This window comes from Chiloscyllium punctatum, chromosome 23, assembly GCF_047496795.1.
Source record: "Chiloscyllium punctatum isolate Juve2018m chromosome 23, sChiPun1.3, whole genome shotgun sequence".
In the NCBI taxonomy this organism is placed as follows: Eukaryota; Metazoa; Chordata; class Chondrichthyes; order Orectolobiformes; family Hemiscylliidae; genus Chiloscyllium; species Chiloscyllium punctatum.
Window position 1 is genome coordinate 16,576,771 of NC_092761.1, and position 71,940 is coordinate 16,648,710.

Here is a 71,940-nt window from a genome sequence, read left to right on the forward strand (position 1 = left end):
CTCCTCTCCACCCCCCTTCTCCTCTCCACCCCCTTCTCCTCTCCACCCCCCTTCTCCTCTCCACCCCCTTCTCCTCTCCACCCCCCTTCTCCTCTCCACCCCCTTCTCCTCTCCACCCCCCTTCTCCTCTCCACCCCCTTCTCCTTTCCACCCCCCCTCCTCTCCACCCCCCTTCTCCTCTCCACCCCCTTCTCCTCTCCACCCCCCCTCCTCTCCACCCCCCCTCCACCCCCCTTCTCCTCTCCACCCCCTTCTCCTCTCCACCCCCTTCTCCTCTCCACCCCCTTCTCCTTTCCACCCCCCTTCTCCTCTCCACCCCCTTCTCCTCTCCACCCCCTTCTCCTCTCCACCCCCCTTCTCCTTTCCACCCCCTTCTCCTCTCCACCACCCCCTCCTCTCCAGCCCTCTCCTTTCCAAACCCCTCCTCTCCACCCCCCTTCTCCTTTCCGCCCCGCCCTCCTTTCCAGCCCCATGCTCCTTCATTAACATTACTGTAGTCCCTGAGATGGGACCCAGTTTAGGATGGTACAAGTCACTCATCCCCATGATATTGATTATTAAGACTAGGTGCTTGGTTTTCAAAAGAAGGAAAAGTTTCAACAAGTGGATACTTTAAATTAAGGCTGGGGACAATCAGGTGACAATTCAATTCCCTACAGTGTGGAAACAGGCCCGACAAGTCCACACCGATCCTATGAGGAATAAACCACCTAGACCCATATCCCTCTGACTAATGCACCAAACACTACGGGCAGGTTAGCATGGCCAATTCACCTGACATGCACATCTTTGGACTGTGGGAAGAAACCGGAGCACCCGGAGAAAACCCACGCAGACACGGGGAGAATGTGCCGACTCCATACAGACAGCCATCCAAGGCTGGCATTAAACGCAGGACCCTAGCACTGTGAGGCAGCAGTGCCAACCTCATAGCCACAGGGCTCAGCAGGTATACTGGAACCAAATCCCAATCCTCGAAAAGGGTCAGTATGTCAGAAATGGATTCTACTTGGAGTCCCGTGCGTAAGTTTATTTTATTTGACAGTATTGTTGCTTTAACCTTGTTTATATATTCCTCAACTTGAGTGGCCTTACATTGTTTTTTAATGTCATTCAGAATTTCTCTTACATGTATACACCCATTCACAGTCACTTCCCCAGCTTTTGGGAGTTTCATCTGTTCTATATATATGTGTATAATATATATATTATATATCCCCCAATCATATGCAGAATTTCTTCAACTGGCCAGTAATGTAGCTTTTCATTTTAAATTAACAAAGTATTAATGCAGTCATGTTTTAAATTAAACATGAATCAAACTGACAGGTTACTGACAATGTGTGAAGGGATCCTGCCAATTAATTTTGATTCAGGTTAATACAATTGATTTATTATAAACATTAATAATATAAATAATATTATATATAATTAATAATATTTATGATAATAAAAATAATTGTTATCTGAATTCAGTGTGGAAACCCAACAAGTGACTAAAAATTTTTAAAACTGTACTCTGCTGTTTTATCCTTCTTATTACATCATTCTCTTCCCTTCTGTAGTTGATCTCCTTGCCTCGATTTTCATTTTAACCTCATTTAACCAATTTACCAATTTATGCTTGTCTAACTTTAAAGCCTGTTCCTAACTATACATTTTTGAATCTTAATTGTCATAATCTGAAAGCTAGTTTTAAGATTTGAATTTTCAGCTAATCAAAAATTGCAAGAGGAGAATAACTAAATCGGTGATTTGTCTCATTCACTTGTCCTGGTCACTGTATCACATGGTTGTGACATTATGGATCTTGCCAGCTCCATGGCAACGTGGCAGTGATGCTACAAAAGAAAGTAGTTGGTATACCATCCTATTCCTCGATATGTTTGCCTGTCCCTATTTTCCCAAAGGTTGGAATGCTGGGTGACAACAACACCTGTTTAAGTCAGGCAGTAGTTCTTTTTCATCCGTTCGAGACACCTAATGATATGGATAGAATTCAGTTTGAATTTCTGAAGAGAGCACTGATTGGAGTGGTACCAAGCAGACTTTATGTATTACTGAGTGGGGATCCAGCTGAAGAAGATTATGGAAAATAAGTTTTCAGTTATTTTTGTGGATATTGGAGGATCACCAGAGCTTAGTTCTCATTGTCTAGCTTTGAGATCAGATCTCCTCTGTTTAATATATCAATGAATATTATTTTTACAATATATATACCTAAGTATTATACAACATTTTATTTTCTTATTTAATTTATATATATATAAAATTCATTTATTCAGTATTTAATATTTAAAATGTAAAATACATACAGTTCGCAACTTTGAAATCCACTATAATTACCTAGTTTTAGTCCCTTCATTTAAATCCAAAATTAAGTTCCTTAAGTAGTCCTGACTGGTCATTGCTCCATTATAATGCTATAGGTCGTGAAATAACTGGAGCTGCGTTGAACGCATTTGTTTAATCAAATTAAAAAAAACTTCTAATGTATGCATAATGGCCACATGCAAGGACACAGATATTAACCTTGGGATTTTCTTTTGATGATTTATCGCAATCTAATGTTGAACTGAAACTTCAACTGTATTGAGGGAGTGGACTTCCTGACTAAATCTATGGCTGGCACATCATAATCACCAATGAAACACATCAGTCTTAACATTAAGTGGAAACAAATGAGTCTGAAACAAAAAAAGTTATAATGTTGTTTTCCTCCGTATAAAGCTGATTTGAAATCTAATAAGGTTGGCTTTCATGTAAGGATAACAGAGATTAGTTAGAAGCTGACAGGAAGGCAGGCATGACCTGTAAAAAGAACAGGAATTAATATTTTATTTCATAATCATTAAAAATCCTTAACCTTAAAAAGAAATCATGTTAAATTTCCATAATAGAAATCAGATTCAAAACAGTCCTGGTTCTCAAGCTCCAGGGAACAAAGTACAAACATTCAATCACCAAGTGTGCATTCAAACCGAATCACAAAGGGTTAAACTTTCTACCAGCTGTACAGCTCTTTTTCCTCTCTCTCACACACACACCATATCACAGTTTTTAGCTTGGGAGATTAGTCTGATAAATCCTGGCTGTGGCATCATTGCTTAACCAAGTGTGGAAGGATTGTTACTGCTGGCCAGCCTTATCTTTTAACACATCAAGAAAGAACAGCCACCTTCCATATTCCATAAACAAAGAATAATCACCTAAACAAACAAACAAAAGCAACAAACCAAGCCAGGCCGAGCTGGACAGATGTAACAGGTACAACAAACAACAAAACTAGTGAGTGTCCAACCATCGAACCTTTGAGTGGGGAAAGGGGATTATTTTGTGAAAAACTGGTGATTCATCCTCTGTCTCTTCCACAAGGCCCGAATAGAATGATGCAGTTGATTGGGGGGGGGGGGGGGGGCTCCAACCCAGCCTAGATGGTTTGTTTAGACTGCTGTAACTACAGAGAGAGACAAGCAGTTTAATAGCATAGAATTATACTGAGCATTAATAGCATTTAAATTCCAAGTTCCGAATTATTGGTGCTGGAAGAGCACAGCAGTTCAGGCAGCATCCAAGTTGCTTCGCAATCGACGTTTCGGGCAAAAGCCCTTCATCAGGAATAAAGGCAGTGAGCCTGAAGCATGGAGAGATAAGCTAGAGGAGGGTGGGGGTGGGGAGAAAGTAGCATAGAGTACAATGGGTGAGTGGGGGAGGGGATGAAGGTGACAGGTCAGGGAGGAGAGGGTGGAGTGGATAGGTGGAAAAGGAGATAGGAAGGTCGGACAAGTCCAGACAAGTCATGGGGACAGTTACTGAGCTGGAAGTTTGAAACTAGGATGAGGTGGGGGAAGGGGAAATGAGGAAACTGTTGAAGTCCACATTGATGCCCTGGGGTTGAAGTGTTCCAAGGCGGAAGTTGAGTCGTTCTTCCTCCAGGCGTCTGGTGGTGAGGGAGCGGCGATGAAGGAGGCCCAGGACCTCCATGTCCTCGGCAGAGTGGGAGGGGGAGTTGAAATGTTGGGCCACGGGGCGGTTTGGTTGATTGGTGCGGGTGTCCCAGAGATGTTCCCTAAAGCGCTCTGCTAGGAGGCGCCCAGTCTTCCCAATGTAGAGGAGACCACATCGGGAGCAACGGATACAATAAATGATATTAGTGGATGTGCAAATAAAACTTTGATGGATGTGGAAGGCTCCTTTAGGGCCTTGGATAGAGGTGAGGGAGGAGGTGTGGGCGCAGGTTTTACAGTTCCTGCAGTGGCAGGGGAAAGTGCCAAGATGGGAGGGTGAGTTGTAGGGGGGCGTGGACCTGACCAGGTAGTCACGGAGGGAACGGTCTTTGCGGAAGGCATAAAGGGGTGGGGAAGGAAATATATCCCTGGTGGTGGGTTCTGTTTGGAGGTGGCAGAAATGTCGGCGGATGATTTGGTTTATGCGAAGGTTTGTAGGGTGGAAGGTGAGCACCAGGAGGGTTCTGTCCTCGTTACAGTTGGAGGGGTGGGGTCTGAGGGTGGAGGTGCGGGATGTGGAAGGGCATCTTTAACCACGTGGGCAGGGAAATTGCGGTCTCTAAAGAAGGAGGCCATCTGGTGTGTCCTATGGTGGAACTGGTCCTCCTGGGAGCAGATACGGCGGAGGCGGAGGAATTGGGAATACGGGATGGCATTTTTGCAAGAGGTAGGGTGGGAAGAGGTGTAATCCAGGTAGCTATGGGAGTCGGTGGGTTTGTAAAAAATGTCAGTGTCAAGTCGGTCGTCATTAGTGGAGATGGAGAGGTCCAGGAAGGGGAGGGAGGTGTCAGAGATGGTCCAGGTAAATTTAAGGTCAGGGTGGAATGTGTTGGTGAAGTTGATGAATTGCTCAACCTCCTCACGGGAGCACGAGGTGGCGCCAATGCAGTCATCAATGTAGCGGAGGAAGAGGTGGGGAGTGGTGCCGGTGTAATTACGGAAGATCAACTGTTCTACGTAGCCAACAAAGAGACAGGCCCACGTATGGGCCCCAGCTATGCCTAACCCTCACCCTAACCCTATCACATGTTCCAGAGCCTAGCCCCTGGTTTAATCCGGCCTATCCCACACTCTCATGCACTTTGTTTCAGACCCTAACCCCTGGATTATTCTGGCCTCCCCACACTCTCATGCACTTTGTTTCAGACCCTAACCCCTGGATTATTCCGGCCTATCCCACACTCTCAGACACCATGTGTTCCAGGCCCTAATGCCTGCATTAATCCGGCCTATCCCACACTCCCAGCTACCTTGTACCAGACACTAACCCCGGGATTGAATCGGCCTTCCCCATATTTTCTGGCACTTTGTACCAGACCCTAACCCCTTGATTAATCCGGCCTATCCTTCTCCTGCAGACACTGCATTCCAGACCCACACTGCTGGATTAATCCGGCCTATCCTACACTCTCAGACACTGTGTTCCAGGCCCTAACCCCTGCATTAATCCAGTCTATCCCACACTCTCAAATGCTGTGTCCCAGACCTTAACAACTGGATTAATCCGACCGATTCCACACTCTCAGAAATTGTGTCCAAGATCCTAACCCCTGGATTAATCCGGCCTTTCCCACACTCTCAGACACTGTGTTCCAGACCCTAACCCATGGATTAATCTGGCCTTTCCCACACTCTCAGAAACTGTGTCCCAGATCCTAACCCCTGGATTAATCCGGCCTTTCCCAAACTCTCAGGCACATTTTTCCAGAACCTAAGCCCTGCATTGAACCGGCCTCCCCACACTCAGGCACTGTGTTCCAGAGACTGACCATTGGATTGACTCGGCCTATTCAACACTCTCAGACACTGAGTTCCAGACCCTAAATCCAGGATTATTCCGGCATCCCCACACTCTCAGGCACTTTGTTCCAGATCCTAACCCCTGGATTAATCCGGCCTGCCCCACAATCTCAGAAACTGTGTTCCAGACCCTAACACCTGGATTAATCTGGCCTTTCCCACACTCTCAGACACTGTTCCAGATCCTAACCCCTGGATTAATCCGGCCTATCCTACACTCTCAGACACTGTTCCAGATCCCAACCCCTGGATTAATCCGGCCTATCCCACACTCTCAGACACTTTGCGCCAGACCCTAACCCCCGGATTAATCCATCCTATACCACACTCTCAGGCACTTTGTTCCAGATCCTAACCCCTGGATTAATCCGGCCTCTCCCACAATCTCAGACACTGTGTTCCAGACCATAACCCCTGGATAGAAACAGCCTGTCCCACAATCTCAGGGACTGTATTCCATACACTAACCCTTGGATTAATCCAGCCAATCCTACACTCTCAGGCACTGTTCCAGATCCTAACCCCTGGATTAATCCGGCCTTTCTCACACTCTCAGACACTGTGTTTCAGACCTAACCCCTGGATTAATCTGGCCTTTCCCACGCTCTCGGACACTGTGTTACAGACCCGAACCCCTGGATTGACCCGGCCCATCCCACACTCTCAGGCACTATGTTCCAGGCCCTAACCCCTGGATTAATCCGGCCTAACCCACACTCTCAGGCACTTTGTTCCAGAACCTAACCCCTGGATCGACCTGGCCTATCCTACACTCTCAGACACTGTGTTCCAGACCCGAACTCCTGCATTAATCCAGCCTATTCCACACCCTCAAATGCTGTGTTCCAGATTCTAACCCCTGGATTAATACGGTCTATCTCACATTCGAAGTCTCTGCGTTCCAGACGCTAACCCCTGGATTTTTCCAGCCTACCCCACACTCTCAGACAGTTTGTTCCAGACTGTAACCTACGTACTAATCCGGCCTATGCCACACTCTCAGACATTGTGTTCCAGACCCTAAACCCTGGATTAATCCGGCCTATCCCACACTCTCAGACACTGTATTCCAGACACTAACCCCTGGATTAATCCGGCCTATCCCACACTCTCAGACACTGTATTCCACACACTAACCCCTGGATTAATCCAACCTATCCTACACTCTCAGGCACTGTGTTCCAGACCCTCACCCCTGGATTTATCCAGCTTACCCTACACTCACGGACACTGTGTTCCAGACACTAACCCCTGGATTAATCCGGCCTATCCCACACTCTCTGGCTCTTTGTTCCAGACCCTAACCCCTGTTTTAATCCGGCATGTCCCACACTCTCAGACACTGTGTTCCAGTCCCTAACCACTGGATTGGCCCACTCTCCCCACACTCTCAGACACTGTATTCCAGACACAAACCCCTAGATTAATCCGGCCTATCCCACACTCTCCGGCACTTTGTTCCAGACCCTAACCCCTGGATTAATCTGTCATGTCCCACACTCACAGACACTGTGTTCCAACCCTAAACCCTAGACTAAACTGGCCAATCCCACACTCTCAATCACTGTGTTCCAGACCCTAACCCTGGATTACGCCGGCCTATCCTACACTCTCGGTCACAGTTTTACAGACACTAATCCCTGGATTAATCCGGCCGGTCCCACACTCTCAGACACTGTATTCCAGACACTAACCCCTGGAATATTCCAGCCTACCCCACACTCTCAGACACTGTATTCCAGACGCTAACCCCTGGATTGACCCAGCCTATCCCACACTCTCAGACACTGTGTTCCAGAACTTAACCCCTGGATTTATCCAGCTTTTCCTACACTCTCAGACACTGTGTTCCAGACCCTAACCCCTGGATTAATCCGGCCTATCCCACACTCTCATGCACGGTGTTCCAGACCTACACCATTGGATTGACCCGGCCTATCCCACACGCTCAGACACTCGGTTCCAGACCCTAACTCCTGAATTAATCCGGCCTCCCCCACACTCTCAGACACTGTGTTCTAGAACCTAACCCCTGGGGTAATCTGGCCTATTCCATACTCGGGCACTGTGTACCAGACCCTAACTCCTGGCGTAATCTGGCCTATCCCACACTCTCAGGCACTTTGTTCCAGACCCTAACCCCTGGATTAATCCGGCCGATTTCACACTCTCAGACACTGTGTTCCAGACACTAACCCCTGGATTAATCTGGCCTATTCCACACCCTCAGGCACTTTGTGCCAAACCCTAACCCCCGGATTAATCCGGCCTATCCCACACTCTCAGACACTTTGTGCCAGACCCTAACCATTGGATTAATCCGGCCTATCCCACACTCTCAGACACTGTGTTCCAGACCTTAACCCCTGGATAGAAATGGCCTGTCCCACAATCTCAGGGACAGTATTCAATACACTAACCCCTGGATTAATCCAGCCTCTCCTACACTCTCAGACACTGTGTTCCAGACCCTAACCCCTGGATTAATCTGGCCTTTCCCACACTCTCAGAAACTGTGTCCCAGATCCTAACCCCTGGATTAATCTGGTCTTTCCCACACTCTCAGGCACATTTTTCCAGAACCTAAGCCCTGCATTGAACCGGCCTCCCCACACTCAGGCACTGTGTTCCAGAGACTGACCATTGGATTGACTCGGCCTATTCAACACTCTCAGACACTGAGTTCCAGACCCTAAATCCTGGATTATTCCGGCATCCCCACACTCTCAGGCACTTTGTTCCAGATCCTAACCCCTGGATTAATCCGGCCTCTCCCACAATCTCAGAAACTGTGTTTCAGACCCTAACCCCTGGATTAATCCAGCCTATACCACACTCTCAGACACTGTGTTCCAGATCCTAACCCCTGGATTAATCCGGCCTACCCCACACATCTCAGCCACTGTGTTCCAGACATTAACCATTGGATTGACCCGGATTATTCCACACTCTCAGCCACTGTATTCCAGACCCTAACCCCTGGATTAATCCGGCCTATCCCAAACCCTCACGCACTTTGAGCCAGAACCTAACCCCGGGATTGAATCGGCCTTCCCCGCACTTTCCGGCACTTTGCACCTGACCCTAAACCCTGGATTAATCCGGCCTATCCCACACTCTCAGGCACTTTGTCCGAGACCCTAACCCCTGGATTAATCAGGCATATCCCACACTCTCAGACACTTTGTGCCAGACCCTAACCCCTGGATTAAACTGGTCTACCCCACACTCTCAGACACTTTGTCCCAGACACTAACCCCTGGTTTAATCCGGCCTTTCTCCCACTCTCAGGCACTTTTTTCCAGAACCTAACCCCTGGATTAATCCGGCCTATCCCACACTCTCAGACACTGTATTCCAGACACTCACCCCTGGATTAATCTGGCATACACCACATTCTCTGACACTGTGTCCAAGACCCTATCCCCTGGATTAATCCGGCCTATCCCACACTCTTAGACACTGTGTTCTAGAACCTAACCCCTGGAGTAATCTGGCCTATCCCAATCTCTCAGACACTGTGTTCCAGGCACTAACCCCTAGATTAATCTGGCCTATCCCATACTCTCATACCCTGTATTCCGGACCCTAACCCCTGGATTAATCTGACCGATCACACACTCTCAGACACTGTGTCCCAGGCACTAATCACTGGATCAATCTGGTCTAACCCAGATTCTCAGGCACTGTGTTCGAGACCCTAAACCCACTTTGTTCCAGATTCTAACCCCTGGATTAATATGGTCTATCTCACATTCGAAGTCTCTGTGTTCCAGACGCTAACCCCTGGATTTTTCCAGCCTACCCACACTCTCAGACACTATTCCACACACTAACCCCTGGATTAATCCGGCCTATCCCACACTCTCAGACACTGTATTCCAGACCCTAACCCCTGGATTAATCCAACCTATCCGACACTCTCAGACACTGTATTCCAGACACAAACCCCTAGATTAATCCGGATTATCCCATACTCTCAGACACTGTATTCCAGACACGAGCCCCTGGATTAATCCGGCCTATCCCAAACTCTCTGGCAATTTGTTCCAGACCCTAACCCCTGAATTAATCCGGCATGTCTCACACTCTCAGACACTGTGTTCCAGATCCTAACCCCTGGATTTACCCGGCCTATCTCGCACTCTCAGACACTGCGTTCCAGACACTAACCCATGAATTAATCCGACCGATCACACACTCTCGGACACTGTGTCCCAGGCACTAATCACTGGATCAATCCGGTCTAACCCAGATTCTCAGGCACTGTGTTCGAGACCCTAAACCCACTTTATTCCAGATCCTAACCCCTGGATTAATACGGTCTATCTCACATTCGAAGTCTCTGTGTTCCAGACCCTAACCCCTGGATTAATCCGGCCTATCCCTCACGCTCAGACACTGTGTTCCAGACCCTAACCCCTGGGTTTTTCCAGCCTACCCCACACTCTCAGACACTTTGTTCCAGACCGTAACCTACATATTAATCCGGCCTATTACACACTCTCAGACACTGTGATCGAGACCCTAAACCCAGGATTAATCCAGCCTCCCCCACGCTCTCACGCCCTGTGTTCCAGACCCTAAATCCTGCATTAATCCGTCCTATCCCACACTCCTAGGCACTGTTTTGCAGACCCTTGCCTCTGGATTAATCCGGCCTATCCCACACTCTCAGACACTGTGTTCCAGACCCTAACCATTCAATTGACCCAGCCTACCCCACACTCTCAGACACTTTGTCCCAGACACTAACCCCTGGTTTAATCCGGCCTCCCATACTCTCAGGCACTTTTTTCCAGACCCTAACCGCTGTATTAATCCGGCCTATCCCACACTCTCAGGCACTTTGTGCCAGACCCTAACCCCTGGATTAATCTGGCCGATTTCACACTCTCAGACGCTGTATTCCAGACCTTAACCCCTGGATAGAAACGGCCTGTCCCACAATCTCAGGGACTGTATTCCACACTAACCCCTGGATAGAAACGGCCTGTCCCACAATCTCAGGGACTGTATTCCACACTAACCCCTGGATAGAAACGGCCTGTCCCACAATCTCAGGGACTGTATTCCACACTAACCCCTGGATAGAAACGGCCTGTCCCACAATCTCAGGGACTGTATTCCACACTAACCCCTGGATAGAAACGGCCTGTCCCACAATCTCAGGGACTGTATTCCACACTAACCCCTGGATAGAAACGGCCTGTCCCACAATCTCAGGGACTGTACTCCACACTAACCCCTGAATTAATCCAGCCTCTCCTACACTCTCAGAAACTATCCCAAACCCTCACGCACTTTGAGCCAGAACCTAACCCCGGGATTGAATCGGCCTTCCCCGCACTTTCCGGCACTTTGCACCTGACCCTAACCCCTGGATTATTCCGGCCTATCCCACACTCTCAGACACCATGTGTTCCAGGCCCTAATGCCTGCATTAATCCAGCCTATCCCACACTCCCAGCTACCTTGTTCCAGACACTAACCCCGGGATTGAATCGGCCTTCCCCATATTTTCTGGCACTTTGTACCAGACCCTAACCCCTGGATTAATCCGGCCTATCCTTCTCCTGCAGACACTGCATTCCAGACCCACACTGCTGGATTAATCCGGCCTATCCTACACTCTCAGACACTGTGTTCCAGGCCCTAACCCCTGCATTAATCCAGTCTATCCCACACTCTCAAATGCTGTGTCCCAGACCTTAACAACTGGATTAATCCGACCGATTCCACACTCTCAGAAATTGTGTCCCAGATCCTAACCCCTGGATTAATCCGGCCTTTCCCACACTCTCAGACACTGTGTTCCAGACCCTAACCCCTGGATTAATCTGGCCTTTCCCACACTCTCAGAAACTGTGTTCCAGACCCTAACCCCCGGATTAATCCGGCCTATCCCACACTCTCAGACACTGTATTCCAGACCTTAACCCCTGGATAGAAAAGGCCTGTCCCACAATCTCAGGGACAGTATTCAATACACTAACCCCTGGATTAATCCAGCCTCTCCTACACTCTCAGACACTGTTCCAGATCCTAACCCCTGGATTAATCTGGCCTTTCCCACACTCTCAGACACTGTGTTCCAGACCTAACCCCTGGATTAATCTGGCCTTTCCCACAATCTCAGACACTGTGTTCCAGGCCCTAATCCCTGGATTAATCCAGCCTATCCCACACTCTCAGACACTGTATTCCAGACCTTAACCCCTGGATAAAAACAGCCTGTCCCACAATCTCACGGACTGTATTCCATACACTAACCCCCGGATTAATCCAGCCTATCCTACACTCTCAGACACTGTTCCAGATCCTAACCCCTGGATTAATCTGGCCTTTCCCACACTCTCAGACACTGTGTTCCAGACCTAACACCTGGATTAATCTGGCCTTTCCCACGCTCTCAGACACTGTGTTCCAGGCCCTAATCCCTGGATAAATCCGGCCTCCCGGACACTCTCGGACACTGTGTTACAGACCCGAACCCCTGGATTGACCCGGCCCATCCCGCACTCTCAGGCACTGTGTGCCAGACCCTAACCCCTGGATTAATCCAGCCTATCCCACACTCACCGACACTTTGCGCCAGACCCTAACCCCCGGATTAATCCGGCCTTTTCCCACACTCTCAGACACTTTGCGCCAGACCCTAACCCCCGGATTAATCCGTCCTATACCACACTCTCAGGCACTTTGTTCCAGATCCTAACCCCTGGATTAATCCGGCCTCTCCCACAATCTGAGAAACTGTGTTCCAGACCCTAACCCCTGGATTTTTCCAGCCTACCCCACACTCTCAGACACTTTGTTCCAGACCGTAACCTACATATTAATCCGGCCTATTACACACTCTCAGACACTGTGATCGAGACCCTAAACCCAGGATTAATCCAGCCTCCCCCACGCTCTCACGCCCTGTGTTCCAGACCCTAAATCCTGCATTAATCCGTCCTATCCCACACTCCTAGGCACTGTTTTGCAGACCCTTGCCTCTGGATTAATCCGGCCTATCCCACACTCTCAGACACTGTGTTCCAGACCCTAACCATTGAATTGACCCAGCCTACCCCACACTCTCAGACACTTTGTCCCAGACACTAACCCCTGGTTTAATCCGGCCTCCCATACTCTCAGGCACTTTGTGCCAGACCCTAACCCCTGGATTAATCCGGCCTATCCCACACTCTCAGGCACTTTGTGCCAGACCCTAACCCCTGGATTAATCTGGCCGATTTCACACTCTCAGACGCTGTATTCCAGACCTTAACCCCTGGATAGAAACGGCCTGTCCCACAATCTCAGGGACTGTATTCCACACTAACCCCTGGATAGAAACGGCCTGTCCCACAATCTCAGGGACTGTATTCCACACTAACCCCTGGATAGAAACGGCCTGTCCCACAATCTCAGGGACTGTATTCCACACTAACCCCTGGATAGAAACGGCCTGTCCCACAATCTCAGGGACTGTATTCCACACTAACCCCTGGATAGAAACGGCCTGTCCCACAATCTCAGGGACTGTATTCCACACTAACCCCTGGATAGAAACGGCCTGTCCCACAATCTCAGGGACTGTACTCCACACTAACCCCTGGATTAATCCAGCCTCTCCTACACTCTCAGAAACTATCCCAAACCCTCACGCACTTTGAGCCAGAACCTAACCCCGGGATTGAATCGGCCTTCCCCGCACTTTCCGGCACTTTGCACCTGACCCTAACCCCTGGATTATTCCGGCCTATCCCACACTCTCAGACACCATGTGTTCCAGGCCCTAATGCCTGCATTAATCCAGCCTATCCCACACTCCCAGCTACCTTGTTCCAGACACTAACCCCGGGATTGAATCGGCCTTCCCCATATTTTCTGGCACTTTGTACCAGACCCTAACCCCTGGATTAATCCGGCCTATCCTTCTCCTGCAGACACTGCATTCCAGACCCACACTGCTGGATTAATCCGGCCTATCCTACACTTTCAGACACTGTGTTCCAGACCCTAACTCCTGCATTAATCCAGTCTATCCCACACTCTCAAATGCTGTGTCCCAGACCTTAACCCCTGGATTAATCCGGCCTATCCCACACTCTCAGACACTGTGTTCCAGGCCCTAACCCCTGCATTAATCCAGTCTATCCCACACTCTCAAATGCTGTGTCCCAGACCTTAACAACTGGATTAATCCGACCGATTCCACACTCTCAGAAATTGTGTCCCAGATCCTAACCCCCGGATTAATCCGGCCTTTCCCACACTCTCAGACACTGTGTTCCAGACCCTAACCCCTGGATTAATCTGGCCTTTCCCACACTCTCAGAAACTGTGTCCCAGATCCTAACCCCTGGATTAATCCGGCCTCTCCCACAGTCTCAGACACTGTGTACAGACACTAACCATTGGATTGACCCGGCCTATCCCACACTCTCAGACACTGTGTTCCAGACCCTAACCCCCGGATTAATCCGGCCTATCCCACACTCTCAGACACTTTGTGCCAGACCCTAACCATTGGATTGACCCGGATTGTTTCACACTCTCAGACACTGTATTCCAGACCCTAACCCCTGGATTAATCCGGCCTATCCCACACTCTCAGACACTGTATTCCAGACCTTAACCCCTGGATAGAAACAGCCTGTCCCTCAATCTCAGGGACTGCATTCCATACACTAACCCCTGGATTAATCCAGCCTCTCCTACACTCTCAGGCACTGTTCCAGATCCTAACCCCTGGATTAATCCGGCCTTTCTCACACTCTCAGACACTGTGTTCCAGACCTAACCCCTGGATTAATCTGGCCTTTCCCACGCTCTCGGACACTGTGTTACAGACCCGAACCCCTGGATTGACCCGGCCCATCCCACACTCTCAGGCACTGTGTTCCAGGCCCTAACCCCTGGATTAATCCGGCCTAACCCACACTCTCAGGCACTTTGTTCCAGAACCTAACCCCTGGATTGACCTGGCCTATCCTACACTCTCAGACACTGTGTTCCAGACCCGAACTCCTGCATTAATCCAGCCTATTCCACACCCTCAAATGCTGTGTTCCAGATTCTAACCCCTGGATTAATACGGTCTATCTCACATTCGAAGTCTCTGTGTTCCAGACGCTAACCCCTGGATTTTTCCAGCCTACCCCACACTCTCAGACAGTTTGTTCCAGACCCTAAACCCTGGATTAATCCGGCCTCCCCACACTCTCAGACACTGTATTCCAGACCTTAACCCCTGGATAGAAATGGCCTGTCCCACAATCTCAGGGACAGTATTCAATACACTAACCCCTGGATTAATCCAGCCTCTCCTACACTCTCAGACACTGTTCCAGATCCTAGCCCCGGAATAATCTGGCCTTTCCCACACTCTCAGACACTGTGTTCCAGACCTAACCCCTGGATTAATCCGGCCTTTCCCACACTCTCAGACACTGTGTGCCAGACCCTAACCCCTGGATTAATCCGGCCTATCCCACACTCTCAGACACTTTGTGCCAGACCCTAACCCCCGGATTAATCCGTCCTATACCACACTCTCAGGCACTTTGTTCCAGATCCTAACCCCTGGATTAATCCGGCCTCTCCCACAATCTCAGACACTGTGTTCCAGACACTAACCATTGGATTAATCCGGCCTATCCCACACTCTCAGACACTGTATTCCAGACCTTAACCCCTGTATTAATCTGGCCTTTCCCACGCTCTCAGACACTGTGTTCCAGGCCCTAATCCCTGGATTAATCCGGCCTATCCCACACTCTCAGACACTGTATTCCAGACCTTAACCCCTGGATAGAAACAGCCTGTCCCACAATCTCACGGACTGTATTCCATACACTAACCCCTGGATTAATCCAGCCTATCCTACACTCTCAGACACTGTTCCAGATCCTAACCCCTGGATTAATCTGGCCTTTCCCACACTCTCAGACACTGTGTTCCAGACCTAACCCCTGGATTAATCTGGCCTTTCCCACGCTCTCAGACACTGTGTTCCAGGCCCTAATCCCTGGATAAATCAGGCCTCCCGCACACTCTCGGACACTGTGTTACAGACCCGAACCCCTGGATTGACCCGGCCCATCCCGCACTCTCAGGCACTGTGTGCCAGACCCTAACCCCTGGATTAATCCAGCCTATCCCACACTCACCGACACTTTGCGCCAGACCCTAACCCCCGGATTAATCCGGCCTATCCCACACTCTCAGACACTGTATTCCAGACCTTAACCCCTGTATTAATCTGGCCTTTCCCACGCTCTCAGACACTGTGTTCCAGGCCCTAATCCCTGGATTAATCCGGCCTATCCCACACTCTCAGACACTGTATTCCAGACCTTAACCCCTGGATAGAAACAGCCTGTCCCACAATCTCACGGACTGTATTCCATACACTAACCCCTGGATTAATCCAGCCTATCCTACACTCTCAGACACTGTTCCAGATCCTAACCCCTGGATTAATCTGGCCTTTCCCACACTCTCAGACACTGTGTTCCAGACCTAACCCCTGGATTAATCTGGCCTTTCCCACGCTCTCAGACACTGTGTTCCAGGCCCTAATCCCTGGATAAATCAGGCCTCCCGCACACTCTCGGACACTGTGTTACAGACCCGAACCCCTGGATTGACCCGGCCCATCCCGCACTCTCAGGCACTGTGTGCCAGACCCTAACCCCTGGATTAATCCAGCCTATCCCACACTCACCGACACTTTGCGCCAGACCCTAACCCCCGGATTAATCCGGCCTATCCCACACTCTCAGACACTTTGCGCCAGACACTAACCCCCGGATTAATCCGTCCTATACCACAATCTCAGGCACTTTGTTCCAGATCCTAACCCCTGGATTAATCCGGCCTCTCCCACAATCTGAGAAACTGTGTTCCAGACCCTAACCCCCGGATTAATCCGGCCTCTCCCACACTCTCAGAAACTGTGTTCCAGACCCTAACCCCCGGATTAATCCGGCCTCTCCCACACTCTCAGACACTGTGTTCCAGACCCTAACCCCTGGATTAATCCGGCCTATCCCACACTCTCAGACACTGTGTTCCAGACACTAACCATTGGATTGACCCGGATTATTCCACACTCTCAGACACTGTATTCCAGATCCTAATCCCTGGATTAATCCGGCCTATCCCACACTCTCAGACACTGTGTTCCAGACCTTAACCCCTGGATAGAAACAGCCTGTCCCACAATCTCAGGGACTGCATTCCATACACTAACCCTTGGATTAATCCAGCCAATCCTACACTCTCAGACACTGTTCCAGATCCTAACCCCTGGATTAATCCGGCCTTTCTCACACTCTCAGACACTGTGTTCCAGACCTAACCCCTGGATTAATCTGGCCTTTCCCACGCTCTCGGACACTGTGTTACAGACCCGAACCCCTGGATTGACCCGGCCCATCCCACACTCTCAGGCACTGTGTTCCAGGCCCTAACCCCTGGATTAATCCAGTCTAACCCACACTCTCAGGCACTTTGTTCCAGAACCTCACACCTGGATCGACCTGGCCTATCCTACACTCTCAGACACTGTGTTCCAGACCCGAACTCCTGCATTAATCCAGCCTATTCCACACCCTCAAATGCTGTGTTCCAGATTCTAACCCCTGGATTAATACGGTCTATCTCACATTCGAAGTCTCTGTGTTCCAGACGCTAACCACTGGATTTTTCCAGCCTACCCCACACTCTCAGACAGTTTGTTCCAGACCGTAACCTACGTACTAATCTGGCCTATGCCACACTCTCAGACATTGTGTTCCAGACCCTAAACCCTGGATTAATCCGGCCTCCCCACACTCTCAGACACTGTATTCCAGACACTAACCCCTGGATTAATCCGGCCTATCCCACACTCTCAGACACTGTATTCCACACACTAACCCCTGGATTAATCCAACCTATCCTACACTCTCAGGCACTGTGTTCCAGACCCTCACCCCTGGATTTATCCAGCTTACCCTACACTCACGGACACTGTGTTCCAGACACTAACCCCTGGATTAATCCGGCCTATCCCACACTCTCTGGCTCTTTGTTCCAGACCCTAACACCTGTTTTAATCCGGCATGTCCCACACTCTCAGACACTGTGTTCCAGTCCCTAACCACTGGATTGGCCCACTCTCCCCACACTCTCAGACACTGTATTCCAGACACAAACCCCTAGATTAATCCGGCCTATCCCACACTCTCCGGCACTTTGTTCCAGACCCTAACCCCTGGATTAATCTGTCATGTCCCACACTCACAGACACTGTGTTCCAACCCTAAACCCTAGACTAAACTGGCCAATCCCACACTCTCAATCACTGTGTTCCAGACCCTAACCCTGGATTACGCCGGCCTATCCTACACTCTCGGTCACAGTTTTACAGACACTAATCCCTGGATTAATCCGGCCGGTCCCACACTCTCAGACACTGTATTCCAGACACTAACCCCTGGAATATTCCAGCCTACCCCACACTCTCAGACACTGTATTCCAGACGCTAACCCCTGGATTGACCCAGCCTATCCCACACTCTCAGACACTGTGTTCCAGGACTTAACCCCTGGATTTATCCAGTTTTTCCTACACTCTCAGAACTGTGTTCCAGACCCTAACCCCTGGATTAATCCGGCCTATCCTACACTCTCACGCACGGTGTTCCAGACCTACACCATTGGATTGACCCGGCCTATCCCACACGCTCAGACACTCGGTTCCAGACCCTAACTCCTGAATTAATCCGGCCTCCCCCACACTCTCAGACACTGTGTTCTAGAACCTAACCCCTGGGTTAATCTGGCCTATTCCATACTCGGGCACTGTGTACCAGACCCTAACTCCTGCCGTAATCTGGCCTATCCCACATTCTCAGGCACTTTGTTCCAGACCCTAACCCCTGTATTAATCCAGCCTATCCCACACTCTCAGGCACTTTGTTCCAGACCCTAACCCCTGGATTAATCCGGCCTATCCCACACTCTCAGGCACTTTGTTCCAGACCCTAACCCCTGGATTAATCCGGCCGATTTCACACTCTCAGACACTGTGTTCCAGACACTAACCCCTGGATAAATCTGACCTATTCCACACCCTCAGGCACTTTGTGCCAAACCCTAACCCCTGGATTAATCCGGCCGATATCACACTCTCAGACACAGTGTTCCAGACCCTAACTCCTGGATTAATACGGCCTATTTGACACCCTCAGACACTGTGTTCCAGACCTACACCATTGGATTGACCCGGCCTATCCCACACTCTCAGACACTCTGTTCCAGACCCTAAACCCTGGATTAATCCAGCCTTTCTCACACTCTCAGACACTTTGTCCCCGACCCTAACCCCTGGATTAGTCCGGCCTCTCCCACACTCTCAGACACTGTGTTCCAGATCCTAACCACTGGATTAATCCAGCCTACCCCACACTCTCAGACACTGTGTTCCAGACACTAACCCCTGGATTGACCCGGCCTATCCCACACTCTCAGACACTTTGTGCCAGACCCTAACCACTGGATTAATCCAGCCTATCCCACAATCTCAGACACTGTGTTCCAGACCCTAACCCCTGGATTTTTCCAGCCTACCCCACACTCTCAGACAGTTTGTTCCAGACTGTAACCTACGTACTAATCCAGCCTATGCCACACTCTCAGACATTGTGTTCCAGACCCTAAACCCTGGATTAATCCGGCCTCCCCACACTCTCAGACACTGTATTCCAGACACTAACCCCTGGATTAATCTGGCCTATCCCACACTCTCAGACACTGTATTCCACACACTAACCCCTGGATTTATCCAACCTATCCTACACTCTCAGGCACTGTGTTCCAGACCCTAACACCTGGATTTATCCAGTTTATCCTACACTCTCAGGCACTGTGTTCCAGACACTAACCCCTGGATTAATCCGGCCTATCCTACACTCTCAGACGCTGTTCCAGATCGTAACCCCTGGATTAATCTGGCCTTTCCCACACTCTCAGAAACTGTGTCCCAGATCCTAACCCCTGGATTAATCTGGCCTTTCCCACAATCTCAGGCACATTTTTCCAGAACCTAAGCCCTGCATTGAACCGGCCTCCCCACACTCAGGCACTGTGTTCCAGAGACTGACCATTGGATTGACTCGGCCTATGCCACACTCTCAGACACTGAGTTCCAGACCCTAAATCCTGGATTATTCCGGCATCCCCACACTCTCAGATACTTTGTTCCAGACCTAACACCTGGATTAATCCAGCCTATCCCTCAATCTCAGAAACTGTGTTCCAGACACTAACCACTGGATTAATCCGGCCTCTCCCACACTCATAGGCAATGTGTTCCATACGCAAACCATTGGATTGACCCGGCCTATTCAACACTCTCAGACACTGAGTTCCAGACCCTAAATCCTGTATTATTCCGGCATCTCCACATTCTCAGGCACTTTGTTCCAGACCCAACCCCTGGTTTAATCCGGCCTATCCCACTCTCTCAGACACTGTATTCCAGACCTTAACCTCTGGATAGACACAGCCTATCCCATAATCTCAGACACTGTATTCCACACACTAACCCCTGGATTAATCCAGCCTATCCTACACTCTCAGACACAGTGTTCCAGTCCCTAACGACTGGAATGACCTGGCCTCCCCCACAATCTCAGACACTGTATTCCAGGCTCTAACCCCTGGATTAATCCGGCCTACCCCACTCCCTGGCACAGTATTCCAAACCTGAACCACTGGATTAGTCCGGCCTATCCCACACTCTCAGATACTGTATTTCAGACACAAACCCCGAGATTAATCCGGCCTATCCCATACTCTCAGGCAATGTAACCAGACACTAGCCCCTGGATTAACCTGGCCTACCCCACACTCTCAGACACTTTGTCCCAGACCCAAACTCCTGGTTTAATCCGGCCTCCCCACACTCTCAGGCACTCTGTTCCAGACCCAAACTCCTGGATTAATCCGGCCTATCCCACACTCTCATACACTGTGTTCCAGACACTAACCATTGAATTGACCCGGCCTACCCCACACACTCAGACACTTTGTCCCACACACTAACCCCTGGATTAATCCGGCTTCTCCCACATTCTCAGACACTGTGTTCTAGAACCTAATCCCTGGATTAATCCAGCCTATCCTACACTCTCAGACACTGTGTTCCAGACCCTAACCACTGGAATGACCTGGCCTCCCCCACAATCTCAGACACTGTATTCCAGACACAAACCCCTAGATTAATCCGGCCCATCCCGTACTCTCAGACAATGTAACCAGACACTAGCCCCTGGATTAATCTGGCCTATCCCACAATCTCTGGCTCTTTGTTCCAGACCCTAACCACTGGATTGACCCACTCTCCCCAAAGTCTCAGACACTGTATTCCAGACACTAACCCCCGGATTAATCCGGCCTATCCCACACTCTCAGACACCCTGTGCTCCAGACCCTAATGCCTGGATTAATCCGGCCTATCCCACACTCCCAGATACTTTGTTCCAGACTCTAACCCCGGGATTGAATTGGCCTTTCCCACACTTTCCGGCACTTTGTACCAGACCCTAACCCCTGGATTAATCCGGCCTATCCTACTCACGCAGACACTGCATTCCAGACCCACCTTGCTGGGTTAATCCGGCCTATCCCACACTCTCTGGCTCTTTGTTCCAGACCCTAACCCCTGTTTTAATCCGACATGTCCCACACTCTCAGGCGCTGTGTTCCAACCCTAAACCCTAGACTAAACTGGCCAATCCCACACTCTCAATCATTGTGTTCCAGACCCTAACCCTGGATTACGCCGGCCTATCCTACACTCTCGGACACAGTGTTACAGACCCTAATCCCTCGATTAATCCGGCCGGTCCCACACTCTAAGACACTGTATTCCAGACCCAAACCCCTGGATTGACCCGGCCTATTCCACACTCTCAGACACTGTGTGCCTGACCCTAACCCCTGGAATATTCCGGCCTACCCCATACTCTCAGCCACTGTGTTCCAGACACAAACCATTGGATTAATCCGGCCTATACCACACTCTCAGATACTTTGTTCCAGACTCTAACCCCGGGATTGAATTGGCCTTTCCCACACTTTCCGACACTTTGTACCAGACCCTAACCCCTGGATTAATCCGGCCTATCCCACACTCTCAGACACTGTTTTCCAGACCCAAACCCTGGATTGACCTGGCCTATCCTACACTCTCAGGCACAGTGTTCAAGACCCGAACCCCTGGATTCATCCAGCCTATCCCTCAATCTCAGAAACTGTGTTCCACGAACCAACCACTGGATTAATCCGGCCAATCCCACACTCTCAGACACTGTGTTCCAGACCTTAACCCCTGGATTAATCCGGTCTATACCACACTCTCAGACACCCTGTGTTCTAGACCCTAATGCCTGGATTAATCCGGCCTATCCCACACTCCCAGATACTTTGTTCCAGACTCTAACCCCGGGATTGAATTGGCCTTTCCCACACTCTCAGGCACTTTGGAATCAGTCCCTAACCCCTGGATTAATCCGGCCTATCCTACTCACGCAGACACTGCATTCCATACCCACACTGCTGAATTAATCCGGCCTATCCCACACTCTCAGGGACTGTATTCCACACACTAACCCCTGGATTAATCCAGCCTATCCCACACTCTCCGGCACTTTGTTCCAGAACCTAACACCTGTTTTAATCCGGCATGTCCCACACTCTCAGGCGCTGTGTTCCAACCCTAACCCTGGATTACGCCGGCCTATCCTACACTCATGGACACAGTGTTACAGACCCTAATCCCTGGATTAATCTGACCGATCCCACACTCTCAGACATTGTGTTCCAGATCCTAACCCCTGGATAGACCGGGTCTATCCTACACTCTCAGACACTGTGTTCCAGGCCCTAACCCCGGGATTAATCCACCCTATCCCACACTCACCGACACTTTGTGCCAGACCCTAACCCCTGGATTAATCCGGCCTATCCCACACTCCCAGACACTTTGTTCCAGACTCTAACCCCGGAATTGAATTGGCCTTTCCCACACTTTCCGGCACTTTGTACCAGACCCTAACCCCTGGATTAATCCGGCCTATCCTACTCACGCAGACACTGCACGCCAGACCCACATTGCTGGGTTAATCCGGCCTATCCTATACTCTCAGGCACAGTGTTCCAGACCCTAACCCCTGGATTCATCCAGCCTATCCCTCAATCTCAGAAACTGTGTTCCACGCACTAACCACTGGATTAATCCGGCCTATCCCACACTCTCACGCACTGTGTTCCAGACCTACGCCATTGGATTGACCCGGCCTGTCCCACACTCTCAGACACTGTGTTCCAGGCACTAACCCCTGGATTAATCCGGCCTATCCCACACTCTCAGACACTGTGTTCCAGACCCTAAATCCTGGATTAATCCGGCCTGTCCCACACTCTCAGACGCTGTATTCCAGACCTTAACCCCTGGATAGAAACAGCCTGTCCCACAATCTCAGGGACTGTATTCCACACACTAAACCCTGGATTAATCCGGCCTATCCTACATTCTCAGACACTGTGTTCCAGATCCTAAATCCTTGATTATTCCGGCATCCCCACACTCGCAGGCACTTTGTTCCAGACACTAACCCCTGTATTAATACGGCCTATCCCACACTCTCAGGCACTTTGTGCCAGACCCTAACCCCTGGATTAATCCGGCCTATTCCACACTCTCAGACACTGTGTTCCAGACGCTAATGCCTGGATTAATCCGGCCTATCCCACACTCCCAGATACTTTGTTCCAGACTCTAACCCCGGGATTGAATTGGCCTTTCCCACACTTTCCGGCACTTTGTACCAGACCCTAACCCCTGGATTAATCCGGCCTATCCTACTCACGCAGACACTGCATTCCAGAACTACATTGCTGGATTAATCCGGCCTATCCCACACTCTCAGACACTGTGTTCCAGACCCAAACCTTGGATTGACCTGGCCTATCCTACACTCTCAGGCACAGTGTTCCAGACCCTAACCCCTGGATTCATCCAGCCTATCCCACACTCTCAGACACTGTGTTCCAGACCCTAACCCCTGGATAGAAACGGCCTATCCCACAATCTCAGGGACTGTATTCCACACACTAACCCCTGGATTAATCCAGCCTATCCTACATTCTCAGACACTGTGTCCCAGATCCTAACCCCTGGATTAATCTGGCCTTTCCCACACTCTCAGGCACATTTTTCCAGAACCTAAGCCCTGCATTGAACCGTCCTCCCCACACTCAGGCACTGTGTTCCAGAGACTGACCATTGGATTGACCCGGCCTATTCAACACTCTCAGACACTGAGTTCCAGACCCTAAATCCTGGATTATTCCGTCATCCCCACACTCGCAGGTACTTTGTTCCAGACACTAACCCCTGTATTAATCCGGCCTACCCCACACTCTCAGACACTTTGTCCCAGACCCTAACCCCTGGATTAATCCGGCCTATCCCACACCCTCAGGCACTTTTTTCCAGAACCTAACCCCTGCATTGAACCGGCCACCCCACACTCTCAGATACTGTGCTGCAGACCCTAAACCCTGGATTATTTCGGCCTATCCCACACTCTCAGACAGTATATTCCAGACACAAACCCCTAGATTAATCCAGCCTATCCCATACTCTCAGACAATGTAACCAGACACTAGCCCCTGGATTAATCTGGCCTATCCCACAATCTCTGGCTCTTTGTTCCAGACCCTAACCCCTGGATTGACCCGCTCTCCCCACACTCTCAGACACTGTGTTCCAGTCACTAACCCTGGATTAATCCGGCCTATCCCACACTCTCAGACACTGTATTCCAGACCTTAACCTCTGGATAGACACGGCCTATCCCATACTCTCAGACACTGTATTCCACACACTAACCCCTGGATTTATCCGGCCTCCCCGACACTCTCAGACACAGTGTTCCAGACCCTAATCCATGGAAAGACCTGGCCTACCCCACACTCTCAGACACTGTGTTCCAGTCACTAACCCTGGATTAATCCGGCCTATCTCTCACGCTCAGATACTGTGTTCCAGACCCTAACCCCTGGATTAATCCGGCCTATCCCACACTCTCAGGCACTGTGTTCCAGACCCTAACACCTGGATTAATCCGGCCTATCCCACACTCTCAGGCACTTTGTCCCAGACCCTAACCCCTGGATTAATCCGGCCTATCCCACACTCTCATACACTGTGTTCCAGACCCTAACCATTGAATTGACCCGGCCTACCCCACACTCTCAGACACTTTGTCCCAGACCCTAAACCCTGGATTAATCCGGACAATCCCACACCCTCAGGCACTTTTTTCCAGAACCTAACCCCTGCATTGAACCGGCCGCCCCACACTCTCAGATACTGTGTTCCAGACCCTAAACACGGGATTAATCCGGCCTATCCCACACTCTCAGACACTGTATTCCAGGCACTAACCCCTGGATTAATCCGGCCTATCCCACACTCTCAGATACTGTATTCCAGACACAAATCCCTAGATTAATCCAGCCTATCCCATACTCTCAGACAATGTAACCAGACACTAGCCACTGGATTAATCCGGCCTATCCCATACTCTCAGACAATGTAACCAGACACTAGCCCCTGGATTAATCTGGCCTATCCCAGAATCTCCGGCACTTTGTTCCAGACCCTAACCACTGGATTGGCCCACTCTCCCCACACTCTCAGACACTGTATTCCAGACACTAACCCCTGGATTAATCCGGCCTATCCCACACTCTCCGACACTTTGTTCCAGACCCTAACCCCTGTTTTAATCCGGCATGTCCCACACTCTCCGGCACTTTGTTCCATCCCTAAAACCTAGACTAAACTGGCCAATCCCACACTCTCAATCACTGTAATCCAGACCCTATCCCTGGATTACGCCGGCCTATCCTACACTCTCGGACACAGTGTTACAGACCCTAATCCCTGGATTAATCCGACCGATCCCACACTCTCAGACATTGTGTTCCAGATCCTAACCCCTGGATAGACCGGGTCTATTCTACACTCTCAGACACTGTGTTCCAGGCCCTAACCCCGGGATTAATCCGGCCTCTCCCACACTGTCAGTCACTGTGTTCCAGACCCTAACCCCTGGATTAATCTGGCCTCTCCCACACTCTCAGACACTGTGTTTCAGACTCAAACCCCTGGAATATTCCGGCCTACCCCACACTCTCAGACCCTGTGTTTAGCCAAACCCCTGGATTAATCCGGCCTATCCCACACCCTCAGACACTGTGTTCCAGACCCTAACCCCTGGATAAATCCGGCCTATCCCACACCCTCAGACACTTTGTTCCAGACACTAACCCCTGGATTAATCCGACCTTTCCCACACTCTCAGGCACTTTTTTCCAGAACCTAACCCCTGCATTGAACCGGCCTCCCCACACTCTCAGATACTGTGTTCCAGACCCTCAACCCTGGATTAATCCGGCCTATCCCACATTCTCAGACACTGTATTCCGGACCTTAACCTCTGGATAGACACGGCCTATCCCTCACTCTCAGACACTGTATTCCACACACTAACCCCTGGATTAATCCAGCCTATCCTACACTCTCAGACACAGTGTTCCAGATCCTAAACACTGGAATAACCTGGCCTCCCCCACAATCTCAGCCACTGTATTCCAGGCACTAACCCCTGGATTAATCCGGCCTACCCCACACTCCCTGGCACAGTGTTCCAAACCCGAACCACTGGATTAATCCGGCCTATCCCACACTCTCAGACACTGAATTCCAGACACAAACCCCTAGATTAATCCGGCCTATCCCATACTCTCAGACAATGTAACCAGACACTAGCCACTGGATTAATCTGGCCTATCCCACAATCTCCGGCACTTTGTTCCAGACCCTAACCACTGGATTAACCCACTCTTCCCACACTTTCAGCCACTGAATTCAAGACACAAACCTCTAGATTAATCCGGCCTATCCCATATTCTCAGACACTGTAACCAGACACTAACCCCTAGATTAATCCGGCCTATCCCACACTCTCAGACACTGAATTCCAGACACAAACCCCTAGATTAATCTGGCCTATCCCACACTCTCCGGCACTTTGTTCCAGACCCTAACCCCTGTTTTAATCCGGCATGTCCCACACTCTCAGGCGCTGTGTTCCAACCCTAACCCCTAGACTAAACTGGCCTATCCCACACTCTCAGACACTGTGTTCCAGGCCCTAACCCCTGGATTAACCCGACCTCTCCCACACTCTCAGACACTGTGTTCCAGATCATTAACCCTGGAATATTGTGGCCTACCCAACACTCTCAGACACTGTGTTCCAGACACTAACCCCTGGATTAATCCCGCCTATCCCACACTCTCAGACACCCTGTGTTCCAGACCCTAATGTCTGGAATAATCCGGCCTATCCAACACTCTCCGGCACTTTGTTCCAGACCCTAACCCCTGGATTAATCCGGCCTATCCCACACTCTCATACATTGTATTCCAGATTTGAACCACTGGATAGACCGGGTCTATCGTACACTCTCAGACACTGTGTTCCAGGCCCTAACCCCTGGATTAATCCGGCCTCTCCCTCACTCTCAGACACTGTGTTCCAGACCCTAATCCCTGGAATATTCCGGCCTACCCCACACTCTCAACCACTGTGTTCCCGACACTATCCCCCGAATTAATCCAGCCTATCCCACACTCTCAGACACTGTGTTCCAGACCCTAATGCCTGGATTAATCCAGCCTCTCCCACACTCCCGGATACTTTATTCCAGTCTCTACCACCGGAATTGAATAGGCCTTCCCCACACTTTCCAGCACATTGTACCAGACCATAACCATTGGATTAATCCGGTTTATCCTACTCCCACAGACACTGTGTTCCAGACCCTAAACCCTGGATTAATCCGGCCTATCCCACACTCTCAGACACTGTGTTCCAGGCACTAACCCCTGAATATTGCGACATACCCCACACACTCAGAGTTACATTGACAGAGAGTGGTCAGTCTGCTCATCCCAGGGTGTGTTACATTGACAGAGTGAGGTCAGTCTGATCTTCGCTGAGTGTGTTACATTGACGGAGTGAGGTCAGTCTGCTCTTCCCTGCGTGGGTTACATTGACAGAGTGGGGTCAGACTGCTCTTCCCTGGGTGTGTGACATTGACAGAGTGGGGTCAGTCTGCTTTTCCCTCGGTGTGTTACATTGACAGAGTGGGGTCAGTCTGCTCTTCCCTGGGTGTGTTACATTGACAGAGTGAGGTCAGTCTGCTCTTCCCCGAGTGTGTTACTTTGACAGAGTGGGAAGAGTCTCCTCTTCCCTGAGTGTGTTACTTTGACAGAGTGGTGTCAGTCTGCTCTTCCCTAGGTGAGTTACATTGAGATAGAGGGATCACTCTGGTCTCCCCTGGGTGTGTTACATTGACAGAGCTGGGTGAGTCTGCTCTTCCCTGGGTCTGTGATAATGACAGAGTGGGGTCAGTCTGCTCTTCCCTGGGTGGTTTACATTGACTGAGTGCGGTCAGTCTGCTCTTCCCTGGGTGGGTTACATTGACAGAATGGGGTCAGTCTGCTCTTCCCTGCGTGAGTTACATGGAGGGAGAGGGGTCAGTCTGCTCTTCCCAGAATGTGTTACATTGACAGAGTTGGGTCAGTCTGATATTCCCTGGGTGTGAAACTTTGACAGAAAGGGGTCAGTCTGCTCTTCCCTGGGTGTTTTACATTGACAGAGTGGGGTCAGTCTGCTCTTCCCTGGGTGTGTTACATTGACAGAGTGGGGTCAGTCTGTTCTTCCCTGGGTGGGTTACATTGACAGAACGGGGTCTGTCTGCTCTTCCCTGGGTGTGTTACATTGACAGAGTGGGGTCAGTCTGCTCTTCCCTGGGTGTGTTACATTGACAGAGTGGGGTCAATCTGCTCTTCCCTGGGTGTGTTACATTGACAGAGTTGGTTAAGTCTGCTCTCCCCTGGAGGTCTAACATTGACAGAGTGGGGTCAGTCTGTTCTTCCCTGGGTGTGTTACATTGACAGAATGGGGTCAGTCTGCTCTTCCCTGGGTGTGTTACATTGACAGAGTGGGGTCAGTCTGCTCTTCACTGAGTCTGTTACATTGACAGAGTGGGGTAAATCTGCTCTTCCCTGGGTGTGTTACATTGACCGAGGGGTTCAGTCTGCTTTTCCCTGGATGTGTTACATTGACAGGGTGGGGTCTGTCTGCTCTTCCGTGGGTGTGTTACATTGACACAGTGGGATCAATCTGCTCTTCCCTGGGTGTGTTACATTGACAGAGTGCAGTCAGTCTGCTCTTCCCTGGGTGCGTGACATTGACAGAGTGGGGTCAGTCTGCTCTTCCCTGGGTGTGTTACATTGACAGAGTGGGGTCAGTCTGCTCTTCCCTGGGTGTGTTACATTGACAGAGTGGGTTTAGTCTGCTCTTCCCTGGGTATGTTACATTGACCGAGTGAGGTCAATCCTCTGTTCCCTGGGTGAGTTACATTGACAGAGATGGGTCAGTCTGTTCTTCCCTGGCTGTGTTACAGTGACAGAGTGGGGTCAGACTGCTCTTCCCTGGGTGTGTTACATTGAAAGAGTCGGGTCAGTCTGCTCTTCTCTGGGTGAGTTACACGGAGGGAGAGGGGTCAGTCTGCTCTTCCCTGGGTGTGTTCCATTGACATAGTGGGGTCAGTCTGCTCTTCCCTGGGTGTGTTACATTGACAGAGTGGGGACAATCTGCTCTTCCCTGGGTGTGTTACATTGACAGAGTGAGGTCAGTCTGCTCTTCCCTGAGTGTGTTACTTTGACAGAGTGGGGTCAGTCTGCTCTTCCCTAGGTGAGTTACATTGAGATAGAGGGGTCACTCTGGTCTCCCCTGGGTGTGTTAAATTGACAGAGTTGGGTGAGTCTGCTCTTCCCTGGGTGTGTTACTTTGACACAGTGGGGTCAGTCTGCTCTTTCCTCGGTTTGATACATTGACAGTGTGCGGTCAGTCTGCTTTTCCCTGACAGTGTCACATTGACAGAGTGGGCTCAGTCTGCTCTTCCCTGGGTGTGTGACATTGACAGAGTGGGGTCAGTCTGCCCTTCCCTGCGTGTGTTACATTGACAGAGTGCGGTCAGTCTGCTCTTCCCTGGGTGTGTTGCATTGACAGAGTGGGGTCAGTCTGCTCTTCCCTGGGTGTGTTACATTGACACAGTGGGGTCAGACTGCTGTTCCCTCGGTTTGGTACATTGAAAGAGTGCGGTCGGTCTGCTCTTCCCTGAGAGTGTCACATTGACAGAGCGCGGTCAGTCTGCTCTTCCCTGAGAGTGTCACATTGACAGAGTGGGGTCAGTCTGCTCTTCCCTGGGTGTGAGACATTGACAGAGTAGGGTCAGGCTGCTCTTCCCTGGGTGTGTTACATTGACAGAGTGGGGTCAGTCTGCTCTTCCCTGGGTGTGGTACATTGACAGAGTGGGGTCTGTCTGCCCTTCACTGGGTGTGTTACATTGACAGGGTGGGGTCAGTCTGCTCTTACCTGGGTGAGTTACATTGGCAGAGTGCGGTCAGTCTGCTCTTTTTTGAGTGTGTTACATTGACAGAGTGGGATCAGTCTGCTCTTTTTTGGGTGTGTTACATTGACAGAGTGGGGTCAGTCTGATCTTCCCTGGGTGTGTGACATTGACAGAGTGAGGTCAGTCTGCTCTTCCCTGGCTTTGTAACATTGACAGAGTGGGGTCCGTCTGCTCTTCCCTGGGTGTGTTGCATTGACAGAGTGGGGTCAATCTGATCTTCCCTGGGTATGTTGCATTGACAGAGTGGGGTCAGTCTGCTCTTCCCTGAGAATCTCACATTGACAGAGTGCGGTAAGTCTGCTCTTCCCTGAGAGTGTCAGATTGACAGAGTGGGGTCAGTCTCTCTTCACTGAGAGTGTCACATTGACAGATTGGGGTCAGTCTGCTCTTCCCTGGGTGTCTTACATTGACAGAGTGGGGTCAGTCTATCTTCCCTGGGTGAGTTACATGGAGAGAGAGGGGTCAGTCTGCTCTCCCCTGGGTGTGTTACATTGACAGAGTGGGATCAGTCTGCTCTTCCCTGGGTGTGTTACATTGACAGAGTGAGGTCAGTCTGCTCTTCCCTGGGTGTGTTACATTGACAGAGTGAGGTTAGTCTGCTCTTCCCTGGGTGTGTTACATTGACAGAGTGAGGTCAGTCTGCTCTTCCCTGAGTGTGTTACTTTGACAGAGTGGGAAGAGTCTCCTCTTCCCTGAGTGTGTTACTTTGACAGAGTGGTGTCAGTCTGCTCTTCCCTAGGTGAGTTACATTGAGATAGAGGGATCACTCTGGTCTCCCCTGGGTGTGTTACATTGACAGAGCTGGGTGAGTCTGCTCTTCCCTGGGTCTGTGATAATGACAGAGTGGGGTCAGTCTGCTCTTCCCTGGGTGGTTTACATTGACTGAGTGCGGTCAGTCTGCTCTTCCCTGGGTGGGTTACATTGACAGAATGGGGTCAGTCTGCTCTTCCCTGCGTGAGTTACATGGAGGGAGAGGGGTCAGTCTGCTCTTCCCAGAATGTGTTACATTGACAGAGTTGGGTCAGTCTGATATTCCCTGGGTGTGAAACGTTGACAGAAAGGGGTCAGTCTGCTCTTCCCTGGGTGTTTTACATTGACAGAGTGGGGTCAGTCTGCTCTTCCCTGGGTGTGTTACATTGACAGAGTGGGGTCAGTCTGTTCTTCCCTGGGTGGGTTACATTGACAGAACGGGGTCTGTCTGCTCTTCCCTGGGTGTGTTACATTGACAGAGTGGGGTCAGTCTGCTCTTCCCTGGGTGTGTTACATTGACAGAGTGGGGTCAATCTGCTCTTCCCTGGGTGTGTTACATTGACAGAGTTGGTTAAGTCTGCTCTCCCCTGGAGGTCTAACATTGACAGAGTGGGGTCAGTCTGTTCTTCCCTGGGTGTGTTACATTGACAGAATGGGGTCAGTCTGCTCTTCCCTGGGTGTGTTACATTGACAGAGTGGGGTCAGTCTGCTCTTCACTGAGTCTGTTACATTGACAGAGTGGGGTAAATCTGCTCTTCCCTGGGTGTGTTACATTGACCGAGGGGTTCAGTCTGCTTTTCCCTGGATGTGTTACATTGACAGGGTGGGGTCTGTCTGCTCTTCCGTGGGTGTGTTACATTGACACAGTGGGATCAATCTGCTCTTCCCTGGGTGTGTTACATTGACAGAGTGCAGTCAGTCTGCTCTTCCCTGGGTGCGTGACATTGACAGAGTGGGGTCAGTCTGCTCTTCCCTGGGTGTGTTACATTGACAGAGTGGGGTCAGTCTGCTCTTCCCTGGGTGTGTTACATTGACAGAGTGGGTTTAGTCTGCTCTTCCCTGGGTATGTTACATTGACCGAGTGAGGTCAATCCTCTGTTCCCTGGGTGAGTTACATTGACAGAGATGGGTCAGTCTGTTCTTCCCTGGCTGTGTTACAGTGACAGAGTGGGGTCAGACTGCTCTTCCCTGGGTGTGTTACATTGAAAGAGTCGGGTCAGTCTGCTCTTCTCTGGGTGAGTTACACGGAGGGAGAGGGGTCAGTCTGCTCTTCCCTGGGTGTGTTCCATTGACAGAGTGGGGTCAGTCTGCTCTTCCCTGGGTGTGTTACATTGACAGAGTGGGGACAATCTGCTCTTCCCTGGGTGTGTTACATTGACAGAGTGAGGTCAGTCTGCTCTTCTCTGAGTGTGTTACTTTGACAGAGTGGGGTCAGTCTGCTCTTCCCTAGGTGAGTTACATTGAGATAGAGGGGTCACTCTGGTCTCCCCTGGGTGTGTTAAATTGACAGAGTTGGGTGAGTCTGCTCTTCCCTGGGTGTGTTACTTTGACACAGTGGGGTCAGTCTGCTCTTTCCTCGGTTTGATACATTGACAGTGTGCGGTCAGTCTGCTTTTCCCTGACAGTGTCACATTGACAGAGTGGGCTCAGTCAGCTTTCCCTGGGTGTGTGACATTGATAGAGTGGGGTCAGTCTGCCCTTCCCTGCGTGTGTTACATTGACAGAGTGCGGTCAGTCTGCTCTTCCCTGGGTGTGTTGCATTGACAGAGTGGGGTCAGTCTGCTCTTCCCTGGGTGTGTTACATTGACACAGTGGGGTCAGACTGCTGTTCCCTCGGTTTGGTACATTGAAAGAGTGCGGTCGGTCTGCTCTTCCCTGAGAGTGTCACATTGACAGAGCGCGGTCAGTCTGCTCTTCCCTGAGAGTGTCACATTGACAGAGTGGGGTCAGTCTGCTCTTCCCTGGGTGTGAGACATTGACAGAGTGGGGTCAGGCTGCTCTTCCCTGGGTGTGTTACATTGACAGAGTGGGGTCAGTCTGCTCTTCCCTGGGTGTGGTACATTGACAGAGTGGGGTCTGTCTGCCCTTCACTGGGTGTGTTACATTGACAGGGTGGGGTCAGTCTGCTCTTACCTGGGTGAGTTACATTGGCAGAGTGCGGTCAGTCTGCTCTTTTTTGAGTGTGTTACATTGACAGAGTGGGATCAGTCTGCTCTTTTTTGGGTGTGTTACATTGACAGAGTGGGGTCAGTCTGATCTTCCCTGGGTGTGTGACATTGACAGAGTGAGGTCAGTCTGCTCTTCCCTGGCTTTGTAACATTGACAGAGTGGGGTCCGTCTGCTCTTCCCTGGGTGTGTTGCATTGACAGAGTGGGGTCAATCTGATCTTCCCTGGGTATGTTGCATTGACAGAGTGGGGTCAGTCTGCTCTTCCCTGAGAATCTCACATTGACAGAGTGCGGTAAGTCTGCTCTTCCCTGAGAGTGTCAGACTGACAGAGTGGGGTCAGTCTCTCTTCACTGAGAGTGTCACATTGACAGATTGGGGTCAGTCTGCTCTTCCCTGGGTGTGTTACATTGACAGAGTGCGGTCAGTCTGCTCTTCCCTGGGTGAGTTACATGGAGGGAGAGGGGTCAGTCTGCTCTTCACTGGTTGGGTTACATTGACAGAGTGGGGTCAGTCCGCTCTTCTCTGGGTGTGTTACATTGACAGAGTGGGGTCAGTCTGCTCTTCCCTGGGTGTGTTACATTGACAGAGTGCGGTCAGTCTGCTCTTCCCTGGGTGTGTTACATTGACAGAGTGGGGTCAGTCTGTTCTTCCCTGGGTGGGTTACATTGACAGAAAGGGGTCTGTCTGCTCTTCCCTGGGTGTGTTACATTGACAGAGTGGGGTCAGTCCGCTCTTCTCTGGGTGTGTTACATTGACAGAGTTGGGTAAGTCTGCTCTCCCCTGGAGGTCCAACATTGACAGAGTGGGGTCAGTCTGCTCTTCCCTGGGTGTGTTACATTGACAGAGTGGGGTCAGTCTGTTCTTCCCTGGGTGGGTTACATTGACAGAAAGGGGTCTGTCTGCTCTTCCCTGGGTGTGTTACATTGACAGAGTGGGGTCAGTCTGCTCTTCCCTGGGTGTGTTACATTGACAGAGTGGGGTCAATCTGCTCTTCCCTGGGTGTGTTACATTGACAGAGTTGGGTAAGTCTGCTCTCCCCTGGAGGTCTAACATTGACAGAGTGGGGTCAGTCTGTTCTTCCCTGGGTGTGTTACATTGACAGAATGGGGTCAGTCTGCTCTTCCCTGGGTGTGTTACATTGACAGAGTGGGGTCAGTCTGCTCTTCACTGGGTCTGTTACATTGACAGAGTGGGGTAAATCTGCTCTTCCCTGGGTGTGTTACATTGACCGAGGGGTGCAGTCTGCTCTTCCCTGGATGTGTTACATTGACAGGGTGGGGTCTGTCTGCTCTTCCGTGGGTGTGTTACATTGACACAGTGGGATCAATCTGCTCTTCCCTGGGTGTGTTACATTGACAGAGTGCAGTCAGTCTGCTCTTCCCTGGGTGCGTGACATTGACAGAGTGGGGTCAGTCTGCTCTTCCCTGGGTGTGTTACATTGACAGAGTGGGGTCAGTCTGCTCTTCCCTGGGTGTGTTACATTGACAGATTGGGTTTAGTCTGCTCTTCCCTGGGTATGTTACATTGACCGAGTGAGGTCAATCCTCTGTTCCCTGGGTGAGTTACATTGACAGAGATGGGTCAGTCTGTTCTTCCCTGGCTGTGTTACAGTGACAGAGTGGGGTCAGACTGCTCTTCCCTGAGTGTGTTACATTGAAAGAGTGGGATCAGTCTGCTCTTCTCCGGGTGAGTTACACGGAGGGAGAGGGGTCAGTCTGCTCTTCCCTGGGTGTGTTCCATTGACAGAGTGGGGTCAGTCTGCTCTTCCCTGGGTGTGTTACATTGTCAGAGTGGGGTCAGTCTGCTCTTCCCTGGGTGTGTTGCATTGACAGTGTAGGGTCAGTCTGCTCTTCCCTGGGTGTGTTACATTGACAGAGCGGGGTCAGTCTGCTCTTCCCAGGGTCTGTGATATTGACAGAGTGGGGTCAGTCTGCTCTTCCCTGGGTGTGTTACATTGACAGAGTGGGGTCAGTCTGCTCTTCCCTGGGTGTCTTACATTGACAGAGTGGGGTCAGTCTATCTTCCCTGGGTGAGTTACATGGAGAGAGAGGGGTCAGTCTGCTCTCCCCTGGGTGTGTTACATTGACAGAGTGGGGTCAGTCAGCTCTTCCCTGGGTGTGTTACATTGAAAGAGTGGGATCAGTCTGCTCTTCCCTGGGTGTGTTACATTGACAGAGTGAGGTCAGTCTGCTCTTCCCTGGGTGTGTTACATTGACAGAGTGAGGTCAGTCTGCTCTTCCCTGAGTGTGTTACTTTGACAGAGTGGGAAGAGTCTGCTCTTCCCTGAGTGTGTTACTTTGACAGAGTGGTGTCAGTCTGCTCTTCCCTAGGTGAGTTACATTGAGATAGAGGGATCACTCTGGTCTCCCCTGGGTGTGTTACATTGACAGAGTTGGGTGAGTCTGCTCTTCCCTGGGTCTGTGATAATGACAGAGTGGGGTCAGTCTGCTCTTCCCTGGGTGGTTTACATTGACTGAGTGCGGTCAGTCTGCTCTTCCCTGGGTGGGTTACATTGACAGAATGGGGTCAGTCTGCTCATCCCTGCGTGAGTTACGTGGAGGGAGAGGGGTCAGTCTGCTCTTCCCTGGGTGTGTTACACTGACAGAGTGGTGTCAGTCTGCTCTTCCCTGCGTGTGTTACATTGACAGAGTGGGGTCAGTCTGCGCTTCCCTGGGTGGGTTACATTGACAGAGTGGGGTCAGTCTGTTCTTCCCTGGGTGTGTTACTTTGACAGAGTGGGGTCAGTCTGCTCTTCCCTGAGAGTCTCACATTGACAGAGTGCGGTCAATCTGCTCTTCGCTGAGAGTGTCAAATTGACAGAGTGGGGTCAGTCCGCTCTTCACTGAGAGTGTCACATTGACAGATTGGGGTCAGTCTGCTCTTCCCTGGGTGTGTGACATTGACAGAGTGCGGTCAGTCTGCTCTTCCCTGGGTGAGTTACATGGAGGGAGAGGGGTGAGTCTGCTCTTCACTGGGTGGGTTACTTTGACAGAGAGGGGTCAGTCCGCTCTTCTCTGGGTGTGTTATATTGGCAGAGTGGGGTCAGTCTGCGTTTCTCTGGGTTTGTTACTTTGACAGAGTGGGGTCAGTCTGCTCTTCCCTGGGTGTGTTACATTGACAGAGTGGGGTCAGTCTGCTCTTCCCTGGGTGTGTTGCATTGACAGAGTGGGGTCAGTCTGTTCTTCCCTGGGTGTGTTACATTGACAGAGTGGGGTCTGTCTGCTCTTCCCTGGGTGCGTTATATTGACAGGGTGGGGTCAGTCTGCTCTTCCCCGGGTGTGTTACATTGATGGAGTGGGGTCATCTGCTCTTCCCTGGGTGTGTTACATTGAAAGAGTGGGGTCAGTCTGCTCTTCCCTGGGTGAGTTACACGGAGGGAGAGGGGTCAGTCTGCTCTTCCCTGGGTGAGTTACACGGAGGGAGAGGGGTCAGTCTGCTCTTCCCTGGCTGATTTACACTGAGGGAGAGGGGTCAGTCTGCTCTTCCCTGCGTGTGATACATTGACAGAGTTGGGTCAGTCTGCTCTTGCCTGGGTGTGTTACATTGACAGAGTGGGGACAGTCTGCTCTTCCCTGGGTGTGTTACATTGACAGAGTGAGGTCAGTCTGGTCTTCCCTGAGTGTGTTACTTTGACAGAGTGGGGTCAGTCTGTTCTTCCCTAGGTCAGTTACATTGAGAGAGAGGGGTCACTCTGGTCTCCCCTGGGTGTGTTACATTGACAGAGTTGGGTGAGTCTGCTCTTCCCTGGGTCTGTGATAATGACAGAGTGGGGTCAGTCTGCTCTTCCCTGAGTGGGTTACATTGACTGAGTGCGGTCAGTCTGCTCTTCCCTGGGTGGGTTACATTGACAGAATGGGGTCAGTCTGCTCTTCCCTGGGTGTGTTACTTTGACAGAGTGGGGTCAGTCTGCTCTTCCCTGGGTGTGTTACACTGACAGAGTGGGGTCAGTCTGCTCTTCCCTGGGTGTGTTACTTTGACAGAGTGGGGTCAGTCTGCTCTTCCCTGGGTGTGTTACACTGACAGAGTGGGGTCAGTCTGCTCTTCCCTGGGTGTGTTACATTGACAGAGGTGGGTCAATCTGCTCTTCCCTGGGTGTGTTACATTGACAGAGTGGGTCAGTCTGCTCTTCCCTGGGTGTGTTGCATTGACAGAGTGGGGTCAGTCTGCTCTTCCCTGTGTGTGTTACATTGACAGAGTGGGGTCAGTCTGCTCTTCCCTGGGTGTGTTACATTGACAGAGTTGGGTCAGTCTGCTCTTGCCTGGGTGTGTTACATTGACAGAGTGGGGACAGTCTGCTCTTCCCTGGGTGTGTTACATTGACAGAGTGAGGTCAGTCTGGTCTTCCCTGAGTGTGTTACTTTGACAGAGTGGGGTCAGTCTGTTCTTCCCTAGGTCAGTTACATTGAGAGAGAGGGGTCACTCTGGTCTCCCCTGGGTGTGTTACATTGACAGAGTTGGGTGAGTCTGCTCTTCCCTGGGTCTGTGATAATGACAGAGTGGGGTCAGTCTGCTCTTCCCTGAGTGGGTTACATTGACTGTGTGCGGTCAGTCTGCTCTTCCCTGGGTGGGTTACATTGACAGAATGGGGTCAGTCTGCTTTTCCCTGGGTGAGTTACATGGAGGGTGAGGGGTCAGTCTGCTCTTCACTGGGTGGGTTACATTGACAGAGTGGGGTCAGTCTGCTCTTCCCTGGGTGTGTTACTTTGACAGAGTGGGGTCAGTCTGCTCTTCCCTGGGTGTGTTACACTGACAGAGTGGGGTCAGTCTGCTCTTCCCTGGGTGTGTTACATTGACAGAGGTGGGTCAATCTGCTCTTCCCTGGGTGTGTTACATTGACAGAGTGGGTCAGTCTGCTCTTCCCTGGGTGTGTTGCATTGACAGAGTGGTGTCAGTCTGCTCTTCCCTGTGTGTGTTACATTGACAGAGTGGGGTCAGTCTGTTCTTCCCTGGGTGTGTTACATTGACAGAGTGGGGTCTGTCTGCTCTTCCCTGGGTGCTTTATATTGACAGGGTGGGGTCAGTCTGCTCTTCCCTGGGTGGGTTACATTGACAGAGTGGGGTCAGTCTGTTCTTCCCTGGGTGTGTTACTTTGACAGTGTGGGGTCAGTCTGCTCTTCCCTGAGAGTCTCACATTGACAAAGTGCGGTCAATCTGCTCTTCGCTGAGAGTGTCACATTGACAGAGTGGGGTCAGTCCGCTCTTCACTGAGAGTGTCACATTGACAGATTGGGGTCAGTCTGCTCTTCCCTGGGTGTGTGACATTGACAGAGTGCGGTCAGTCTGCTCTTCCCTGGGTGAGTTACATGGAGGGAGAGGGGTGAGTCTGCTCTTCACTGGGTGGGTTACTTTGACAGAGTGGGGTCAGTCCGCTCTTCTCTGGGTGTGTTATATTGGCAGAGTGGGGTCAGTCTGCGTTTCTCTGGGTTTGTTACTTTGACAGAGTGGGGTCAGTCTGCTCTTCCCTGGGTGTGTTACATTGACAGAGTGGGGTCAGTCTGCTCTTCCCTGGGTGTGTTGCATTGACAGAGTTGGGTCAGTCTGTTCTTCCCTGGGTGTGTTACATTGACAGAGTGGGGTCTGTCTGCTCTTCCCTGGGTGCGTTATATTGACAGGGTGGGGTCAGTCTGCTCTTCCCCGGGTGTGTTACATTGATGGAGTGGGGTCATCTGCTCTTCCCTGGGTGTGTTACATTGAAAGAGTGGGGTCAGTCTGCTCTTCCCTGGGTGAGTTACACGGAGGGAGAGGGGTCAGTCTGCTCTTCCCTGGGTGAGTTACACGGAGGGAGAGGGGTCAGTCTGCTCTTCCCTGGGTGAGTTACACGGAGGGAGAGGGGTCACTCTGGTCTCCCCTGGGTGTGTTACATTGACAGAGTTGGGTGTGTCTGCTCTTCCCTGGGTCTGTGATAATGACAGAGTGGGGTCAGTCTGCTCTTCCCTGAGTGGGTTACATTGACTGAGTGCGGTCAGTCTGCTCTTCCCTGGGTGGGTTACATTGACAGAATGGGGTCAGTCTGCTTTTCCCTGGGTGTGTTACATTGACAGAGTGGGGACAGTCTGCTCTTCCATGGGTGTGAGACATTGACAGAGTGGGGTCAGGATGCTCTTCCCTGGGTGTGTTACATTGACAGAGTGGGGTCAGTCTGCTCTTCCCTGCATGTGGTACATTGACAGAGTGGGGTCTGTCTGCCCTTCACTGGGTGTGTTACATTGACAGGGTGGGGTCAGTCTGCTCTTACCTGGGTGAGTTACATTGGCAGAGTGCGGTCAGTCTGCTCTTTTTTGAGTGTGTTACATTGACAGAGTGGGATCAGTCTGCTCTTTTTTGGGTGTGTTACATTGACAGAGTGGGGTCAGTCTGCTCTTCCCTGGGTGTGTGACATTGACAGAGTGAGGTCAGTCTGCTCTTCCCTGGCTTTGTAACATTGACAGAGTGGGGTCCGTCTGCTCTTCCCTGGGTGTGTTGCATTGACAGAGTGGGGTCAGTCTGATCTTCCCTGGGTATGTTGCATTGACAGAGTGGGGTCAGTCTGCTCTTCCCTGAGAATCTCACATTGACAGAGTGCGGTAAGTCTGCTCTTCCCTGAGAGTGTCAGATTGACAGAGTGGGGTCAGTCTCTCTTCACTGAGAGTGTCACATTGACAGATTGGGGTCAGTCTGCTCTTCCCTGGGTGTGTTACATTGACAGAGTGCGGTCAGTCTGCTCTTCCCTGGGTGAGTTACATGGAGGGAGAGGGGTCAGTCTGCTCTTCACTGGTTGGGTTACATTGACAGAGTGGGGTCAGTCCGCTCTTCTCTGGGTGTGTTGCATTGACAGAGTGGGGACAGCCTGCTCTTCCCTGGGTGTGTTACATTAACAGAGTGAGGTCAGTCTGCTCTTCCCTGGGTGCGTGACATTGACAGAGTGGGGTCAGTCTGCTCTTCCCTGGGTGTGTTACATTGACAGAGTGCGGTCAGTCTGCTCTTCCCTGGGTGAGTTACATGGAGGGAGAGGGGTCAGTCTGCTCTTCACTGGGTGGGTTACATTGACAGAGTGGGGTCAGTCCGCTCTTCCCTGGGTGTGTTACATTGACAGAGTGGGGTCAGTCTGCTCTTCCCTGGTTGAGTTACACGGAGGGAGAGGGGTCAGTCTGCTCTTCCCTGGGTGTGTTACATTGACAGAGTGGGGTCAGTCTGCTCTTCCCTGGGTGTGTTACATTGACAGAGTGGGGACAGTCTGCTCTTCCCTGGGTGTGTTACATTAACAGAGTGAGGTCAGTCTGCTCTTCCCTGGGTGCGTGACATTGACAGAGTGGGGTCAGTCTGCTCTTCCCTGGGTGTGTTACATTGAAAGAATGGGGTTAGTCTGCTCTTCCCTGGGTATGTTACATTGACCGAGTGAGGTCAATCTTCTGTTCCCTGGGTGAGTTACATTGACAGAGAGGGGTCAATCTGCTCTTCCCTGGCTGTGTTACAATGACAGAGTGGGGTCAGACTGCTCTTCCTTGGGTGTGTTACATTGACAGAGTGGGGTCAGTCTGCTCTTCCCGCGGTGTGTAAAATTGACAGAGTGAGGTCAGTCTGCTCTTCCCTGGGTGAGTTACATTGACAGGGTTGGTTCAGTCTGCTCTCCCCTGGGTGTGATACATTGACAGAGTGGGGTCAGTCTGCTCTTCCCTGGGTGGGTTACATTGACAGAGTGGGGTCAGTCTGTTTTTCCCTGGGTGTGTTACTTTGACAGAGTGGGGTCAGTCTGCTCTTCCCTGAGTGTCTCACATTGACAGAGTGCGGTCAGTCTGCTCTTCCCTGAGAGTGTCACATTGACAGAGTGGGGTCAGTCTGCTGTTCACTGAGAGTGTCACATTGACAGATTGGGGTCAGTCTGCTCTTCCCTGGGTGTGTTACATTGACAGAGTGCGGTCAGTCTGCTCTTCCCTGGGTGAGTTACATGGAGGGAGAGGGGTCAGTCTGCTCTTCCCTGGGTGTGTTACACTGACAGAGTTGGGTCAGTCTGCTCTTCCCTGGGTGTGTTACATTGAAAGAGTGGGGTCAGTCTGCTATTCCCTGGGTGAGTTACACGGAGGGAGAGGGGTCAGTCTGGTCTTCCCTGTGTGTGTTACATTGACAGAGTGGAGTCAGTCTGCTCTTCCCTGGGTGTGTTACATTGACAGAGTGGGGACAGTCTGCTCTTCCCTGGGTGTGTTACATTGACAGAGTGGGGTCAGTCTGCTCTTCCCTGAGTGTGTTACATTGACAGAGAGGCGTCAGTCTGCTCTTCCCTGGCTGTGTTACAATGACAGAGTGGGATCAGACTGCTCTTCCTTGGGTGTGTTACATTGACAGAGTGGGGTCAGTCTGCTCTTCCCGCGGTGTGTAACGTTGACAGAGTGAGGTCAGTCTGCTCTTCCCTGGGTGAGTTACATAAACTGGGTTGGTTCAGTCTGCTCTCCCCTGGGTGTGATACATTGACAGAGTGGGGTCAGACTGCTATTCCCTGAGTATGTTACATTGACAGAGTGGGGTGTGTCTGCTCTTCCCTGGGTGTGTTACATTGACAGGGTGGGGTCAGTCTGCTCTTCCCTGGGTGTGTTGCATTGACAGAGTGGGGTCAGTCTGATCTTCCCTGGGTATGTTGCATTGACAGAGTGGGGTCAGTCCGCTCTTCCCTTGGTGTGTTACATTGACAGAGTGGGGTCAGTCGGCTCTTCCCTGGGTGTGTTACACTGACAGAGTGGGGTCAGTCTGCTCTTCCCTGGGTGTGTTACATTGACAGAGTGGGGTCAGTCTGCTCTTCCCTGGGTGGGTTACATTGTCAGAGTGGGGTCAGTCTGCTCTTCCCTAGGTGTGTTGCATTGAAAGTGTAGGGTCAGTCTGCTTTTCCCTGGGTGTGTTACATTGACAGAGGGGGGTCAGTCTGCTCTTCCCAGGGTCTGTGATATTGACAGCGTGGGGTCAGTCTGCTCTTCCCTGGGTGTGTTACATTGACAGAGTGGGGTCAGTCTGCTTTTCCCTGGGTGTGTTACATTGACAGGGTGGGGTCAGTCTATCTTCCCTGGGTGAGTTACATGGAGAGAGAGGTGTCAGTCTGCTCTCCCCTGGGTGTGTTGCATTGACAGAGTGGGGTCAGTCTCCTCTTCCCTGGGTGTGTTACATTGAAAGAGTGGGGTCAGTCTGCTATTCCCTGGGTGAGTTACACGGAGGGAGAGGGGTCAGTCTGGTCTTCCCTGGGTGTGTTACATTGACAGAGTGGGGTCAGTCTGCTCTTCCCTGGGTGTGTTACATTGACAGAGTGGGGACAGTCTGCTCTTCCCTGGGTGTGTTACATTGACAGAGTGAGGTCAGTCTGCTCTTCCCTGAGTGTGTTACATTGACAGAGAGGGGTCAGTCTGCTCTTCCCTGGCTATGTTACAATGACAGAATGGGGTCAGACTGCTCTTCCTTGGGTGTGTTACATTGACAGAGTGGGGTCAGTCTGATCTTCCCGCGGTGTGTAACATTGACAGAGTGAGGTCAGTCTGCTCTTCCCTGGGTGAGTGACATTGACAGGGTTGGTTCAGTCTGCTCTCCCCTGGGTGTGATACATTGACAGAGTGGGGTCAGACTGCTATTCCCTGAGTATGTTACATTGACAGAGTGGGGTGTGTCTGCTCTTCCCTGGGTGTGTTACATTGACAGGGTGGGGTCAGTCTGCTCTTCCCTGGGTGTGTTACATTGACAGAGTGGGGTCAGTCTGCTCTTCCCTGGGTGTGTTGCATTGACAGAGTGGGGTCAGTCTGATCTTCCCTGGGTATGTTGCATTGACAGAGTGTGGTCAGTCTGCTCTTCCCTGGGTGGGTTACATTGACAGAGTGGGGTCAGTCTGTTCTTCCCCGGGTGTGTTACTTTGACAGAGTGGGGTCAGTCTGCTCTTCCCTGAGAGTCTCACATTGACAGAGTGCGGTCAATCTGCTCTTCGCTGAGAGTGTCACATTGACAGAGTGGGGTCAGTCCGCTCTTCACTGAGAGTGTCACATTGACAGATTGGGGTGAGTCTGCTCTTCCCTGGGTGTGTGACATTGACAGAGTGCGGTCAGTCTGCTCTTCCCTGGGTGAGTTACATGGAGGGAGAGGGGTGAGTCTGCTCTTCACTGGGTGGGTTACTTTGACAGAGTGGGGTCAGTCCGCTCTTCTCTGGGTGTGTTATATTGGCAGAGTGGGGTCAGTCTGCGTTTCTCTGGGTTTGTTACTTTGACAGAGTGGGGTCAGTCTGCTCTTCCCTGGGTGTGTTACATTGACAGAGTGGGGTCAGTATGCTCTTCCCTGGGTGTGTTGCATTGACAGAGTGGGGTCAGTCTGTTCTTCCCTGGGTGTGTTACATTGACAGAGTGGGGTCTGTCTGCTCTTCCCTGGGTGCGTTATATTGACAGGGTGGGGTCAGTCTGCTCTTCCCCGGGTGTGTTACATTGATGGAGTGGGGTCATCTGCTCTTCCCTGGGTGTGTTACATTGAAAGAGTGGGGTCAGTCTGTCTTTCTTTGGGTGAGTTACACGGAGGGAGAGGGGTCAGTCTGCTCTTCCCTGGGTGAGTTACACGGAGGGAGAGGGGTCAGTCTGCTCTTCCCTGGGTGTGTTACATTGACAGAGTTGGGTCAGTCTGCTCTTGCCTGGGTGTGTTACATTGACAGAGTGGGGACAGTCTGCTCTTCCCTGGGTGTGTTACATTGACAGAGTGAGGTCAGTCTGCTCTTCCCTGAGTGTGTTACTTTGACAGAGTGGGAAGAGTCTGCCCTTCCCTGAGTGTGTTACTTTGACAGAGTGGGGTCAGTCTGTTCTTCCCTAGGTCAGTTACATTGAGAGAGAGGGGTCACTCTGGTCTCCCCTGGGTGTGTTACATTGACAGAGTTGGGTGTGTCTGCTCTTCCCTGGGTCTGTGATAATGACAGAGTGGGGTCAGTCTGCTCTTCCCTGAGTGGGTTACATTGACTGAGTGTGGTCAGTCTGCTCTTCCCTGGGTGGGTTACATTGACAGAATGGGGTCAGTCTGCTTTTCCCTGGGTGAGTTACATGGAGGGAGAGGGGTCAGTCTGCTCTTCACTGGGTGGGTTACATTGACAGAGTGGGGTCAGTCCGCTCTCCCCTGGGTGTGATACATTGACAGAGTGGGGTCAGACTGCTATTCCCTGAGTATGTTACATTGACAGAGTGGGGTCAGTCTGCCCTTCCCTGGTTGTGTTACATTCACAGAGTGGGGTCAGTCTGCTCTTCCCTGGGTGTGTTACATTGACAGAGTGGGGTCTGTCTGCTCTTCCCTGGGTGCGTTATATTGACAGGGTGGGGTCAGTCTGCTCTTCCCCGGGTGTGTTACATTGATGGAGTGGGGTCAGTCTGCTCTTCCCTGGGTGTGTTACATTGAAAGAGTGGGGTCAGTCTGCTCTTCCCTGGGTGAGTTACACGGAGGGAGAGGGGTCAGTCTGCTCTTCCCTGGGTGTGTTACATTGACAGAGTGGGGTCAGTCTGCTCTTCCCTGGGTGTGTTACATTGACAGAGTGGGGACAGTCTGCTCTTCCCTGGGTGTGTTACATTGACAGAGTGAGGTCAGTCTGCTCTTCCCTGAGTGTGTTACTTTGAAAGAGTGGGAAGAGTCTGGTCTTCCCTGAGTGTGTTACTTTGGCAGAGTGGGGTCAGTCTGTTCTTCCCTAGGTGAGTTACATTGAGAGAGAGGGGTCACTCTGGTCTCCCCTGGGTGTCTTACATTGACAGAGTTGGGTGAGTCTGCTCTTCCCTGGGTCTGTGATAATGACAGAGTGGGGTCAGTCTGCTCTTCCCTGTGTGGGTTACATTGACTGAGTGGGGTCAGTCTGCTCTTCCCTGGGTGGGTTACATTGACAGAATGGGGTCAGTCTGCTTTTCACTGGGTGAGTTACATGGAGGGAGAGGGGTCAGTCTGCTCTTCACTGGGTGGGTTACATTGACAGAGTGGGGTCAGTCCGCTCTTCCCTGGGTGTGTTACATTGACAGAGTGGGGTCAGTCTGCTCTTCCCTGGGTGTGTTACACTGACAGAGTGGGGTCAGTCTGCTCTTCCCTGGGTGTGTTACATTGACAAAGTGGGGTCAGTCTGCTCTTCCCTGGGTGGGTTACATTGTCAGAGTGGGGTCAGTCTGCTCTTCCCTATGTGTGTTGCATTGACAGTGTAGGGTCAGTCTGCTCTTCCCTGGGTGTGTTACATTGACAGAGTGGGGTCAGTCTGCTCTTCCCTGGGTGTGTTACATTGACAGAGTGGGGTCAGTCTGCTATTCCCTGGGTGAGTTACACGGAGGGAGAGGGGTCAGTCTGGTCTTCCCTGGATGTGTTACATTGACAGAGTGGGGTCAGTCTGCTCTTCCCTGGTTGTGTTACATTGACAGAGTGGGGACAGTCTGCTCTTCCCTGGGTGTGTTACATTGACAGAGTGAGGTCAGTCTGCTCTTCCCTGAGTGTGTTACATTGACAGAGAGGGGTCAGTCTGCTCTTCCCTGGCTGTGTTACAATGACAGAGTGGGGTCAGGCTGCTCTTCCTTGGGTGTGTTACATTGACAGAGTGGGGTCAGTCTGCTCTTCCCGCGGTGTGTTACATTGACAGAGTGAGGTCAGTCTGCTCTTCCCTGGGTGAGTTACATTGACAGGGTTGGTTCAGTCTGCTCTCCCCTGGGTGTGATACATTGACAGAGTGGGGTCAGACTGCTATTCCCTGAGTATGTTACATTGACAGAGTGGGGTGTGTCTGCTCTTCCCTGGGTGTGTTACATTGACAGGGTGGTGTCAGTCTGCTCTTCCCTGGGTGTGTTACATTGACAGAGTGGTGTCAGTCTGCTCTTCCCTGGGTGTGTTGCATTGACAGAGTGGGGTCAGTCTGCTCTTCCCTGGGTGTGTTGCATTGACAGAGTGGGGTCAGTCTGCTATTCCCTGGGTGGGTAACATTGACAGAGTGGGGTCAGTCTGTTCTTCCCTGGGTGTGTTACTTTGACAGAGTGTGGTCAGTCTGCTCTTCCCTGAGAGTCTCACATTGACAGAGTGGGGTCAGTCTGCTCTTCCCTGGGTGTGTGACATTGAAAGAGTGGGGTCAGTCTGCTATTCCCTGGGTGAGTTACACGGAGGGAGAGGGGTCAGTCTGGTCTTCCCTGGGTGTGTAACATTGACAGAGTGGGGTCAGTCTGCTCTTTCCTGGGTGTGTTACATTGACAGAGTGCGGTCAGTCTGCTCTTCCCTGGGTGAGTTACATGGAGGGAGAGGGGTCAGTCTGCTCTTCACTTGTTGGGTTACATTGACAGAGTGGGTTCAGTCCGCTCTTCTCTGGGTGTGTTACATTGACAGAGTGGGGTCAGTCTGTGCTTCTCTGGGTTTGTTACTTTGTCAGAGTGGGGTCAGTCTGCTCTTCCCTGGGTCTGTTACACTGACAGAGTGGGGTCAGTCTGCTCTTCCCTGGGTGTGTTACATTGACAGAGGTGGGTCAATCTGCTCTTCCCTGGGTGTGTTACATTGACAGAGTGGTGTCAGTCTGCTCTTCCCTGGGTGTGTTGCATTGACAGAGTGGGGTCAGTCTGCTCTTCCCTGGGTGTGTTACATTGACAGAGTGGGGTCAGTCTGTTCTTCCCTGGGTGTGTTACATTGACAGAGTGGTGTCTGTCTGCTCTTCCCTGGGTGCGTTATATTGACAGGGTGGGGTCAGTCTGCTCTTCCCCGGGTGCGTTACATTGATGGAGTGGGGTCAGTCTGCTCTTCCCTGGGTGTGTTACATTGAAAGAGTGGGGTCAGTCTGCTCTTCCCTGGGTGAGTTACACGGAGGGAGAGGTGTCAGTCTGCTCTTCCCTGGGTGTGTTACATTGACAGAGTTGGGTCAGTCTGCTCTTCCCTGGGTGTGTTACATTGACAGAGTGGGGACAGTCTGCTCTTCCCTGGGTGTGTTACATTGACAGAGTGAGGTCAGTCTGCTCTTCCCTGAGTGTGTTACTTTGACAGAGTGGGAAGAGTCTGCCCTTCCCTGAGTGTGTTACTTTGACAGAGTGGGGTCAGTCTGTTCTTTCCTAGGTCAGTTACATTGAGAGAGAGGGGTCACTCTGGTCTCCCCTGGGTGTGTTACATTGACAGAGTTGGGTGAGTCTACTCTTCCCTGGGTCTGTGATAATGACAGAGTGGGGTCAGTCTGCTCTTCCCTGGGTGGGGTACATTGACTGAGTGCGGTCAGTCTGCTCTTCCCTGGGTGGGTTACATTGACAGAATGGGGTCAGTCTGCTTTTCCCTGGGTGAGTTACATGGAGGGAGAGGGGTCAGTCTGCTCTTCACTGGGTGGGTTACATTGACAGAGTGGGGTCAGTCCGCTCTTCCCTGGGTGTGTTACATTGACAGAGTGGGGTCAGTCTGCTCTTCCCTGGGTGTGTTACTTTGACAGAGTGGGGTCAGTCTGCTCTTCCCTGGGTGTGTTACACTGACAGAGTGGGGTCAGTCTGCTCTTCCCTGGGTGTGTTACATTGACAGAGGTGGGTCAATCTGCTCTTCCCTGGGTGTGTTACATTGACAGAGTGGGTCAGTCTGCTCTTCCCTGGGTGTGTTGCATTGACAGAGTGGGGTCAGTCTGCTCTTCCCTGGGTGTGGTACATTGACAGAGTGGGGTCAGTGTGTTCTTCCCTGGGTGTGTTACATTGACAGAGTGGGGTCTGTCTGCTCTTCCCTGGGTGCGTTATATTGACAGGGTGGGATCAGTCTGCTCTTCCCCGGGTGTGTTACATTGATGGAGTGGGGTAATCTGCTCTTCCCTGGGTGTGTTACATTGAAAGAGTGGGGTCAGTCTGCTCTTCCCTGGGTGAGTTACACGGAGGGAGAGGGGTCAGTCTGCTCTTCCCTGGGTGTGTTACATTGACAGAGTGGGGTCAGTCTGCTCTTCCCTGGGTGTGTTACATTGACAGAGTGGGGTCAGTCTGCTCTTCCCTGGGTGTGTTACACTGACAGAGTGGGGTCAGTCTGCTCTTCCCTGGGTGTGTTGCATTGACAGAGTGGGGTCAGTCTGCTCTTCCCTGGGTGTGTTAAATTGACAGAGTGGCGTCAGTCTGTTATTCCCTGGGTGTGTTACATTGACAGAGTGGGGTCTGTCTGCTCTTCCCTGCGTCCGTTATATTGACAGGGTGGGGTCAGTCTGCTCTTCCCCGGGTGTGTTTCATTGATGGAGTGTGGTCATCTGCTCTTCCCTTGGTGTGTTACATTGAAAGAGTGGGGTCAGTCTGCTCTTCCCTGGGTGAGTTACACGGAGGGAGAGGGGTCAGTCTGCTCTTCCCTGGGTGTGTTACATTGACAGAGTTGGGTCAGTCTGCTCTTCCCTGGGTGTGTTACATTGACAGAGTGGGGACAGTCTACTCTTCCCTGGGTGTGTTACATTGACAGAGTGAGGTCAGTCTGCTCTTCCCTGAGTGTGTTACTTTGACAGAGTGGGAAGAGTCTGCCCTTCCCTGAGTGTGTTACTTTGACAGAGTGGGGTCAGTCTGTTCTTCCCTAGGTCAGTTACATTGAGAGAGAGGGGTCACTCTGGTCTCCCCTGGGTGTGTTACATTGACAGAGTTGGGTGAGTCTGCTCTTCCCTGGGTCTGTGATAATGACAGAGTGGGGTCAGTCTGCTCTTCCCTGAGTGGGTTACATTGACTGAGTGCGGTCAGTCTGCTCTTCCCTGGGTGGGTTACATTGACAGAATGGGGTCAGTCTGCTTTTCCCTGGGTGAGTTACATGGAGGGAGAGGGGTCAGTCTGCTCTTCACTGGTTGGGTTACATTGACAGAGTGGGGTCAGTCCGCTCTTCCCTGGGTGTGTTACATTGACAGAGTGGGGTCAGTCTGCTCTTCCCTGGGTGTGTTACACTGATAGAGTGGGGTCAGTCTGCTCTTCCCTGGGTGTGTTACATTGACAGAGTGGGGTCAGTCTGCTCTTCCCTGGTTGGTTTACATTGTCAGAGTGGGGTCAGTCTGCTCTTCCCTGGGTGTGTTGCATTGACAGTGTAGGGTCATTCTGCTCTTCCCTGGGTGTGTTACATTGACAGAGGGGGGTCAGTCTGCTCTTCCCAGGGTCTGTGATATTGACAGAGTGGGGTCAGTCTGCTCTTCCCTGGGTGTGTTACATTGACAGAGTGGGGTCAGTCTGCTTTTCCCTGGGTGTGTTACATTGACAGGGTGGGGTCAGTCTATATTCCCTGGGTGAGTTACATGGAGAGAGAGGGGTCAGACAGCTCTCCCCTGGGTGTGTTGCATTGACAGAGTGGGGTCAGTCTGCTCTTCCCTGGGTGTGTTACATTGAAAGAGTGGGGTCAGTCTGCTATTCCCTGGGTGAGTTACACGGAGGGAGAGGGGTCAGTCTGCTCTTCCCTGAGAGGGTTACATTGACAGAGTGGGGTGAGACTGCTCTTCCCTGGGTGTGTTACATTGACAGAGTGGGGTCAGTCTGCTTTTCCCTGGGTGAGTTACATGGAGGGAGAGGGGTCAGTCTGCTCTTCACTGGTTGGGTTACATTGACAGAGTGGGGTCAGTCCGCTCTTCCCTGGGTGTGTTACATTGACAGAGTGGGGTCAGTCTGCTCTTCCCTGGGTGTGTTACACTGATAGAGTGGGGTCAGTCTGCTCTTCCCTGGGTGTGTTACATTGACAGAGTGGGGTCAGTCTGCTCTTCCCTGGTTGGGTTACATTGTCAGAGTGGGGTCAGTCTGCTCTTCCCTGGGTGTGTTGCATTGACAGTGTAAGGTCAGTCTGCTCTTCCCTGGGTGTGTTACATTGACAGAGGGGGGTCAGTCTGCTCTTCCCAGGGTCTGTGATATTGACAGAGTGGGGTCAGTCTGCTCTTCCCTGGGTGTGTTACATTGACAGAGTGGGGTCAGTCTGCTTTTCCCTGGGTGTGTTACATTGACAGGGTGGGGTCAGTCTATATTCCCTGGGTGAGTTACATGGAGAGAGAGGGGTCAGACTGCTCTCCCCTGGGTGTGTTGCATTGACAGAGTGGGGTCAGTCTGCTCTTCCCTGGGTGTGTTACATCGAAAGTGTGGGGTCAGTCTGCTATTACCTGGGTGAGTTACACGGAGGGAGAGGGGTCAGTCTGGTCTTCCCTGGGTGTGTTACATTGACAGAGTGGGGTGAGACTGCTCTTCCCTGGGTGTGTTACATTGACAGAGTGGGGACAGTCTGCTCTTCCCTCGGTGTGTTACATTGACAGAGTGAGGTCAGTCTGCTTTTCCCTGGGTGAGTAACGTTGACAGGGTTGGTTCAGTCTGCTCTCCCCTTGGTGTGATACATTGACAGAGTGGGGTCAGACTGCTATTCCCTGAGTATGTTACATTGACAGAGTGGGGTGTGTCTGCTCTTCCCTGGGTGTGTTACATTGACAGGGTGGGGTCAGTCTGCTCTTCCCTGGGTGTGTTACATTGACAGAGTGGGGTCAGTCTGCTCTTCCCTGGGTGTGTTGCATTGACAGAGTGGGGTCAGTCTGATCTTTCCTGGGCATGTTGCATTGACAGAGTGGGGTCAGTCTGCTCTTCCCTTGGTGTGTTACATTGACAGAGTGGGGTCAGTCTGTTCTTCCCTGGGTGTGTTACTTTGACAGAGTGGGGTCAGTCTGATCTTCCCTGAGAGTCTCACATTGACAGAGTGCGGTCAATCTGCTCTACGCTGAGAGTGTCACATTGACAGAGTGGGGTCAGTCTGCTCTTCACTGAGAGTGTCACATTGACAGATTGGGGTCAGTCTGATCTTCCCTGGGTGTGTGACATTGACAGAGTGCGGTCAGTCTGCTCTTCCCTGGGTGAGTTACATGGAGGGAGAGGGGTCAGTCTGCTCTTCACTGGGTGGGTTACATTGACAGAGTGGGGTCAGTCCGCTCTCCCCTGGGTGTGATACATTGACAGAGTGGGGTCAGACTGCTATTCCCTGAGTATGTTACATTGACAGAGTGGGGTCAGTCTGCCCTTCCCTGGTTGTGTTACATTCACAGAGTTGGGTCAGTCTGCTCTTCCCTGGGTGTGTTACATTGACAGAGTGGGGTCTGTCTGCTCTTCCCTGGGTGCGTTATATTGACAGGGTGGGGTCAGTCTGCTCTTCCCCGGGTGTGTTACATTGATGGAGTTGGGTCAGTCTGCTCTTCCCTGGGTGTGTTACATTGAAAGAGTGGGGTCTGTCTGCTCTTCCCTGGGTGCGTTATATTGACAGGGTGGGGTCAGTCTGCTCTTCCCCGGGTGTGTTACATTGATGGAGTTGGGTCAGTCTGCTCTTCCCTGGGTGTGTTACATTCACAGAGTGGGGTCTGTCTGCTCTTCCCTGGGTGCGTTATATTGACAGGGTGGGGTCAGTCTGCTCTTCCCCGGGTGTGTTACATTGATGGAGTTGGGTCAGTCTGCTCTTCCCTGGGTGTGTTACATTGACAGAGTGGGGTCAGTCTGCTCTTCCCTGGGTGTGTTACATTGACAGAGTGGGGACAGTCTGCTCTTCCCTGGGTGTGTTACATTGACAGAGTGAGGTCAGTCTGCTCTTCCCTGAGTGTGTTACTTTGACAGAGTGGGAAGAGTCTGGTCTTCCCTGAGTGTGTTACTTTGACAGAGTGGGGTCAGTCTGTTCTTCCCTAGGTGAGTTACATTGAGAGAGAGGGGTCACTCTGGTCTCCCCTGGGTGTCTTACATTGACAGAGTTGGATGAGTCTGCTCTTCCCTGGGTCTGTGATAATGACAGAGTGGGGTCAGTCTGCTCTTCCCTGTGTGGGTTACATTGACTGAGTGGGGTCAGTCTGCTCTTCCCTGGGTGGGTTACATTGACAGAATGGGGTCAGTCTGCTTTTCACTGGGTGAGTTACATGGAGGGAGAGGGGTCAGTCTGCTCTTCACTGGGTGGGTTACATTGACAGAGTGGGGTCAGTCCGCTCTTCCCTGGGTGTGTTACATTGACAGAGTGGGGTCAGTCTGCTCTTCCCTGTGTGTGTTACACTGACAGAGTGGGGTCAGTCTGCTCTTCCCTGGGTGTGTTACATTGACAGAGTGGGGTCAGTATGCTCTTCCCTGGGTGGGTTACATTGTCAGAGTGGGGTCAGTCTGCTCTTCCCTATGTGTGTTGCATTGACAGTGTAGGGTCAGTCTGCTCTTCCCTGGGTGTGTTACATTGACAGAGGGGGGTCAGACTGCTATTCCCTGAGTATGTTACACTGACAGAGTGGGGTGTGTCTGCTCTTCCCTGGGTGTGTTACATTGACAGGGTGGTGTCAGTCTGCTCTTCCCTGGGTGTGTTACATTGACAGAGTGGGGTCAGTCTGCTCTTCCTTGGGTGTGTTGCATTGACAGAGTGGGGTCAGTCTGCTCTTCCCTGGGTGTGTTGCATTGACAGAGTGGGGTCAGTCTGCTCTTCCCTGGGTGGGTAACATTGACAGAGTGGGGTCAGTCTGCTCTTCCCTGGTTGGGTTACATTGTCAGAGTGGGGTCAGTCTGCTCTTCCCTGGGTGTGTTGCATTGACAGTGTAAGGTCAGTCTGCTCTTCCCTGGGTGTGTTACATTGACAGAGGGGGGTCAGTCTGCTCTTCCCAGGGTCTGTGATATTGACAGAGTGGGGTCAGTCTGCTCTTCCCTGGGTGTGTTACATTGACAGAGTGGGGTCAGTCTGCTTTTCCCTGGGTGTGTTACATTGACAGGGTGGGGTCAGTCTATATTCCCTGGGTGAGTTACATGGAGAGAGAGGGGTCAGACTGCTCTCCCCTGGGTGTGTTGCATTGACAGAGTGGGGTCAGTCTGCTCTTCCCTGGGTGTGTTACATCGAAAGTGTGGGGTCAGTCTGCTATTACCTGGGTGAGTTACACGGAGGGAGAGGGGTCAGTCTGGTCTTCCCTGGGTGTGTTACATTGACAGAGTGGGGTGAGACTGCTCTTCCCTGGGTGTGTTACATTGACAGAGTGGGGACAGTCTGCTCTTCCCTCGGTGTGTTACATTGACAGAGTGAGGTCAGTCTGCTTTTCCCTGGGTGAGTAACGTTGACAGGGTTGGTTCAGTCTGCTCTCCCCTTGGTGTGATACATTGACAGAGTGGGGTCAGACTGCTATTCCCTGAGTATGTTACATTGACAGAGTGGGGTGTGTCTGCTCTTCCCTGGGTGTGTTACATTGACAGGGTGGGGTCAGTCTGCTCTTCCCTGGGTGTGTTACATTGACAGAGTGGGGTCAGTCTGCTCTTCCCTGGGTGTGTTGCATTGACAGAGTGGGGTCAGTCTGATCTTTCCTGGGCATGTTGCATTGACAGAGTGGGGTCAGTCTGCTCTTCCCTTGGTGTGTTACATTGACAGAGTGGGGTCAGTCTGTTCTTCCCTGGGTGTGTTACTTTGACAGAGTGGGGTCAGTCTGATCTTCCCTGAGAGTCTCACATTGACAGAGTGCGGTCAATCTGCTCTACGCTGAGAGTGTCACATTGACAGAGTGGGGTCAGTCTGCTCTTCACTGAGAGTGTCACATTGACAGATTGGGGTCAGTCTGATCTTCCCTGGGTGTGTGACATTGACAGAGTGCGGTCAGTCTGCTCTTCCCTGGGTGAGTTACATGGAGGGAGAGGGGTCAGTCTGCTCTTCACTGGGTGGGTTACATTGACAGAGTGGGGTCAGTCCGCTCTCCCCTGGGTGTGATACATTGACAGAGTGGGGTCAGACTGCTATTCCCTGAGTATGTTACATTGACAGAGTGGGGTCAGTCTGCCCTTCCCTGGTTGTGTTACATTCACAGAGTTGGGTCAGTCTGCTCTTCCCTGGGTGTGTTACATTGACAGAGTGGGGTCTGTCTGCTCTTCCCTGGGTGCGTTATATTGACAGGGTGGGGTCAGTCTGCTCTTCCCCGGGTGTGTTACATTGATGGAGTTGGGTCAGTCTGCTCTTCCCTGGGTGTGTTACATTGAAAGAGTGGGGTCTGTCTGCTCTTCCCTGGGTGCGTTATATTGACAGGGTGGGGTCAGTCTGCTCTTCCCCGGGTGTGTTACATTGATGGAGTTGGGTCAGTCTGCTCTTCCCTGGGTGTGTTACATTCACAGAGTGGGGTCTGTCTGCTCTTCCCTGGGTGCGTTATATTGACAGGGTGGGGTCAGTCTGCTCTTCCCCGGGTGTGTTACATTGATGGAGTTGGGTCAGTCTGCTCTTCCCTGGGTGTGTTACATTGACAGAGTGGGGTCAGTCTGCTCTTCCCTGGGTGTGTTACATTGACAGAGTGGGGACAGTCTGCTCTTCCCTGGGTGTGTTACATTGACAGAGTGAGGTCAGTCTGCTCTTCCCTGAGTGTGTTACTTTGACAGAGTGGGAAGAGTCTGGTCTTCCCTGAGTGTGTTACTTTGACAGAGTGGGGTCAGTCTGTTCTTCCCTAGGTGAGTTACATTGAGAGAGAGGGGTCACTCTGGTCTCCCCTGGGTGTCTTACATTGACAGAGTTGGATGAGTCTGCTCTTCCCTGGGTCTGTGATAATGACAGAGTGGGGTCAGTCTGCTCTTCCCTGTGTGGGTTACATTGACTGAGTGGGGTCAGTCTGCTCTTCCCTGGGTGGGTTACATTGACAGAATGGGGTCAGTCTGCTTTTCACTGGGTGAGTTACATGGAGGGAGAGGGGTCAGTCTGCTCTTCACTGGGTGGGTTACATTGACAGAGTGGGGTCAGTCCGCTCTTCCCTGGGTGTGTTACATTGACAGAGTGGGGTCAGTCTGCTCTTCCCTGTGTGTGTTACACTGACAGAGTGGGGTCAGTCTGCTCTTCCCTGGGTGTGTTACATTGACAGAGTGGGGTCAGTATGCTCTTCCCTGGGTGGGTTACATTGTCAGAGTGGGGTCAGTCTGCTCTTCCCTATGTGTGTTGCATTGACAGTGTAGGGTCAGTCTGCTCTTCCCTGGGTGTGTTACATTGACAGAGGGGGGTCAGACTGCTATTCCCTGAGTATGTTACACTGACAGAGTGGGGTGTGTCTGCTCTTCCCTGGGTGTGTTACATTGACAGGGTGGTGTCAGTCTGCTCTTCCCTGGGTGTGTTACATTGACAGAGTGGGGTCAGTCTGCTCTTCCTTGGGTGTGTTGCATTGACAGAGTGGGGTCAGTCTGCTCTTCCCTGGGTGTGTTGCATTGACAGAGTGGGGTCAGTCTGCTCTTCCCTGGGTGGGTAACATTGACAGAGTGGGGTCAGTCTGTTCTTCCCTGGGTGTGTTACATTGACAGAGTGGGGTCAGTCTGCTATTCCCTGGGTGAGTTACACGGAGGGAGAGGGGTCAGTCTGGTCTTCCCTGGGTGTGTTACATTGACAGAGTGGGGTCAGTCTGCTCTTCCCTGGGTGTGTTACATTGACAGAGAGGGGTCAGTCTGCTCTTCCCTGAGTGTGTTACATTGACAGAGAGGGGTCAGTCTGCTCTTCCCTGGCTGTGTTACAATGACAGAGTGGGGTCAGGCTGCTCTTCCTTGGGTGTGTTACATTGACAGAGTGGGGTCAGTCTGCTCTTCCCGCGGTGTGTTACATTGACAGAGTGAGGTCAGTCTGCTCTTCCCTGGGTGAGTTACATTGACAGGGTTGGTTCAGTCTGCTCTCCCCTGGGTGTGATACATTGACAGAGTGGGGTCAGACTGCTATTCCCTGAGTATGTTACACTGACAGAGTGGGGTGTGTCTGCTCTTCCCTGGGTGTGTTACATTGACAGGGTGGTGTCAGTCTGCTCTTCCCTGGGTGTGTTACATTGACAGAGTGGGGTCAGTCTGCTCTTCCTTGGGTGTGTTGCATTGACAGAGTGGGGTCAGTCTGCTCTTCCCTGGGTGTGTTGCATTGACAGAGTGGGGTCAGTCTGCTCTTCCCTGGGTGGGTAACATTGACAGAGTGGGGTCAGTCTGTTCTTCCCTGGGTGTGTTACTTTGACAGAGTGTGGTCAGTCTGCTCTTCCCTGAGTGTCTCACATTGACAGAGTGGGGTCAGTCTGCTCTTCACTGAGAGTGTCACATTGACAGATTGGGGTCAGTCTGCTCTTCCCTGGGTGTGTGACATTGACAGAGTGGGGTCAGTCTGCTCTTCCCTGGGTGTGTTACATTGACAGAGTGCGGTCAGTCTGCTCTTCCCTGGGTGAGTTACATGGAGGGAGAGGGGTCAGTCTGCTCTTCACTGTGTGGGTTACATTGACAGAGTGGGTTCAGTCCGCTCTTCTCTGGGTGTGTTACATTGACAGAGTGGGGTCAGTCTGCGCTTCTCTGGGTTTGTTACTTTGTCAGAGTGGGGTCAGTCTGCTCTTCCCTGGGTGTGTTACACTGACAGAGTGGGGTCAGTCTGCTCTTCCCTGGGTGTGTTACATTGACAGAGGTGGGTCAATCTGCTCTTCCCTGGGTATGTTACATTGACAGAGTGGGGTCAGTCTGCTCTTCCCTGGGTGTGTTACATTGTCAGAGTGGGGTCAGTCTGTTCTTCCCTGGGTGTGTTACATTGACAGAGTGGGGTCTGTCTGCTCTTCCCTGGGTGCGTTATATTGACAGGGTGGGGTCAGTCTGCTCTTCCCCGGGTGTGTTACATTGATGGAGTGGGGTCAGTCTGCTCTTCCCTGGGTGTGTTACATTGAAAGAGTGGGGTCAGTCTGCTCTGCCCTGGGTGTGTTACATTGGCAGAGTTGGGTCAGTCTGCTCTTTCCTGGGTGTGTTACATTGACAGAGTGGGGACAGTCTGCTCTTCCCTGGGTGTGTTACATTGACAGAGTGAGGTCAGTCTGCTCTTCCCTGAGTGTGTTACTTTGACAGAGTGTGAAGAGTCTGCCCTTCCCTGAGTGTGTTACTTTGACAGAGTGGGGTCAGTCTGTTCTTTCCTAGGTCAGTTACATTGAGAGAGAGGGGTCACTCTGGACTCCCCTGGGTGTGTTACATTGACAGAGTTGGGTGAGTCTGCTCTTCCCTGGGTCTGTGATAATGACAGAGTGGGGTCAGTCTGCTCTTCCCTGGGTGGGTTACATTGACTGAGTGCGGTCAGTCTGCTCTTCCCTGGGTGGGTTCCATTGACAGAATGGGGTCAGTCTGCTTTTCCCTGGGTGAGTTACATGGAGGGAGAGGGGTCAGTCTGCTCTTCACTGGGTGGGTTACATTGACAGAGTGGGGTCAGTCCGCTCTTCCCTGGGTGTGTTACATTGACAGAGTGGGGTCAGTCTGCTCTTCCCTGGGTGTGTTACATTGACAGAGTGGGGTCAGTCTGCTCTTCCCTGGATGCGTTACATTGTCAGAGTGGGGTCAGTCTTCTCTCCACTGGGTGGGTTACATTGACAGAGGGGGGTCAGTCTGCTCTTCCCAGGGTCTGTGATATTGACAGAGTGGGGTCAGTCTGCTCTTCCCTGGGTGGGGTACATTGACTGAGTGCGGTCAGTCTGCTCTTCCCTGGGTGGGTTACATTGACAGAATGGGGTCAGTCTGCTTTTCCCTGGGTGAGTTACATGGAGGGGGAGGGGTCAGTCTGCTCTTCACTGGGTGGGTTACATTGACAGAGTGGGGTCAGTCCGCTCTTCCCTGGGTGTGTTACATTGACAGAGTGGGGTCAGTCTGCTCTTCCCTGGGTGTGTTACATTGACAGAGTGGGGTCAGTCTGCTCTTCCCTGGTTGGGTTACATTGTCAGAGTGGGGTCAGTCTTCTCTTCCCTGGGTGTGTTGCATTGATAGTGTAGGGTCAGTCTGCTCTTCCCTGGGTGTGTTACATTGACAGAGTGGGGTCAGTCTGCTTTTCCCTGGGTGTGTTACATTGACAGGGTGGGGTCAGTCTATCTTCCCTGGGTGTGTTACATGGAGAGAGAGGGGTCAGTCTGCTCTCCCCTGGGTGTGTTGCATTGACAGAGTGGGGTCAGTCTGCTCTTCCCTGGGTGTGTTACATTGAAAGAGTGGGGTCAGTCTGCTATTCCCGGGGTGAGTTACACGGAGGGAGAGGGGTCAGTCTGGTCTTCCCTGGGTGTGTTACATTGACAGAGTGGGGTCAGTCTGCTCTTCCCTGGGTGTGTTACATTGACAGAGTGGGGACAGTCTGCTCTTCCCTGGGTGTGTTACATTGACAGAGTGAGGTCAGTCTGCTCTTCCCTGAGTGTGTTACATTGACAGAGAGGGGTCAGTCTGCTCTTCCCTGGCTGTGTTACAATGACAGAGTGGGGTCAGACTTCTCTTCCTTGGGTGTTTTACATTGACAGAGTGGGGTCAGTCTGCTCTTCCCGCGGTGTGTAACATTGACAGAGTGAGGTCAGTCTGCTCTTCCCTGGGTGAGTTACATTGACAGGGTTGGTTCAGTCTGCTCTCCCCTGGGTGTGATACATTGACAGAGTGGGGTCAGACTGCTATTCCCTGAGAATGTTACATTGACAGAGTGGGGTGTGTCTGCTCTTCCCTGCGTGTGTTACATTGACAGGGTGGGGTCAGTCTGCTCTTCCCTGGGTGTGTTACATTGACAGAGTGGGGTCAGTCTGATCTTCCCTGGGTGTGTTGCATTGACAGAGTGGGGTCAGTCTGATCTTCCCTGGGTATGTTGCATTGACAGAGTGGGTTCAGTCTGCTCTTCCCTGGGTGGGTTACATTGACAGAGTGGGGTCAGTCTGTGCTTCCCTGGGTGTGTTACTTTGACAGAGTGGGGTCAGTCTGCTCTTCCCTGAGAGTCTCACATTGACAGAGTGCGGTCAATCTGCTCTTCGCTGAGAGTGTCACATTGACAGAGTGGGGTCAGTCTGCTCTTCACTGAGAGTGTCACATTGACAGATTGGGGTCAGTCTGCTCTTCCCTGGGTGTGTGACATTGACAGAGTGCGGTCAGTCTGCTCTTCCCTGGGTGGGTTACATGGAGGGAGAGGGGTCAGTCTGCTCTTCACTGGGTGGGTTACATTGACAGAGTGGGGTCAGTCCGCTCTTCTCTGGTTGTGTTACATTGACAGAGTGGGGTCAGTATGCGCTTCTCTGGGTGTGTTACTTTGACAGAGTGGGGTCAGTCTGCTCTTCCCTGGGTGTGTTACACTGACAGAGTGGGGTCAGTCTGCTCTTCCCTGGGTGTGTTACATTGACAGAGTGGGGTCAATCTGCTCTTCCCTGGGTGTGTTACATTGACAGAGTGGGGTCAGTCTGCTCTTCCCTGGGTGTGTTGCATTGACAGAGTGGGGTCAGTCTGCTCTTCCCTGGGTATGTTACATTGACAGAGTGGTGTCAGTCTGCTCTTCCCTGGGTGTGTTGCATTGACAGAGTGGGGTCAGTCTGCTCTTCCCTGCGTGTGTTACATTGACAGAGTGGGGTCAGTCTGTTCTTGCTGGGTGTGTTACATTGACAGAGTGGGGTCTGTCTGCTCTTCCCTGGGTGCGTTATATTGACAGGGTGGGGTCAGTCTGCTCTTCCCCGGGTGTGTTACATTGATGGAGTGGGGTCAGTCTGCTCTTCCCTGGGTGGGTTACATTGAAAGAGTGGGGTCAGTCTGCTCTTCCCTGGGTGAGTTACACGGAGGGAGAGGGGTCAGTCTGCTCTTCCCTGGGTGTGTTACATTGACAGAGTTGGGTCAGTCTGCTCTTCCCTGGGTGTGTTACATTGACAGAGTGGGGACAGTCTGCTCTTCCCTGGGTGTGTTACATTGACAGAGTGAGGTCAGTCTGCTCTTCCCTGAGTGTGTTACTTTGACAGAGTGGGAAGAGTCTGCCCTTCCCTGAGTGTGTTACTTTGACAGAGTGGGGTCAATCTGTTCTTTCCTAGGTCAGTTACATTGAGAGAGAGGGGTCACTCTGGTCTCCCCTGGGTGTGTTACATTGACAGAGTTGGGTGAGTCTACTCTTCCCTGGGTCTGTGATAATGACAGAGTGGGGTCAGTCTGCTCTTCCCTGGGTGGGGTACATTGACTGAGTGCGGTCAGTCTGCTCTTCACTGGGTGGGTTACATTGACAGAATGGGGTCAGTCTGCTTTTCCCTGGGTGAGTTACATGGAGGGAGAGGGGTCAGTCTGCTCTTCACTGGGTGGATTACATTGACAGAGTGGGGTCAGTCCGCTCTTCCCTGGGTGTGTTACATTGACAGAGTGGGGTCAGTCTGCTCTTCCCTGGGTGTGTTACTTTGACAGAGTGGGGTCAGTCTGCTCTTCCCTGGGTGTGTTACACTGACAGAGTGGGGTCAGTCTGCTCTTCCCTGGGTGTGTTACATTGACAGAGGTGGGTCAATCTGCTCTTCCCTGGGTGTGTTACATTGACAGAGTGGGTCAGTCTGCTCTTCCCTGCGTGTGTTGCATTGACAGAGTGGGGTCAGTCTGCTCTTCCCTGGGTGTGGTACATTGACAGAGTGGGGTCAGTGTGTTCTTCCCTGGGTGTGTTACATTGACAGAGTGGGGTCAGTCTGCTCTTCCCTGGGTGTGTTGCATTGACAGAGTGGGGTCAGTCTGCTCTTCCCCGGGTGTGTTACATTGATGGAGTGGGGTCATCTGCTCTTCCCTGGGTGTGTTACATTGAAAGAGTGGGGTCAGTCTGCTCTTCCCTGGGTGAGTTACACGGAGGGAGAGGGGTCAGTCTGCTCTTCCCTGGGTGTGTTACATTGACAGAGTTGGGTCAGTCTGCTCTTCCCTGGGTGTGTTACATTGACAGAGTGGGGACAGTCTGCTCTTCCCTGGGTGTGTTACATTGACAGAGTGGGGTCAGTCTGCTCTTCACTGAGTGTGTTACTTTGACAGAGTGGGAAGAGTCTGCCCTTCCCTGAGTGTGTTACTTTGACAGAGTGGGGTCAGTCTGTTCTTACCTAGGTCAGTTACATTGAGAGAGAGGGGTCACTCTGGTCTCCCCTGTGTGTGTTACATTGACAGAGTTGGGTGAGTCTGCTCTTCCCTGGGTCTGTGATAATGACAGAGTGGGGTCAGTCTACTCTTCCCTGAGTGGGTTACATTGACTGAGTGCGGTTAGTCTGCTCTTCCCTGGGTGGGTTACATTGACAGAATGGGGTCAGTCTGCTTTTCCCTGGGTGAGTTACATGGAGGGAGAGGGGTCAGTCTGCTCTTCACTGGGTGTGTTACTTTGACAGAGTGGGGTCAGTCTGCTCTTCCCTGGGTGTGTTACACTGACAGAGTGGGGTCAGTCTGCTCTTCCCTGGGTGTGTTACATTGACAGAGTGGGGTCAGTCTGCTCTTCCCTGGGTGTGTTACACTGACAGATTGGGGTCAGTCTGCTCTTCCCTGGGTGTGTTGCATTGACAGAGTGGGGTCAGTCTGCTCTTCCCTGGGTGTGTTACATTGACAGAGTGGCGTCAGTCTGTTATTCCCTGGGTGTGTTACATTGACAGAGTGGGGTCTGTCTGCTCTTCCCTGCGTCCGTTATATTGACAGGGTGGGGTCAGTCTGCTCTTCCCCGGGTGTGATACATTGATGGAGTGGGGTCATCTGCTCTTCCCTTGGTGTGTTACATTGAAAGAGTGGGGTCAGTCTGCTCTTCCCTGGGTGAGTTACACGGAGGGAGAGGGGTCAGTCTGCTCTTCCCTGGGTGTGTTACATTGACAGAGTTGGGTCAGTCTGCTCTTCCCTGGGTGTGTTACATTGACAGAGTGGGGACAGTCTACTCTTCCCTGGGTGTGTTACATTGACAGAGTGAGGTCAGTCTGCTCTTCCCTGAGTGTGTTACTTTGACAGAGTGGGAAGAGTCTGCCCTTCCCTGAGTGTGTTACTTTGACAGAGTGGGGTCAGTCTGTTCTTCCCTAGGTCAGTTACATTGAGAGAGAGGGGTCACTCTGGTCTCCCCTGGGTGTGTTACATTGACAGAGTTGGGTGAGTCTGCTCTTCCCTGGGTCTGTGATAATGACAGAGTGGGGTCAGTCTGCTCTTCCCTGAGTGGGTTACATTGACTGAGTGCGGTCAGTCTGCTCTTCCCTGGGTGGGTTACATTGACAGAATGGGGTCAGTCTGCTTTTCCCTGGGTGAGTTACATGGAGGGAGAGGGGTCAGTCTGCTCTTCACTGGTTGGGTTACATTGACAGAGTGGGGTCAGTCCGCTCTTCCCTGGGTGTGTTACATTGACAGAGTGGGGTCAGTCTGCTCTTCCCTGGGTGTGTTACACTGATAGAGTGGGGTCAGTCTGCTCTTCCCTGGGTGTGTTACATTGACAGAGTGGGGTCAGTCTGCTCTTCCCTGGCTGGGTTACATTGTCAGATTGGGGTCAGTCTGCTCTTCCCTGGGTGTGTTGCATTGACAGTGTAGGGTCAGTCTGCTCTTCCCTGGGTGTGTTTCATTGACAGAGGGGGGTCAGTCTGCTCTTCCCAGGGTCTGTGATATTGACAGAGTGGGGTCAGTCTGCTCTTCCTTGGGTGTGTTACATTGACAGAGTGGGGTCAGTCTGCTTTTCCCTGGGTGTGTTACATTGACAGGGTGGGGTCCGTCTATATTCCCTGGGTGAGTTACATGGAGGGAGAGGGGTCAGACTGCTCTCCCCTGAGTGTGTTGCATTGACAGAGTGGGGTCAGTCTGCTCTTCCCTGGGCGTGTTACATTGAAAGAGTGGGGTCAGTCTGCTATTCCCTGGGTGAGTTACACGGAGGGAGAGGGGTCAGTCTGGTCTTCCCTGGGTGTGTTACATTGACAGAGTGGGGTGAGACTGCTCTTCCCTGGGTGTGTTACATTGACAGAGTGGGGACAGTCTGCTCTTCCCTCGGTGTGTTACATTGACAGAGTGAGGTCAGTCTGCTTTTCCCTGGGTGAGTTACATTGACAGGGTTGGTTCAGTCTGCTCTCCCCTGGGTGTGATACATTGACAGAGTGGGGTCAGACTGCTATTCCCTGAGTATGTTACATTGACAGAGTGGGGTGTGTCTGCTCTTCCCTGGGTGTGTTACATTGACAGGGTGGGGTCAGTCTGCTCTTCCCTGGGTGTGTTACATTGACAGAGTGGGGTCAGTCTGCTCTTCCCTGGGTGTGTTGCATTGACAGAGTGGGGTCAGTCTGATCTTTCCTGGTCATGTTGCATTGACAGAGTGGGGTCAGTCTGCTCTTCCCTTGGTGTGTTACATTGACAGAGTGGGGTCAGTCTGTTCTTCCCTGGGTGTGTTACTTTGACAGAGTGGGGTCAGTCTGCTCTTCCCTGAGAGTCTCACATTGACAGAGTGCGGTCAATCTGCTCTACACTGAGAGTGTCACATTGACAGAGTGGGGTCAGTCTGCTCTTCACTGAGTGTGTCACATTGACAGATTGGGGTCAGTCTGATCTTCCCTGGGTGTGTGACATTGACAGAGTGCGGTCAGTCTGCTCTTCCCTGGGTGAGTTACATGGAGGGAGAGGGGTCAGTCTGCTCTTCACTGGGTGGGTTACATTGACAGAGTGGGGTCAGTCCGCTCTCCCCTGGGTGTGATACATTGACAGAGTGGGGTCAGACTGCTATTCCCTGAGTATGTTACATTGACAGAGTGGGGTCAGTCTGCCCTTCCCTGGTTGTGTTACATTCACAGAGTGGGGTCAGTCTGCTCTTCCCTGGGTGTGTTACATTGACAGAGTGGGGTCTGTCTGCTCTTCCCTGGGTGCGTTATATTGACAGGGTGGGGTCAGTCTGCTCTTCCCCGGGTGTGTTACATTGATGGAGTTGTGTCAGTCTGCTCTTCCCTGGGTGTGTTACATTGAAAGAGTGGGGTCTGTCTGCTCTTCCCTGGGTGCGTTATATTGACAGGGTGGGGTCAGTCTGCTCTTCCCCGGGTGTGTTACATTGATGGAGTTGGGTCAGTCTGCTCTTCCCTGGGTGTGTTACATTGACAGAGTGGGGTCTGTCTGCTCTTCCCTGGGTGCGTTATATTGACAGGGTGGGGTCAGTCTGCTCTTCCCCGGGTGTGTTACATTGATGGAGTTGGGTCAGTCTGCTCTTCCCTGGGTGTGTTACATTGACAGAGTGGGGTCAGTCTGCTCTTCCCTGGGTGTGTTACATTGACAGAGTGGGGTCAGTCTGCCCTTCCCTGAGTGTGTTACTTTGACAGAGTGGGGTCAGTCTGTTCTTCCCTAGGTCAGTTACATTGAGAGAGAGGGGTCACTCTGGTCTCCCCTGGGTGTGTTACATTGACAGAGTTGGGTGAGTCTGCTCTTCCCTGGGTCTGTGATAATGACAGAGTGGGGTCAGTCTGCTCTTCCCTGAGTGGGTTACATTGACTGAGTGCGGTTAGTCTGCTCTTCCCTGGGTGGGTTACATTGACAGAATGGGGTCAGTCTGCTTTTCCCTGGGTGAGTTACATGGAGGGAGAGGGGTCAGTCTGCTCTTCACTGGGTGGGTTACATTGACAGAGTGGGGTCAGTCCGCTCTTCCTTGGGTGTGTTACATTGACAGAGTGGGGTCAGTCTGCTCTTCCCTGGGTGTGTTACTTTGACAGAGTGGGGTCAGTCTGCTCTTCCCTGGGTGTGTTACACTGACAGAGTGGGGTCAGTCTGCTCTTCCCTGGGTGTGTTACATTGACAGAGTGGGGTCAGTCTGCTCTTCCCTGGGTGTGTTACACTGACAGAGTGGGGTCAGTCTGCTCTTCCCTGGGTGTGTTGCATTGACAGAGTGGGGTCAGTCTGCTCTTCCCTGGGTGTGTTACATTGACAGAGTGGCGTCAGTCTGTTATTCCCTGGGTGTGTTACATTGACAGAGTGGGGTCTGTCTGCTCTTCACTGCGTCCGTTATATTGACAGGGTGGGGTCAGTCTGCTCTTCCCCGGGTGTGATACATTGATGGAGTGGGGTCATCTGCTCTTCCCTTGGTGTTTTACATTGAAAGAGTGGGGTCAGTCTGCTCTTCCCTGGGTGAGTTACACGGACGGAGAGGGGTCAGTCTGCTCTTCCCTGGGTGTGTTACATTGACAGAGTTGGGTCAGTCTGCTCTTCCCTGGGTGTGTTACATTGACAGAGTGGGGACAGTCTACTCTTCCCTGGGTGTGTTACATTGACAGAGTGAGGTCAGTCTGCTCTTCCCTGAGTGTGTTACTTTGACAGAGTGGGAAGAGTCTGCCCTTCCCTGAGTGTGTTACTTTGACAGAGTGGGGTCAGTCTGTTCTTCCCTAGGTCAGTTACATTGAGAGAGAGGGGTCACTCTGGTCTCCCCTGGGTGTGTTACATTGACAGAGTTGGGTGAGTCTGCTCTTCCCTGGGTCTGTGATAATGACAGAGTGGGGTCAGTCTGCTCTTCCCTGAGTGGGTTACATTGACTGAGTGCGGTCAGTCTGCTCTTCCCTGGGTGGGTTACATTGACAGAATGGGGTCAGTCTGCTTTTCCCTGGGTGAGTTACATGGAGGGAGAGGGGTCAGTCTGCTCTTCACTGGTTGGGTTACATTGACAGAGTGGGGTCAGTCCGCTCTTCCCTGGGTGTGTTACATTGACAGAGTGGGGTCAGTCTGCTCTTCCCTGGGTGTGTTACACTGATAGAGTGGGGTCAGTCTGCTCTTCCCTGGGTGTGTTACATTGACAGAGTGGGGTCAGTCTGCTCTTCCCTGGTTGGGTTACATTGTCAGATTGGGGTCAGTCTGCTCTTCCCTGGGTGTGTTGCATTGACAGTGTAGGGTCAGTCTGCTCTTCCCTGGGTGTGTTACATTGACAGAGGGGGGTCAGTCTGCTCTTCCCAGGGTCTGTGATATTGACAGAGTGCGGTCAGTCTGCTCTTCCCTGGGTGTGTTACATTGACAGAGTGGGGTCAGTCTGCTTTTCCCTGGGTGTGTTACATTGACAGGGTGGGGTCAGTCTATATTCCCTGGGTGAGTTACATGGAGCGAGAGGGGTCAGACTGCTCTCCCCTGGGTGTGTTGCATTGACAGAGTGGGGTCAGTCTGCTCTTCCCTGGGTGTGTTACATTGAAAGAGTGGGGTCAGTCTGCTATTCCCTGGGTGAGTTACACGGAGGTAGAGGGGTCAGTCTGGTCTTCCATGGGTGTGTTACATTGACAGAGTGGGGTGAGACTGCTCTTCCCTGGGTGTGTTACATTGACAGAGTGGGGACAGTCTGCTCTTCCCTCGGTGTGTTACATTGACAGAGTGAGGTCAGTCTGCTTTTCCCTGGGTGAGTTACATTGACAGGGTTGGTTCAGTCTGCTCTCCCCTGGGTGTGATACATTGACAGAGTGGGGTCAGACTGCTATTCCCTGAGTATGTTACATTGACAGAGTGGGGTGTGTCTGCTCTTCCCTGGGTGTGTTACATTGACAGGGTGGGGTCAGTCTGCTCTTCCCTGGGTGTGTTACATTGACAGAGTGGGGTCAGTCTGCTCTTCCCTGGGTGTGTTGCATTGACAGAGTGGGGTCAGTCTGATCTTTCCTGGGCATGTTGCATTGACAGAGTGGGGTCAGTCTGCTCTTCCCTTGGTGTGTTACATTGACAGAGTGGGGTCAGTCTGTTCTTCCCTGGGTGTGTTACTTTGACAGAGTGCGGTCAATCTGCTCTACACTGAGAGTGTCACATTGACAGAGTGGGGTCAGTCTGCTCTTCACTGAGAGTGTCACATTGACAGATTGGGGTCAGTCTGATCTTCCCTGGGTGTGTGACATTGACAGAGTGCTGTCAGTCTGCTCTTCCCTGGGTGAGTTACATGGAGGGAGAGGGGTCAGTCTGCTCTTCACTGGGTGGGTTACATTGACAGAGTGGGGTCAGTCCGCTCTCCCCTGGGTGTGATACATTGACAGAGTGGGGTCAGACTGCTATTCCCTGAGTATGTTACATTGACAGAGTGGGGTCAGTCTGCCCTTCCCTGGTTGTGTTACATTCACAGAGTGGGGTCAGTCTGCTCTTCCCTGGGTGTGTTACATTGACAGAGTGGGGTCTGTCTGCTCTTCCCTGGGTGCGTTATATTGACAGGGTGGGGTCAGTCTGCTCTTCCCCGGGTGTGTTACATTGATGGAGTTGTGTCAGTCTGCTCTTCCCTGGGTGTGTTACATTGAAAGAGTGGGGTCTGTCTGCTCTTCCCTGGGTGCGTTATATTGACAGGGTGGGGTCAGTCTGCTCTTCCCCGGGTGTGTTACATTGATGGAGTTGGGTCAGTCTGCTCTTCCCTGGGTGTGTTACATTGACAGAGTGGGGTCTGTCTGCTCTTCCCTGGGTGCGTTATATTGACAGGGTGGGGTCAGTCTGCTCTTCCCCGGGTGTGTTACATTGATGGAGTTGGGTAAGTCTGCTCTTCCCTGGGTGTGTTACATTGACAGAGTGGGGTCAGTCTGCTCTTCCCTGGGTGTGTTACATTGACAGAGTGGGGACAGTCTGCTCTTCCCTGGGTGTGTTACATTGACAGAGTGAGGTCAGTCTGCTCTTCCCTGAGTGTGTTACTTTGACAGAGTGGGAAGAGTCTGGTCTTCCCTGAGTGTGTTACTTTGACAGAGTGGGGTCAGTCTGTTCTTCCCTAGGTGAGTTACATTGAGAGAGAGGGGTCACTCTGGTCTCCCCTGGGTGTCTTACATTGACAGAGTTGGGTGAGTCTGCTCTTCCCTGGGTCTGTGATAATGACAGAGTGGGGTCAGTCTGCTCTTCCCTGTGTGGGTTACATTGACTGAGTGGGGTCAGTCTGCTCTTCCCTGGGTGGGTTACATTGACAGAATGGGGTCAGTCTGCTTTTCACTGGGTGAGTTACATGGAGGGAGAGGGGTCAGTCTGCTCTTCACTGGGTGGGTTACATTGACAGAGTGGGGTCAGTCCGCTCTTCCCTGGGTGTGTTACATTGACAGAGTGGGGTCAGTCTGCTCTTCCCTATGTGTGTTGCATTGACAGTGTAGGGTCAGTCTGCTCTTCCCTGGGTGTGTTACATTGACAGAGGGGGGTCAGTCTGCTCTTCCCAGGGTCTGTGATATTGACAGAGTGGGGTCAGTCTGCTCTTCCCTGGGTGTGTTACATTGACAGAGTGGGGTCAGTCTGCTCTTCCCTGGGTGTGTTACATTGACAGAGTGGGGTCAGTCTGCTATTCCCTGGGTGAGTTACACGGAGGGAGAGGGGTCAGTCTGGTCTTCCCTGGGTGTGTTACATTGACAGAGTGGGGTCAGTCTGCTCTTCCCTGGGTGTGTTACATTGACAGAGAGGGGTCAGTCTGCTCTTCCCTGAGTGTGTTACATTGACAGAGAGGGGTCAGTCTGCTCTTCCCTGGCTGTGTTACAATGACAGAGTGGGGTCAGGCTGCTCTTCCTTGGGTGTGTTACATTGACAGAGTGGGATCAGTCTGCTCTTCCCGCGGTGTGTTACATTGACAGAGTGAGGTCAGTCTGCTCTTCCCTGGGTGAGTTACATTGACAGGGTTGGTTCAGTCTGCTCTCCCCTGGGTGTGATACATTGACAGAGTGGGGTCAGACTGCTATTCCCTGAGTATGTTACACTGACAGATTGGGGTGTGTCTGCTCTTCCCTGCTTGGGTTACATTGTCAGAGTGGGGTCAGTCTTCTCTTCCCTGGGTGGGTTACATTGACAGAGGGGGGTCAGTCTGCTCTTCCCAGGGTCTGTGATATTGACAGATTGGGGTCAGTCTGCTCTTCCCTGGGTGGGGTACATTGACTGAGTGCGGTCAGTCTGCTCTTCCCTGGGTGGGTTACATTGACAGAATGGGGTCAGTCTGCTTTTCCCTGGGTGAGTTACATGGAGGGAGAGGGGTCAGTCTGCTCTTCACTGGGTGGGTTACATTGACAGAGTGGGGTCAGTCCGCTCTTCCCTGGGTGTGTTACATTGACAGAGTGGGGTCAGTCTGCTCTTCCCTGGGTGTGTTACATTGACAGAGTGGGGTCAGTCTGCTCTTCCCTGGTTGGGTTACATTGTCAGAGTGGGGTCAGTCTTCTCTTCCCTGGGTGTGTTGCATTGATAGTGTAGGGTCAGTCTGCTCTTCCCTGGGTGTGTTACATTGACAGAGTGGGGTCAGTCTGCTTTTCCCTGGGTGTGTTACATTGACAGGGTGGGGTCAGTCTATCTTCCCTGGGTGTGTTACATGGACAGAGAGGGGTCAGTCTGCTCTCCCCTGGGTGTGTTGCATTGACAGAGTGGGGTCAGTCTGCTCTTCCCTGGGTGTGTTACATTGAAAGAGTGGGGTCAGTCTGCTATTCCCTGGGTGAGTTACACGGAGGGAGAGGGGTCAGTCTGGTCTTCCCTGGGTGTGTTACATTGACAGAGTGGGGTCAGTCTGCTCTTCCCTGGGTGTGTTACATTGACAGAGTGGGGACAGTCTGCTCTTCCCTGGGTGTGTTACATTGACAGAGTGGGGTCAGTCTGATCTTCCCTGGGTGTGTTGCATTGACAGAGTGGGGTCAGTCTGATCTTCCCTGGGTGTGTTACATTGACAGAGTGGGGTCAGTCTGCTCTTCCCGCGGTGTGTAACATTGACAGAGTGAGGTCAGTCTGCTCTTCCCTGGGTGAGTTACATTGACAGGGTTGGTTCAGTCTGCTCTCCCCTGGGTGTGATACATTGACATAGTGGGGTCAGACTGCTATTCCCTGAGAATGTTACATTGACAGAGTGGGGTGTGTCTGCTCTTCCCTGCGTGTGTTACATTGACAGGGTGGGGTCAGTCTGCTCTTCCCTGGGTGTGTTACATTGACAGAGTGGGGTCAGTCTGATCTTCCCTGGGTGTGTTGCATTGACAGAGTGGGGTCAGTCTGATCTTCCCTGGGTATGTTGCATTGACAGAGTGGGGTCAGTCTGCTCTTCCCTGGGTGGGTTACATTGACAGAGTGGGGTCAGTCTGTTCTTCCCTGGGTGTGTTACTTTGACAGAGTGGGGTCAGTCTGCTCTTCCCTGAGAGTCTCACATTGACAGAGTGCGGTCAATCTGCTCTTCGCTGAGAGTGTCACATTGACAGAGTGGGGTCAGTCTGCTCTTCACTGAGAGTGTCACATTGACAGATTGGGGTCAGTCTGCTCTTCCCTGGGTGTGTGACATTGACAGAGTGCGGTCAGTCTGCTCTTCCCTGGGTGGGTTACATGGAGGGAGAGGGGTCAGTCTGCTCTTCACTGGGTGGGTTACATTGACAGAGTGGGGTCAGTCCGCTCTTCTCTGGCTGTGTTACATTGACAGAGTGGGGTCAGTATGCGCTTCTCTGGGTGTGTTACTTTGACAGAGTGGGGTCAGTCTGCTCTTCCCTGGGTGTGTTACACTGACAGAGTGGGGTCAGTCTGCTCTTCCCTGGGTGTGTTACATTGACAGAGTGGGGTCAATCTGCTCTTCCCTGGGTGTGTTACATTGACAGAGTGGGGTCAGTCTGCTCTTCCCTGGGTGTGTTGCATTGACAGAGTGGGGTCAGTCTGCTCTTCCCTGGGTATGTTACATTGACAGAGTGGGGTCAGTCTGTTCTTCCCTGGGTGTGTTACATTGACAGAACGGGGTCTGTCTGCTCTTCCCTGGGTGTGTTACATTGACAGAGTGGGGTCAGTCTTCTCTTCCCTGGGTGTGTTACATTGACAGATTGGGGTCAATCTGCTCTTCCCTGGGTGTGTTACATTGACAGAGTGGGGTAAGTCTGCTCTCCCCTGGGTGTCTGACATTGACAGAGTGGGGTCAGTCTGTTCTTCCCTGGGTGTGTTACATTGACAGAATGGGGCCAGTCTGCTCTTCCCTGGCTGTGTTACATTGACAGAGTGGGGTCAGTCTGCTCTTCCCTGGGTGTGTTACATTGACAGAGTGGGGTCTGTCTGCTCTTCCCTGGGTGCGTTATATTGACAGGGTGGGGTCAGTCTGCTCTTCCCCGGGTGTGTTACATTGATGGAGTGGGGTCAGTCTGCTCTTCCCTGGGTGTGTTACATTGAAAGAGTGGGGTCAGTCTGCTCTTCCCTGGGTGAGTTACACGGAGGGAGAGGGGTCAGTCTGCTCTTCCCTGGGTGTGTTACATTGACAGAGTTGGGTCAGTCTGCTCTTCCCTGGGTGTGTTACATTGACAGAGTGGGGACAGTCTGCTCTTCCCTGGGTGTGTTACTTTGACAGAGTGGGAAGAGTCTGCCCTTCCCTGAGTGTGTTACTTAGACAGAGTGGGGTCAGTCTGTTCTTCCCTAGGTCAGTTACATTGAGAGAGAGGGGTCACTCTGGTCTCCCCTGGGTGTGTTACATTGACAGAGTTGGGTGAGTCTGCTCTTCCCTGGGTCTGTGATAATGACAGAGTGGGGTCAGTCTGCTCTTCCCTGGGTGGGTTACATTGACTGAGTGCGGTCAGTCTGCTCTTCCCTGGGTGGGTTACATTGACAGAATGGGGTCAGTCTGCTTTTCCCTGTGGGAGTTACATGGAGGGAGAGGGGTCAGTCTGCTCTTCACTGGGTGGGTTTCATTGACAGAGTGGGGTCAGTCCGCTCTTCCCTGGTTGGGTTCCATTGTCAGAGTGGGGTCAGTCTGCTCTTCCCTGGGTGTGTTGCATTGACAGTGTTGGGTCAGTCTGCTCTTCCCTGGGTGGGTTACATTGACAGAGGGGGGTCAGTCTGCTCTTCCCAGGGTCTGTGATATTGACAGAGTGGGGTCAGTCTGCTCTTCCCTGGGTGTGTTACATTGACAGAGTGGGGTCAGTCTGCTTTTCCCTGGGTGTGTTACATTGACAGGGTGGGGTCAGTCTATCTTCCCTGGGTGAGTTACATGGAGAGAGCGGGTTCAGTCTGCTCTCCCCTGGGTGTGTTTCATTGACAGAGTGGGGTCAGTCTGCTCTTCCCTGGTTGTGTTACATTGAAAGAGTGGGGTCAGTCTGCTCTTCCCTGGGTGTGTTACATTGACAGAGTGGGGTCAGTCTGCTCTTCCCTGGGTATGTTAC